At 41.4% G+C, this 71556-nt stretch overlaps 6 protein-coding genes and 1 pseudogene across 8 annotated transcripts; 4 read left to right on the forward strand and 3 right to left on the reverse strand.

Annotated features, from left to right (window-relative positions):
• Window positions 1-9658: 9658 nt before the first annotated feature.
• On the reverse strand, window positions 9659-11225 carry LOC134062040 (scavenger receptor cysteine-rich type 1 protein M130-like). The gene is made up of 4 exons (XM_062517911.1): window positions 11088-11225; window positions 10396-10728; window positions 9978-10069; window positions 9659-9745 (listed from the first exon to the last, which is right to left on the reverse strand). The coding sequence occupies exons 1-4, from the start codon at window positions 11161-11163 to the stop codon at window positions 9659-9661; spliced, it is 588 nt and encodes a 195-aa protein (XP_062373895.1). The 5' UTR covers window positions 11164-11225.
• Window positions 11226-18840: 7615 nt separating this feature from the next.
• LOC134062041 (serum amyloid P-component-like) lies at window positions 18841-19287 on the forward strand. The gene has a single exon (XM_062517912.1). The coding sequence runs from the start codon at window positions 18841-18843 to the stop codon at window positions 19285-19287; it is 447 nt and encodes a 148-aa protein (XP_062373896.1).
• Window positions 19288-23508: 4221 nt separating this feature from the next.
• Window positions 23509-26849, reverse strand: LOC134061870 (angiopoietin-related protein 5-like). Its single transcript, XM_062517686.1, has 7 exons — window positions 26548-26849; window positions 25895-25969; window positions 25755-25782; window positions 25546-25637; window positions 25174-25291; window positions 24290-24475; window positions 23509-23939 (listed from the first exon to the last, which is right to left on the reverse strand). The coding sequence occupies exons 2-7, from the start codon at window positions 25967-25969 to the stop codon at window positions 23638-23640; spliced, it is 801 nt and encodes a 266-aa protein (XP_062373670.1). The 5' UTR covers window positions 26548-26849; the 3' UTR covers window positions 23509-23637.
• Window positions 26850-27687: 838 nt separating this feature from the next.
• LOC134061871 (protein adenylyltransferase SelO-1, mitochondrial-like) lies at window positions 27688-35589 on the reverse strand (annotated as a pseudogene).
• Window positions 35590-42975: 7386 nt separating this feature from the next.
• On the forward strand, window positions 42976-45490 carry LOC134062042 (immunoglobulin kappa light chain-like). Its single transcript, XM_062517914.1, has 3 exons — window positions 42976-43094; window positions 43400-43725; window positions 45017-45490. Exons 1-3 carry the CDS (start codon window positions 43046-43048, stop codon window positions 45350-45352), a joined length of 711 nt encoding a protein of 236 aa, XP_062373898.1. The 5' UTR covers window positions 42976-43045; the 3' UTR covers window positions 45353-45490.
• Window positions 43723-54953, forward strand: LOC134061872 (carcinoembryonic antigen-related cell adhesion molecule 20-like). 3 transcript variants are annotated; one of them, XM_062517687.1, is made up of 11 exons: window positions 43755-43804; window positions 47842-47907; window positions 50083-50291; window positions 50422-50469; window positions 50732-50977; window positions 52166-52417; window positions 52872-53168; window positions 53334-53600; window positions 53786-54085; window positions 54336-54584; window positions 54726-54953. In XM_062517687.1, exons 3-11 carry the CDS (start codon window positions 50243-50245, stop codon window positions 54746-54748), a joined length of 1731 nt encoding a protein of 576 aa, XP_062373671.1. In that variant the 5' UTR covers window positions 43755-43804; window positions 47842-47907; window positions 50083-50242; the 3' UTR covers window positions 54749-54953. The 3 variants fall into 3 exon arrangements, with proteins under 3 accessions (XP_062373674.1, XP_062373671.1, XP_062373672.1); XM_062517688.1 differs by lacking the exon at window positions 50083-50291 and having other exon boundaries at window positions 43782-43804; window positions 47842-47941; XM_062517690.1 differs by lacking the exons at window positions 47842-47907; window positions 50083-50291 and having other exon boundaries at window positions 43723-43804.
• Window positions 54954-64878: 9925 nt separating this feature from the next.
• Window positions 64879-66929, forward strand: LOC134062043 (carcinoembryonic antigen-related cell adhesion molecule 5-like). The gene is made up of 5 exons (XM_062517915.1): window positions 64879-64999; window positions 65117-65386; window positions 65639-65914; window positions 66157-66405; window positions 66800-66929. The coding sequence occupies exons 1-5, from the start codon at window positions 64879-64881 to the stop codon at window positions 66820-66822; spliced, it is 939 nt and encodes a 312-aa protein (XP_062373899.1). The 3' UTR covers window positions 66823-66929.
• The last annotated feature ends 4627 nt before the right edge of the window (window positions 66930-71556 follow it).

The following is a 71556-nucleotide window of genomic DNA, read 5'->3' on the forward strand; positions in this document are numbered from 1 at the left end:
GCAGCCCGGCCGTTCTAGGTATATCTAGGTCAAACCTACACGGCGCTTCTAGTAAAGCCTACCTTACATTGCCAGACTTTGCAAAGATTTGGAAAAGATTTTTGAAAAACTACAGTCTCAGACCCTCTCACATCTAAAGACAATTCATTGAGTTTTTAGTCACAGTCTAGTCACAGGCCAGTCTCAGATAAGGATTTTGCAAAGACTGTGGGTCACTATTTACAAGACTGCTGCTAGATTCCTTCAAATTATTTCCATCGTGCAATAGGCTACACGTCATCATTCACAGGAAATCACATGATAGCCTACTCATATCAAAGTATTTTTTTCGCGTTTCTGCAGCATTGTTTGATGTGTGACACCACTAACAGATATAGAGCTGTTCTGTCACGTAGAACAACCGACTAATAAATTATAAGAAATGAAATAACAAATAATCATAAAGGCTACAGCTGTCGCCTATTTTGCCCCTTCCTGTTTCATGTTCGCGCAAGGTTACTATTGGTTTTTAATGTTCACGTCACTATTTGCATGAGCCACGACTGAAAAGACTTCCGATAATATCAAACATGTTTGATATTGTCGTAATGCCAAAACTAGAGAAAGACTGCCTCCGACGGACTTAAAACCGCTAAGATTGGCACCTTACACTGAATGATTTAGATGACGGGAGCGCGCTGCGATTTCAGTACAACTCCCAAGATTTCCGCCCGATTTTGGAAATTTAGTCGCCGACTGTTAAAACAGACCAAAATCGTGCAATGTAAGCCAGCCTTAATACGCGTCAGCGGTCAAATGACCGGTGCTTGGCGCTTCTAGTGTTAAGATACAGCTCCACGTTGCACTTTTAAAAGCACACCCAAAACAGTGTAAGTGGTCTAGCTGTAGGCTACTAAGGGTGCTTTCACACCAACATCGGTGCACCAAACGGTCCATTCCTACCAAAACCTCTTGGTTTGGTTCGTTTTCGTTGGTGTGAAAGCATTAATCGCACTCGGGTGCGCACCAAAACAAGCGGACCGAGACCTCCAAAAAGAGTCTCGGTCCGCTTGACTCCGCACCAAAAGTAGACCTCTGGTGCGGTCCCTCTGGTGAGAACGCGAACTGGGGTCCAAACCATAGACTAGGTCAAAATAGTCAGTCAAAATTGGCGCCGATTTCTACCGGAAGATAAACATTGAGAAAAAAATCAATCAGACTAATTTTGGTTCGTTTTCTGGTGTGAAAGCGGACCTCACTGGAGTCTATATGCTACATAATAACAATTTCACTGCCTGAAGCGGACCAAATAATCGAATTAGTGGTGTGAAAGCGCCCTTAGTTTTAACATACCCAACTGAACAGTGAGGTCTGCTATGTTATGGACTATGTAGGCTACACGATTACACCCCGATTTTGCCACGATTGTATCGTTGCCGACGAATTTCCATTGTCGTGTCCGAATATTCAAAGTCGGGAACGACGCTCGAAGGAGGAAGCGTCTTGTAATGTGACATGTTCAACGACCCACGATTTATTGTCTGCAACATTCTACGACGTTACGACCAAAAGTCTAGCATGTCAGAATTTTTGGGGAATCTCCTTCGACACTGACACTCTGACAACACACGACGAGAAGGCTACGATAGATGATCTTGTAATGTGGCCACTCTTGCGGCCAAGACGCTGTAAGATTTTGTGGTTCTCTGATCGCCTAGTCTGACATGGTCAATCGCTAAAGACAATCGTGAAAGACAAAAAAGTTGTGTAGTCTGTACAGGCCACTAGAGGAGCGACTCCATCAGTAGTGAGCAGCAATGAGCGCAATGCTCAACGACCTCTGAGAGTGAAGGGGTCATTCCTCCTCAATTCACCAAATGCCTTCTGCTTGACCATCTCAGATTCAAACTTTTACCACCTAAAGAGTAACCATTTAAACTAACTTAGCCAAAAAATCAGCTTGATTTACCTGATACATCCAGAGAAAAGAAATGTTGAACATGGGGGTACCACTTCCGATTTTTGGCCCTCATCTATATCTGCAGCAAAGTTCAGATGTCATTATCTCAAAAAGTTGTCAAGGTAGAGACTTCAAATTTCCCGTGAATAATGATTGCTACCTATAAATTCCACATGTACATTTGTAAGCCATATCTGTTAATGCCGAGTGTGTAATGATGTTGTGAAATCATAAAAACTTAAAGAGTTACTTCACGCCATAACTCCACCCACTTCACATTTCTGAAAAAGGCTTTCAAAATGGGCGAGACGTTCTGAAATTTGGAGAGGGAGTGCAGCACTGCTGCAACCAATCAACCATGGTGATTTCGTGTCAGTCTGGGAATGAGTGCTGCAGACATGGCTTATCACAGGTAGGCTAATCAGGGCAGCAGGTGTTGGGGCGTTTCATTCCTAATTTGTAACGACCCGGTGACGTAGTTTTGGACGAGAAGTACAGGACTTCGTCAGCATTCCAATAGCATTTTTGACCAACATGCCATGGCATGTTTCAAATTGTAGTATGCGCGGAGAGCAATATCTCCAATACAAAATCAGACAAAATTTTACTTTTGTCGAGAAACACGATTTTTGTCAATATTAACCCTGGTAATATTACAGTTCACAACTTATGAGTATTTTCAATCAATCAACAGCTCAAAAAACATATTTTAGGGTGCAGTGACTCTTTAAAATGCCCACATTGGGTGCCCCATTACACAATATATAACAAAATGTTTGGCAAATGGCTGTGTCCCTTCAGAGATGTTTCAGACATCTTTGAAAAAGTAATTAAGAGATGTCTATATTGCATTTTAGTCTTGGAGAATTATGATCCAAATTGACTCAATTCGGATCATAATTCTTCTCCCCATAACAGAGGTATGCTATACCAATGAAATGAACGTATCTCCAGAAAGAGTATGGAATGGTCTTTCAGACTGAAATTTCAAGATGGTACTACCATACTATGTATGACTGTAACCCAGTAAATGATATTTTTGAAATGTGGGCATATCACAACATTTCTGTCATCACAAGGTTTTTGAAGTAACATATCCTGGTAAGATTAGACATTCTGAATTTCTTCTTGCAAATTATAATAACCAAAGCTGTTCAGTTTGGGTACAACTTGAATTCAGACCTACTCTAACAAAAGCTATTTCATGCTGTTCAGTTGATCTGTTGAAATCTTCTGAATTGCCTCTGGGACAGCATATGTCTCCCACTGGTTGTAACTGACGCAGTGATGACTGCAAGGATATGGCTGAGTGGAACCCAGCAGACATCATCCTTCCTTGGCCATGACAAACTTTTACTTGGTCCATGTACAATAGCCATCATTTCCCTCATCATCAGTTTCTCTGATGTTACCTATCCACCATTCTCTGTCATATGCACTAATTACATATTTGCCAGGTGTCAAATCTGATAAAGTCAGATGAGGTAGATGCTCTTGTTTTATCTTTGAACCAGTGTACAGATCAACAGTGAATCCAGGTATTCCTGACACTCTGCTGACTTCTATTTGTGTTTGGGAAACAGGGATGAAACAGTGGATCCCCCGTGTACCAGGAACTGTGCATGGTGAGTGGAACCAGACTGCAAGTCGCTCAGATGTTCTGTCTACTTAGTCTTTGTTGATATAGATGAAATGTATGTTGTGGATATTTCGATCAGCCCAAGTGTAAAGATCCTGTGGCGTCAGTATATGGTTGTTAGTTGTGGCTTGGAGGCTTGCTCTTCCCGCAGCTCGCTTCACAGTTCCACCAATGCCATCAAATTTTGCAGTGAATAATGATTGCTAGCTATAGGTTCCACATGTACATTTGTAAGCCGTATCTGTTGATGTTGAGTGTGTAATGATGTTGTGAAATCAGGAAAAAAAACTTCAAACGCCCACATTGGGTGTCCCATTGCCTAGCTTGGTCTATTCTGTCCTTAAAACACCCCTAAACGTTTATTTTTAAAAATGTGCAGCTCACCGTCTTCAAAGATCTTCTATAGCAAGTTTCGCAGCGAAATACAGCTTCTGTCATCTTTTATCAGGGATTTACGAAATCCCGGAAGTACTTTTTCAGATACCTCACAACCGTGTGTGCCTAATATAACACAACAGAATTTGAATTTCACTGCGAAACTTGCCATAGAAGATTGTTGAATACCAGTAACCACTCGGTGAGCTGCACATTTTTAAAAACGAATGTTTAGGGGTGTTTTAAGGACAGAATAGACCATGCACAAAGCGAGCAATGTTAAGCCATATAGAACTCCGTTCTAAAGCTGCCAAATTCCACAAATAGGCTCAATCGTCGAGATTTCGGTGTCAAACACTGGTTTTCATGCTAGGCAATACAGAAAACGGGCTTAAAGTGTAAAATACCTAATTATTCCTTTAATTCGAGACTCCAATGAGGATACACAAGAAAGTCTGACCCCTTGGGGGCTCTGCCATCAGCCAAAGCGTTTTGGCATTTTGGACATTGCGTTATTGCACGTAATCTTTTACCTGTAAGCCGATTTTCAAAAATGAGGTTCTGCTGGAATCCTTGGATCACTTGGTGTATGGATTCGGGACCCCATCCTGAGAACATATAATACATTTGGTGTCCTTTGACCACCAGGGTAGGCAGTCACTATAATAACAGGAAGTTACCTCATATCTCAGCAATGCTTTCAAGTATTGAAATCAATCTTGTGCGTCCTCTCAAACCTCTGGCCTCTCTCCTTGGTCCTCCAGCTTGTGCCCTGGAAATTGTTCAAAGCCCAGCGTCATCAAGGACATCTCATTCGTCTAATAGCAACCAGAGGAGGCAAGACTGAAGAGGGAGGACTGAGGAGGCAAGACTGAGGAGGGAGGTGGAAGGCCCGATATGCGAGGAAAAGCTAGAGTATCCTACATGGAAGTGTTTTCAGTTGTAATTGTGTAATCATTGATCCAAGCTGCCAAGGTAAAAAGGGATTTCTTTGTGTCAATAAACTACCAAAAAGGGCTAAAAAAGCACCTTTGTATGCTGGAATTATTATGAACTAGAGATGCACGATAGGCCTATGTCGGCGGTCGATATATGAGTGGCCGATAAGTGCAAAAAATAAAATATTATTATTATACCGATATTGTAATTTTGGTGGATAATGTAAGCCGATATTTCTAAAGTCAAATTTCCCTCCAATTATTATTTCTGGCGTAGCCTGTTAAGCCTGCCTAGCTACACAAAACGTTCTGAGCAATCTTGAAATAGGTGATAATGTCAGCAGTGTGGAACTACTTCACTACATCAAAAGATGATAGTAGAGTTGCTGTGTGCAATAAATGTTTGTCGGAGGTACAGCAAGGAGGAAACAAGGCGAAGACCTTCAACCTTATCAGCCATCTAAAATCTCATCACAGCCAAGATGTGTTCAAAGAATATGAAGCGGTTACCATGACCAAGAAAGCCAAACCTGCAGGAGGTAATGCTACAGTCACTTCAATACCAGATGCGTTAGTGAAAGTTAAAACATTTGTCAAAGATAGCCCCAAAGCGAAACAAATCAACGACAAAATAATTGCATTCATAGCGCTTGATGATCAGCCCTTTTCAGTGGTAGAAGATACAGGATTCCGTGGCCTTGTTGAACATTTGGAACCCCACTATACGCCTACCATCCCAAGTCGCTGCTTCTTTTCAGATGTTTGTCTCCGGGCTCGGTATGACATCATTGCATAATACATACACACACAGCATACTCACGTCAGCGAAAGACATACAGTATACTACGGAACGAGCGATGTAAGCCCAACAAGTATGCTGAGCTTGACTGCTCAGTGGCGGACTGAGGAGTTTGAGCTGAAACGGGCCATTCTACATGCACAAGAGTTCCCTGGCTCTCACACTGCAGCGGCAATCTCTGGTGCCTTTGAAAACATGCTTGAGCAGTGGCACTTGACCAAGAAGAATGTGCATGTTGTGATGAGGGATAACGCACGCAAAATGGCAAAAGCTATGGGGGAGAGCAGTGTTGCTAGCTTGGGTTGCATGGCACACACTTTGCAGCTTATTGTGAACGAGGGCGTGTTGAGCCAACGATGCATCTCTAATTGTGTTGCTATCAGTAGAAAGATAGATGGCCACTTTAAGCACTCGCATGTTGCCAACTAGAAATGTGCATATCCGAGGACCTGCAAGAGTGGGCTTGCAAAAATGCTAACTAGGCTGATTAGCTAATGATTTCTAGCATTTATGTTAAAAATGCTAACCATGCCAACAATGCCAACCTAGCTAATGACTTCTATTATGTCAACAATGCTTAAAAAACACAGGCTGCAAAAAAACTACCAAAAAAATAATTTCCCCATTCATTCAATGGGACCGAAAACCGGCGGAAAACGGGAATACCGGAAAAACCACAACCGACAGCCACCCGAAAATAACTGGCATAATACACCGGATTGGGCCTGATTTTTTAGTGTTGGAACCGCGTTGATAGCTCAAACGCTCTGGGAGAAGAGGCGTCTTAAAAAAGTGGGTGAACAGGAATAAAGAAGTATAATAAAACTTAAGAAGAACACTAGATGGGCCTTGCAGCAAGCCCACTAATAAGTAAAATGTTTTAAATGTGACAGCAAACCCACTAATTAGGAATGAAAGCAAATATGCTCAAACAAGACGTACCAACCCGTTGGAACAGCACATTTTATATGTTGCAGTCTTTGATAGAATCGAAACGGGCAATAGCGGCACATGGAGTTGACCACCAGCTGCCCGCATCTCTGATCTTCAAACAGTGGACTCTGATTGAAAACATGGTGACCCTGCTCGAACCGTTTTAACAGTTGACCAGAGACATGTGCTCTGCTACAGCCACAACAGCTGATGTAATTCCTTCAGTTGAAGCTTTAAAACGACTGAGGAAAGAGACATCATCAGACCACAAAGTCAAAACATATAAGAAGACACTACTGGAGGCAGTAAACAAGCGATTCGTTGACGTTAATTCAGAGCCCCTTTATTGCTTTTCAACAATCCTTGACGCACGATACAAGGACCGCTATTTTGACCCGTGCGTAAAAGTGTCAGCTGTGGAAATGTTTCAGCAAAAAGTGGAACAGAACATCCAATGCAGGGATAACTCTGATGATGGAAACTACGAAACTCCAGAAAAGCGGCCCTGAGGGGTATTTCACAAAAGCAGAATTAAGACATCCAAGATAATCGATAAAGCCATGTTTGACATAGCGTTCTCTAGTCATCCTTGCTAAACTCGTTTCACTAACGCCAATCCAGGATGAACAGGAGCGTCTATGTCAAGCCAGGTGTAAATTATTCGGGATGTGTGCGCGTTCTCGTTTCTCCCACAAATAACTCACGGTTGGAATAAAGAAGACGCCAAAAATAGCGTCTTGCACACAAAGTTAACAACCGCTTTTGATATAGACAACAACGAGGTAAAGTTTTACTTTTTTGGATGGGGAATCATGATTATTTCTGTTACATAGCGGGAGTAGGTGTGGCAGACCAACTGAATGCAAATTTACGTATGCACCCACGTGTGAGAGCTTCCTTGTCTCGGCACGCAACGTGATTAAGAAAACGCTTGCCTCCGCAAAGATGCACAAAGTATGACTATATATATCTTTATTCTGTCTTTAAACCAAATTAGTTGAAAACACCTTCGATATATGTCCCCTCCACTTCCAATCAACTACTACAGTAGGCTATTCATCAAACGTCAGTCAAAAAAAGATGCAAACAACGATTTTGTAATTAGGCTAATTATAAGGCCACCATAATTTAAATGATATCTAAATGGTATTGGGCAGACATTCTGTTGTGTTTTGCGAGTAAATGCAAGTAGCAAATAGTATATAAATGGAATAGCCTACAGCTCTTTCAAAAATCGCATGCAGGTCTGATTTGAATGACAGCTAGCTGAACCAATCAGATAATGTAATTACCATTAGAATTAACTTATCTTGGCTGTTAGCCTGGTCGGGAGCAGGCTAGCTTCAGAGAATAAATTCCCATGGCAACTTATGTAGCATCTCTTTTGTGAAACCGAGTCAAGGGTAAGTTCATCCAGGATAACCAAAAAATCCCGGCTTAATCCCTTATCTACGTTTTGTGAAATACCCCTCTGGAGAGAGAGAGAAGCTTGTTGCTAGACATGTACGACGAGATTGTGAATGAGAACGACAGTGTGACAGGAACAGGAGGGCCGCCCTGTACAAACAGAGGTAAGCAGTAGGCTAAGTAACTTTTTTTTTAGGTAGCTGTGTTATTATTTTACTTGAAAATATACGTATGACCAACATTGTTTAATGTAGATGTGAATTCCTAGACACTTCACCGTTTTTTTCATATTAAACTGTTATTACCTTAAAGGGATAATCCGTAGTGAAATGCACTTTAGATCAATTTTTCGGACTATTGGGAGTACATACGTTGAGTTGACACCAAAATCATGTCATTCGGATGTATTTTGAGAAAGTTCGAGTTCACCGTTTTTAGACAAAACTCGTTAGCCTGGAAGTGACCGGGGCAGGTCCTTTCGCCACTACAAAACGCTATTTTTATACCTCTTCTACTGTTCCAAACAATGCTACACTTACGTGGTAGTGAGTAGAGGGTCCCTAAAGCCAAACCGAAGTATCCCCGCGTCTTTATGTGGTCGGATAGAGAGTCCAGAATGAATTTAATCGAGTCAGTACCTTCCGGAAATGTCGGTGCGGCCGCTGCGCAACGCTTCAACAACACTTTACTAACATTTCCGGAAAGGTACTGACTCGAAGGCCTCGTCCTTGCAAGAGCTCGTCCTTCTTGGAGGCCTTGAAGTGGTCCTGTGGAGCCGCTATCCCTGGCCTGACCAAAGAGGCCATCAGCCAGATGGCTGGTGCCTGCTGTGACTTCTCCCCCTTTAGAGGGAGGAACAGATACCTCTGATTTTGCCTTCGGAGCAAGCAGTGACATGATGTCGTCACCAAGCCCAATCCACACGTGCCTCACTGCTCTTAGCACCAGGGACTAGAGAAGTGCACAGGTGAAAAGGGGATGAACCATCTGATGCAGACTCACACACCATCAAACATCCTAAAAAGGATGAAGCACTTATCCTTAACAAAGAAGTATATGAGAAACATAGGGCCACCTATGTTGTTTGATTTGACTGGAATTACCCATAATTCATTTGATGTAAAATTACCCATAATTCAGACATTTTCTTCATTCAAATTGCAATCAGAGGTATCTGTTCCTCCCTCTAAAGGGGGAGAAGTCACAGCAGGCACCAGCCATCTGGCTGATGGCCTCTTCTTGCTGTGTAAATATACCTGAGATGCAACAATAAACTGAACTTGAACTTTAACTTGAACTACTACAAAATGTGAAATAAGACTCTACTTTTTGTAGAGTTGTTTATTAACACCTCGGTCATACATAAATCTTACTTCAAATTTTACAAACCATATATGTTATTTAATTAATAAACTATGTTACAAAATCTGTGAACTAATTCTTAACGCTCATAAATCACAGCACATCACATTTCCACAAAATATGTCTGTAGGTCATCATGACCGCAACGAACATGTGTAGCCTGATTATCAAAACAAATTCATGTAAATGTCTTTGTAACCCTACTCTGAATGAATGAATGCTAAGATCACAGAAGAGTTCTCTCCTGTTACAGTAATTGCAGAAGGTTATTTCCCTGTCCAAGTAGTTTCTCTGTGAAGAAATTTCCTCCACTTGAGGCTGTAGTTCCCATTCTTGACAAGCTGGTTTCTTATCTATCAAATAATACAAATGGAAATGAAAAATGTATCTGAGAGTTTTACTGTTTTACCACTAAAACACCATAAAAATTATCAAGAAAAAAAAATAGAATCAGTTCCAAGTACTCTCTGCAATTTCTACAAAGACTTTAGCATTAGCGCACAGGCTACTATAACAGTATGTGTGATTAAAAAAACGAAACAAAAGAAAACAAAGCTGGACATGCCTCAGCCATTCACCACTCACCTCATCCAAGATGGCTTGTTGAATAATGGGGCTCTTTGAGTCCACACCTGCATCCATTATGATGGATACCCTCACCACAGCCTGAAGAGTTACTGTAATACAGCAATAGTAATGCAATTAACAGGAATATATTCATATATTCATATTTTGGTGATGTGTCTTAGTCTCTCACTGAAAACAATCAGGAAGAAATAAACCCTCAAGGGAAGAACATTTATTTTGACAAAAACAATGAGACACAAATAGCAACTTGAAAAGTACTCAGAGAGCACAGACCTCCGCCTGTATTGTTCTTCCTAGGCTACTGATGAGCAAGCACACTTTGCAGTTTTTTCCTGCAGAAATGCAGTCTCGTATTACTTGACACTCTCTTATGACACTCAGTGGAACAACAATGCTGTATGTAATTCCAGAGTACCTGGTGGTGGCAAATCACAAATGACGCTTGCATCTTCCTGATGACCGCAGTTTTCCTCTCCCCAGGCATTTGAACTGCAGCTACTCAGTGACGGCTCTGTGCCTGTGCACCTCACTTCGTCTAGCCAAATGGTCCCTGACCCTTGCCCAAAGTGTGCCGACGCCGGGGCTCCAGTTGCCTCTCCACAGCCAACCTCTCTACACACCACCGTGGCATCGTTTATGTCCCAGCTATCATCGCACACGGTTCCCCACTGCCCGGAGTAATAGACCTCCACCCTGCCAGAGCAGGAGCTGCCTCCAGACAGCCTCACGGTACTTGAGACACAGGGCACTGCACAAACAATCAACACATCAGAGGAGAGGTGTACTTGCAAAGTATTCACACTATCATATTACAATTTTTTCTAGTACAAAGACTTCCTCTAAAATGCTTGAATTGTGGTGTGGATATGCATTTCTGGAGACATGTTTACTGGTACATCATGTTTCATTAAAACTGACAATTTATATATACGGTATAATACCAATTTCTATAATACCATAAAAGCTAAGAAATAAACATTATAGATGCCTTCCACTGAAGCATATTAATGAAGACACTGCTGTTCAATAGAAACACACAAAGTTTACAGATGAATGCTGGCTGATTATAAATTGCTCTATGGTATCTTCACTTGAAATTATTCTTACCCAGTAGGAGAAAGAGACACACTAAAGTCTTCATGGTCACTGGTTTAAGAAACAAATATGTATTAATTATCTTCATGTATATTCATCATTAAGCCTTTGTGTTGCAAGCCTGGCCCCCGCCTGAGTATGTACTTCCGCTCATTTTACATCTCTCTTCATACTCCGTCTGGTATAGCCTGATTCGGCTTTGTTTATTCCGGCAACTGCATCTCCGCCCAATCAGCAAACAGAGGGCGTTCCCAAGAGCAATTACATTTAAGTTGCCTATTGTTATTGTTGTTTCCCCCGCGGTTATCATACGTCATTACCAAACGTTAGCTATTGAACTCCGATGAATTTAAACCTCAGACAAGCGTCCACAAACCAGGGAATAAACGTTTGCCAGTGGAGCTAGGCCACTCTGGTCTCCAGGCTATTGTGTTGCCACTATTTGCATTGGAAATGCCCTCATGCCTCATGTGCAAGGGAAATGTATTTGCAAGATGATGCATGCCAGCGGTTTACAGAATGAGTGTAATACCTTTTAAGCCTTTAAGCGCTTAGGGTCTTATGCAAGACAACCGTTTGTGAGAGGCATGGGGTCTTTCCCCAGAAAAAAATTATCTTATATTTCATATTCTCAAATATTTTGGGGATGGGTAGGGATGGGAACCAAATTAGTTGTCACTTGGGTATCTCACTTTACATTAGACAAATACTGTACATATTTATAGATTGTAATATCAGCTTAGTTATTATTAATTCCCTCATTTCTACACAGATAGCGAAATGATGGGCTCGTATGAAGCTGACTGTTGGTCAACACAGATAGCGAAATTATATCAGCGATATCATCTGTGAAGAAGGCTTTTCTTAGCTATTTTACAAAATTGCCATGTACTGTACATCCTTCAAGTTTTCTGGATAACTGTGACGGTCTGCTCTGCTCGCCTGGCCTGCTTCTATGTCTGTCTTGTCTGTTCTGTATGATGCAGCAGGTTTGGCCTGGTCCAGGTGTCCCACCACTTCATAAACCTGCCGTTCCTCTCGTTCGGGGAGGCTTTTCCAATGGCCTCTTTATACTGCTCCAAAACAAAAGGTCCGTCTGTACCTGGTATATTAAGTACCTGAGAGCCATCGGGATAGAGAAGAACATAATCTCCATCCTGCGTTGTGTATTGATTAACATCTCGCTACTTCTTTATAGCTGCTGACAAAATCTGTGTTGTTGACCACTGGCGTTCAACATTTAATGGCATGGTATTCCCTCTTAGAGGTTTTAACCCATTCTGTGTTCTTGCCATGATACCGATCGAAATCTACAGAAATCAGGAAAGAAGAGAAAAAAAGAAAAACAAACCTGATTAAGACTCACCTGTCATGAGACCTGCTACTGCATCTCTTAATGCAGTATTGTCAAAATCAATCTACTGGTCGAGCTTTGTGTTCATTTCTTAATGCAGTATTGTCAAAATCAATCTACTGCTCGAGCTTTGTGTTCATTTGCCATTGCTGGAGTGGTGGCAATCGCTGAAACGGCGTCCGACTCAAGAGTGCAGAATCTCTCTTTATCGTGCAGTGTGCACACACAACCAACTGTAGCGTAGTTGAGTCTCTGTTAGGCCTATTGTGTTTTATTTTGAGTATAGGCTGTGTGTTCATCATCACTGTTCAATACAGATTTAATATCAATCATAGCCACAATAATATCTAGATGTTTTTTCTTTTTTTTTTATGTCGGAGAGAGAACTCAGTTGGCCCCCTAGGCCCCGCCTATATGACGCCGATGCTGGGCCCTCCTCCATCATAATAATTAATGCTACTTCATATAAGCAAAGCACTGCAACATGAGATCAGTCTAGTAAATAATCTGATGCAACGTCACCCTTACTCCAGGGCCTCAGCAATGTAGTCCTATGTAGAGCTATGTCAGTTAAAGCATATCATAATGATACTTACAGTATAATCTGTATTTTAACCATACATATAAAACACAATTCAGGACACTTTGCATTTTCTTTGTGGAGTCTGGTATTGACACTCAATTCTGACGCAGTGGATCAACAACGCTTTACTGTAATTCAAGAGTACTTGGTGATTGCAATTCACAAATGACACTTATATTTTCACCATGACTGCAGTTTTGATCTCCCCAGGCAGGCATTTGAACTGCAGCTACTCAGTGACGGCTCTGTGCCTGTACACCTCACCTCGTCTAGCCAAATGGTCCCTGACCCTTGCCCAAAGTGTGCCGACGCCGGGGCTCCAGTTGCCTCTCCACAGCCAACCTCTCTGCACACCACCGTGGCATCGTTTAAGTCCCAGTTATCATCGCACACGGTTCCCCACTGCCCGGAGTAATAGACCTCCACCCTGCCAGTGCAATCAACACATCATGTGGATACAGTATGAATTTCTGAGGGAAACATGTTTACTAACAGTGGATGTTTTACTACAACTGACAATTTATTAATACCATAAAAAATAAGAGATAAATCTTATAATTCCCATGAAGCATATTCAAATAATAAAGATGTGATGCACTAAAGTCTTCATGGTCACTGGTTTAAGAAAAAAACATTAATATGAAGCATAAGAAATGACAGTAATGTTTGTACTAATTTTCATCATGTATTTCCATCATGTGGATCGCATCCAACCGTGATTCCAAATTATTAAGCTTTTGTGGTGCCACTATTTGCATTGGAAATGTCCTCATGCCTCAAAGGACATGTATTTGCAAGAAGATGCGTGCCAGCTGTATACAGAATGAGTCCTACCCCAGAACAAAATGTATCGATGTCACTTATACTGTTTATTGTGCATTTATGTTATTTTTCACTAATTGGTGAAAAATAACATAAAATAACAAATCACCGAGTGGTTTCGCAGTGAAATTCAAATTCTGTTATGTTACAGTATATTTGGCACACACGGTTGAAAAAGTACTTCCGGGATTTCTAAAATACCTGATAACAGATGACAGAAGCTGTATTTCACTGCTAAACTTGCTATAGAAGATAGTTGAAGACCAGTAACCACTCGGTGAGCTGCACACTTTTAAAAACGAACGTTTAGGGGTGTTTTAAGGACAGAATAGACCATGCACAAAGCGAGCAATGTTAAAGCCATACAGAGCTCCATTCTAAATCTGCCAAATTCCACAAACGGGCTCAATCGTCGAGATTTCGGTCTCAAACAGTCGTTTTCATGCTAGGCAATACAGAAAACGGACTTAAAGTGTAAAATACCAAAATATTCCTTTAATGGGTAACAATATTTGTTATGGTTGACTAAATACAGTTTCATGAGTGTGCAGTCAAATCCGCTAAAAGAAGGGTTCTATCCCCCAGTTATTCAAACCGAGCCTACTTAACTCACCTGAGGCTAAACCAAACAATGAAACCACTGATAGAGAAGATGAGTTACATCAGAGGAGAGCAGTGAAAACAGAGCAGATGGTATTCAAATCTTCATACAAATGTGTACCCAAGGGTTTGCCTATGGAGCTGAAACTAGAGATCACACTTAAGCTCACTCTCAGCATTTCTTTGCAGTCACGATAAGGACTCATTGCAGTCAGTCACTGGCATGAAGAAACCCTGTGTGTGCACTTGCACTTGTGGGGTTAGAGACGTGATAGGTGGGGTACAACAGACAGCAGGAAATGTGTGACTTTTCTTTCTATCTTTATTGAAAGATCCAAGAAAAAAAAGCAGACCGACAGTATATTAACTGCATGACAGTGTGCAGTAGCGGGCATTGACTGATTAAATGCTGATATGACACACTTATGACCACATGTTCTTCTTGTAATGAGGACTGAAGGTAGACAGGCTAAATGTTTGGCCTTCTGCTGTTTATTAGCAGACAGCAATGCTCAACAAACAGACAAACACACATACCAAGCTGACCCATGGTCTGTATACCCTGTGCCCAAAACAACGGGAAAGGGTGACTGAATGAACACACCTTTTAAGGTGCAGCCACCTTAATATCTGCTTATGGCTGATATTCCAAACATGCTATAGTCTAAGCAGTGAGTAACACAATTATAGCAAAGAACATGTGTGTGCTCGCACAGAATATTGGACATACAGTATCACGTCATTAATCGAACGTTAAAGGGATAGTTCGGATTTTAAGACACGAAGTTGTATGGGTTCCCTGTCAGCAACGTAGTGCATCAGCACTGACTTACCCCTGACAGCGTCCTGTGAGCCGAGATCCAGCCGGTTTTTGATCGTTTTTGATGCCGGACTATTTTCTTCAGCAAGTTTCTGGGGTCACGAAAGTAAAGTGTTTTTCTTCTCAAAACCATATGCGTTCAACAGAGTGATATATTTGCACCACAAAAACGTTGTCCAGCTGTCAGTAGCGCGCAGTGATAGGAATCGCGAAAAATAAGTAAGTGATAACGAGGTTTGAATTTTTCCTGGACAACGTTTTTGTGGTGCAAATATATCACTCTGTTGAACGCATATGGTTTTGAGAAGAAAAACACTTTACTTTCGTGACCCCAGAAACTTGCCGGACTACTTTCTTCAGCATCAAAAACGATCTAAAACCGGCTGGATCTCGGCTCACAGGACGCTGTCGGGGGTAAGTCAGTGCTGATGCACTACGTTGCTGACAGGGAACCCATACAACTTCGTGTCTTAAAATCCGAACTATCCCTTTAAGTCAAACTTGACTTGCTTGGCTTATTATATAGCCCCCATTAGGGCGGGTTAGCGTCCTCAGCAAATCTGAACCTAAAGAGTCTTTTGACTGTCGGATTGCATGATGGTGTCAGTTGGACAGGAATAGAACGTTGCAAGGGGTAAGGAAAGGGGCAGAAACTGACTGAAACAGTTCAACAGTGTCATAGATGAGTCCAGGGTGGTGTTCTTTTGGTTTGAATACTGTTTACATGACAATATAGCCACACCAAGGCATACTCAACAAGCTATGCAAATGTTTTTGAATATTTGCTGAATTTTGGCCACAGTTTCTGTCCTTATTTTCTTTACCAATGCACACTATTACATTCATATGATTGTAATTTATCATTATTAATTACCCTCAATAGCATTAGAATGACACCTGAAAATGGGAAAAACAGTACTTTTAGACACTATTCGCTATAAGAAAACATAAATAAGCATGGAAATCTGTTCAGGAATTTGTACATATGATAAAATGGGAGGAACTGATTTAATCCGCTGTGCATATTTGGTTTTAATATTGTTATATGATCCCATATCACAGGCAATGTCACTACAACGCACAATAGATAGGGATGTACCATTGGTCCCCAGCACATAGCCTACAGTGTCTACACAGTCATCTTACTTATGACAGTCCATGTCACTATCACAGCCCATGTCAAACAAACAAACAAACAAAAAAAGTCAAATTCTGTGTGTATTGTACATATACGCCTCAAAAGATGTGAATTTACTTCCTAGAAAAGCAGGCTTGTTTTGATTAATTTCACATCAATATTCATCAACCTATCATTCTCAGTGGAACGGCACAGACCACTCGTCTGACCACTCCTCTTGAGGGGACGGCCTTGCTGGCCCTGGTGATGAAAAGTAGCTGGTCGGCCAGAAGTAACTAACAGTATCAGCCTGTCTTGATCATTGTAGTCATCATAGAGACATCTGCACGCAGGAGGAGAAGGTGAGCATGTCTGAAAAATACAAGTAGACATTTGTTTCTAGATCTAGCAATCTAGCAATCTATTGTGTTTTGAGGAATTGTTGGTTAAAAGTATATTTTCTCCTCAGTTCTCTTTTGAAAGATGCAGAAGATGAAGATTGTTATCATGATGAGCATCCTACTGACAGCCTGTTGTGCTGCTCCTGAAGGTAGGCTAAATATTACAGTATGTGGAATGATTTCAAGTACTTTCATTATAGTTTTTTTTCCATATTTGCTCAGATCAGAATTGAAATGGTCAAAACTACTTGTTCACAACTAGAGATGCACCGATACCTTTTTTTTTTTTCAAACCGAGTACAAGTATTAGTAATTAATTAGTATTAGTATTTACATTCGTGTACTTGCTGAGTCAACGAGGTTCAGCTGGACGTCACGTGGCTCGAGATCACAAATGTTTCTCTTTTGGACGTATAATGCACCTTCATGTCATAAATTCTAGGGGCCAGGACATTAAAACGAGCATATAGAGGCGTGATATTTAAATCAAGCTTGTTTCCAGCCTCCACATTTATCAACACAGGTTTATTCTTACGCTGGAATTGGAGTGATACGAAAGATTCATGAATCACACGTGATCCCCGTCGTAAGATGATTTCTGCGTTCAGATGATAAATGAGGGCCTCTGTCCAAAATTCCATACTCCCCCTTTTAGGTGAGAATCTTGCATTGTGTACCTGTTAAAGAAACCACCATTTTCTCATATTAAACTACGTTATTCCCTTTACTAAGATAAGTTGATACTGTACATACAGTAGGCCTACCTCTCGCGTTTCAATGCGTGCACTCAATAGCTCTGGCGCACAGCGCTACTTTGATAGCACTTCACTAGCTCAGTTCATTCATTAGGATCCAAACAGTGATGAAGTTAGAAGCGACAAAACCCCTCCACGTTTCACCTATTAAAATACAGTTACACGAATAGTTACACAACCAAGAATGGTGAGACATAATAAAACGTGGCGTTTTTCTAAGCAAGAAAGAAAGATTACATTTTTGGCGTAATAACACTTGGGAGCACTTTGACTCGGCAAAGTAATATCATCACTCTTGGATTTTCAGTTTCACTATGGAGTGAAGATATTACTGTGCCAAGTCGAAGTGCTATATGTAAAAACGTGTTCTCCTTTTATCACCACTATCTTTGGCTGAGATGAATGAATATGTATGTACACACACACACACACACCCTAAACCACCCCCCCCCCCCCCCTCCACACACACACAAACACACACAGGTACGTACCCCCCCCATACACATTCCATTACCCCCCCCCACACACACACACACACACACACACACATATTCATCAACTTTAACAAAATATAATTTTAATCCCTATTTCCCTGAACAGATCTAACTGGCAAAATGTTCACCTTTCCTGAAGCGTCTGACTCTGCTCATGTCAAACTCCAACCATTAAAACAGAAGTTCAGCTCTGTGACAGTCTGCCTCAGGTTAGTGTTGGTTCATATTCATATACGCAAAGCGGCGGTGGCCATATAAGTTTAGTACATTTTTGCAATAAATGAATTTATGTGTACATTTCTGAGGCATCGTAATCACAGGCATCTTTGGTTGACATGGTCAAAACTGCACGAAATTGGAAGACCATTATGACATCCTCTGAATGCATGCCAAGTGTCCTGGAACTTTGTTTATGGGGGGCCATAAAATTAATTAAATTATGTGTATATTTCATGACTGTATGCTTTGCACACGCATGCACACAGACACTTATACTTACTAGATACTTGCACACACATGCAGGCACACACAGGGGATGGAGTAGGAGATGCAGATTCATTTTTTGCAGAGAACGTGCAGGACTCCGGCAGTCATATTTTGTACCGCTTTGCGATACATCTAGTTAACATTGCTTTAGGTTTACATTAATAATAATAGTAATATGATGTTATTAATAATAATGCTAATATCTTTTTCGTTTTTGTTATTATTATGGACACATAAACCAAGGCATTGTATTCTTTTTTTTGCAGGTATTTTTCATTTACCGAATCCCAAATTAAATTCTACTCTCTCTTCTCTTTGGCATCCAAAGCTTACATGAATGACTTCCTACTTATGACTTCCTATAAAGAACAATCATTTATCGTGTACATCCATAACAATGAAGTTACTTTCCCGGGCTTACATGACCCCGGAAAAGACACCTGGAACTCCATTTGCGCCACATGGAAACCCGACTCTAAATTATCTCAGATCTGGATAAATGGGAATCCAAGTGAAAAGAAGGCTCATTCAAGAGCTACTCTGTATGAAAATCCAACCATCATCCTGGGTCAAGAGCAGGACAGTGTGGGGGGAGGGTTTAATCTTGACCAGTCATTCGCTGGGAAGATGACCGATGTCCACATGTGGGACTATGTCTTATCTGCTTGTGAGATCCGAAGGTTTGCTAGAGACTTCTATTTCACCCCTGGCAATGTCCTCAACTGGAAGGCCCTTGATTACAGCACCACTGGAAGTGTTAGCGTTGAGGACAAGGCTTAATTTTGTGCCAGAGGGAGTCAGAGCACGCTTCCAGAAACTTTAATCACCATAAAAATATCTAGCATTGCTTATTTATTTATTTATTTAAGAGAGGGACAATGTACATTAATCAACATGTCCTAATGGAACATGTAAATGCACCAGATTTAGTCAAAGACTATTTTCCATCTGCAGTCCCTGGTAAGACTATTTTCCATCTGTAGTCCTCTCATATATTCTGTCACTCATTTTTCATTAAGATTTTTCAGAAATCGCTTGTTTGCTCTTGCCATTGCTGCTGGTTTCTAGATCAATGCATGAATCTGAGCTAGACTATCTAGGAGACGTTCCATCATATGCCCACTAGACCCCTTAGATCGCAAGAGAGACTCTTACTGGTCGAAGTCACCTGTAAAACCATGTGTGGTGAAGCTGCTTTTAGTTACATGCAGTCAGATAGTGGAACCAACTGCCTAACCACAGCAAAAGTGTCCCGACATCTTTCAGCGTCAAGGCCAAATCGTTTTCTCTATTGCATTTTCTTAGGTGATCTTATGTATTTTTCTCATACATGTTTATTCAAATGCATTTTACTTTTATTACTTACTCATGGCTTATTATTATTTATGTTTAATCTTTATGTATGTATCCATTTCAATACCTATGTTTTAATTTTAGTTTATCTATGTATTTGTATTAAATTTTTAATTAAGTAAAGAGTTTTTTTTTTCATCCAGATTTTTTTTCTTCTTCAGTAATTTAGTTTCAACAGTTCCCGGGACCAGGCTGCATGAAACTTGGCATATACAGTAGCCCGACTAGGATGACACAGAATCATTGACCCCCCTGAATCATTCTTTTCTCCTGCCACTCTGTTCTTTGTGTATCTCTTACTTAAAGGAACCGTATGTAGGATTCTGACCAAAACCGGTACTGCAATCACTTTCAAAATATTGTAGAGTGGTGTATTCCCTCCCCCTCCCCCCTGAGTTGAAGTTGGCAACCCGGATGCCGAAACACTACTGATTTTGTGATCAGTAGATAGGTGGAGGGTGGTGCATCAGGCCAAAACACACAATATGTCAACATCAACATCAGTTGAGGGCTGCAACTTCACTTTTTAAATGACAATATCCTGGCCAGACTACTGTTGTCAGTGATATAAGTATTTGAGATGAGCATGATTTCTTAATGTCTAGTGACATATCAGGGCCATTTTATGATTAATTGAAATACATTTCTTATACGGTTCCTTTAAGTGATGACACTGCATTGTTTTGTCAGAACTAGAAGAAGAAGAGAAAGATAGAATTGATGGCAGGAGAAGATGCAAGTGAGGCCATGCTCTTGGTCCCAAGCCAAGGCCACAGTCTCTGTAGACCATAGTTTATTTTTTCGTAACAGAATAAAAACTCTTCTTGCAGTTTGCCAGTCTTAATACCAAGCGATATAACAATTTAATAACGCTTTCAACACACACACACACGCACACACACACATAAAAGCACTCACATAGACAAAAGCAACTTCACTTTCATTTAATCATATAGTTTACTTCTGTTACTATTTATACTTTTCTATTTATGTACCTAATAGTTTCCTTTTTAATGTTGCTTTTATTTTATCTTCCATTTTTATTTATTTCAGTCTTAATTATTTTACTACATTATTAATGTTGTTTAGTTGGTTGAATGTTTCCTTTTATTTAATTCCCATCTTCTATTATTACTTTACAGTATCTTTTTTAACTATTTTACTACTTTCACTATATTTTGAATGTTGTAATTCACTGATGCTTGCTAATATTTACTGATGATGTAAAGCTGCGCTATATAAATAAAATGGCCTTGCCTTTTACATCAAGAGAGAGAAAGTTGAACATTGAGGTCAGGCACTGCATGCAACATCACAGGACCTACAGTACAGTAACCGCATCGACTGGCCCACTGTGGTCTCAATCAAATAGCCATCCGTTAGCCATATAGCCAATAGCCATCCGTTCTCATCTGACTCTTTATTTCACTCCTCTTGAATAACAAATAAAGCACTGGAAAAGATAAATGGGTGTACTGTCAATGGTAATAAATACTAAAATGGTTTTGTTACTCTTATAACCAGGTGCACTGACCACCACATAAAATGACAAATAAAGTCAATTGGGCTCATTTTAGGGGTTTTTATTAAGTAATAGGGTAATAACCAAAAGTGTAATATGGGAGACAAATAGCAAAATCACAGGTGTGGTAGCTGGAACACACATCTCCCTCGACTGTACGGATATGTAAAGGAGTGGCTCTGCCCACTCCTAACAGGTCATACTTGCACACAATTAGTAGCAAAACAAGACGGGAAATAGCCTTTAACAGTAACAGGTGCATACAAAAATGGTTTTGGCCACATATAAATCAGCACAACGATACAACGTGAAATATATATGCCGTTGGGTGCCAGTCTCCATGGAATGAATCCAAGAATCCTCCATGCTGAATCCAAGGCCTTTCTGGTCAATATCACTGTATGTACTGCATACAGCATAACCTGGTCAGTATGAAGCTACAGAGGAGATCAGGCAGTATATGGACATATCGGAGAAAAAGAGAGCCTCATAAAATGACACAAAAGTTCCGAGGAGGAGGACAGGCACAAGATCAATATGATGCAGATCACAGAGGTTTCAGGTAATGCCATCATATAAGTAAAGCGCTGCAACATGAGAATAGTCTAGTGAATAAATAATCTGACATCAGAAATGCACCATCACCCCTACTCCAGGGCCTCAGCTATGTAGCCCTCCATGGCCTGGGTCTCCTTCTGAGGGAGAGGATAGACTCGACCACAAGGTGGCAGCATACAACACCGGAGGTACATAAACCAGACAGGATTGCGCAGTCCTATGGGTGGTGAGGTGGAACCTAGTTGAACTACGACTGTGACAGGTTCAAAGTGGCAAAATGTTGCTGCAGACCAGTTCTTGCATGCCCGAGCCATTGAAAATAATGGGTTTCAGAGTGCAGCAGTGTCATTTCTGTGTGCTATAAGCCCCTTTGTGTAGTTGAAAAGGTCTACTTGAGTGAAACAGGAACCATGCCAAACAGACCCAACTTTAAATGGCAGCGAATGGAGTGTTAGAAATATATCTCCCTTCTCCTTATTGAAAGTTTTCCCAGAATCTAAAAGAAAGTCTTGATAGTTGTTACATTTTAAACATTTGCAGTTTAAATTATGAAAAACATGCAACTTGCAAAGTGTGCGTATAGGTCGATCCGGCCCTGTATTGCGACATCAAAGCAAGTCAAATTTGTAGTTTCTTATGTCTCGTTCCATCGAACTACAGATCCACTACCCGATCTGGTTCACTTAAATAGTGCAGTTACATGTATAGCCAATAGAGGGCCGCAAAGAGAATGCATATGTGTCGAGTTGATGAACCACTGAAATTATTTTGGAAACATTATTTTAAGGTACAAAAAACTCTTTAGTGTTGCTTTAAAAGAAGAATATGCAATTCCTTTTAAAAGGTGTTTCTGTGTGATCATGCCAAAGACTACATCAATAATCACACAGAGATTGACATTTAATGAGATGTTATACTTTATATGTGCTTTATTTCTACTTGATATGCACTCAAGGCATAGTCAGATCCCAGTTAATAATACCCACAAAACATAGACTCAAGGCACATGGAAGAAGAAGTTCAGAGCATTAAAACGATCAGCAGCCATGGAACAGAAACTGGTCATAAATCAAAACGCTCACAAAGCAAGTCAAAGAACACTCTAAAATCTTGAGGAGTAGTACTTCAACAACAAAAAAAAAGATCCAGAATGGTCGGCAGGTGATAATCAGGGGGCAGAGTTTAAACTGAAAACAAAAAAAAAACAGTGAGGACATTGGAACTAACTTATGTTGTGCCACTCCACAGGGTATATACATTTGACTGTGATTGTGTTTACTGACTCTTCTAAAATATTTATAATCTGATCACATCAGTCACCCCAACTAGATGTACTGCAAAGCTGTGCATAATGTGACTGCCGCTGTATAAAGTGAGATATTGAGGAGAATTGAGAGAACATCATTCACTCAATGAAATTACAGGAGCATGCATAGAAATCTTACTGGATTGAGTGTCTCAGACTAAACCCTCTGGGTGCCTCTCATTCAGCGTTTATACGTCCTCCCTCGCTCCTCGGGCCTCGATCCTCACTGATCATAAAAACATAAAAAAGATAGAAGGGATAGACTATCCCATTGTTGCCGCCCCATCATTCTTTATGTAGATCAGTGAGGATCGAGGCCCGAGGAGCGAGGGAGGACGTATACACGCTGAATGAGAGGCACCCTCTGAGTGTCACAGTGGATGAGGTGTCCTCACACAGACTTGACCATCATCCGAGTGGCTTGTAGGGAGTACGGGGCCGGGCCTTTCCACGTGTGCCAGTGCACCCCTGACGCCCAGCCTATGTTGTCCCCCACTGGGTGCCAGTCTCCGTGGAGGTTGGCAGAGCCACAGCGGCTGAACCACCAGCCGCTCCCACCCTCAGATCTGCTGCACTCGCGCTCAGCGATGTCTCCAAAGACGCACGGAGAGCAGCCGTCATTGTCTCGGTCCATCGTGCTGAATCCAAAGCCATTCTGGTCAATGCCACTGTATGCTCCACGTATAGCATCACCTGGTCAGGATGAGGATTACAGAGGGTATCAGGAACAATATCAACATCATAGCGAGATCAGGAACAATATCAACATCATAGGGAGATCAAGAACAATATCAACATCATAGAGATTATAGGAGATCAAGAACAATATCAACATCATAGAGATTACAGAGGTTTCAAGTAATACTGGCCACTGCATTATTTTGTGTGGGTTAGTGACTAGTTTTCAGTTTGAATTATTTATCAACAAAAATACAAAACAAAATCATAAGTAAAAGGAAACAAATCAGCTTCGTAAATATTCAAAAACATATTTAAAGAGTTAAGAACATAATCTCATCTAATGTGTAGTTATATTCCCATACCTGCGGTGCCTTTATATGTTCCCACGCTCAGTTTGTAGGCAGCCCGCTCACCACCAATTTTGAAATTTCGGTACTCTGCGAAAGCTGATCCCCCCTCAAAGTCCCACAGGTCCACTCTGAGGGTGGACGTCTGATCATTGCTCTTGGTAAGAGCCCACACTTTGGCCAGGCCCAACCAGTGATCCTCTGAAACGAGAGACAGTAACAGTTATGTGAATGCTAAGATACACTTAAAGGGACACTTCACCGATTAGCATTAAAGGAACACTTAACCGTTTTTTTCATATTAAACTACGTTATTCCCTTAATGAAGTCAAAATCATCATTTTACATCATTGAAAGCAAGTCCTATTCATGGGTTTCATTGAAATCCGTATTTCTCCCATCTCAAGGCAAACTGAGGGAATGATGCATGACCATATAAAACCATGACTGGTTTTCTAAAGATACAAAGCTTAATGCTAATCGGTGAAGTGTCCCTTTAATGACACGGGGTTCCACTGATCTTCATCTTAGCACAGCTAAAGTCATCTCTTGCAAATATGTTTACACTCTTTTTCAAACCACTTAATATCGCTTTCACAGAAAGCCTCAACTTCAAACTGTGTGAACAAACACTTATCAGATATTGCATTAAACTCCTTTTGCCAAATTCTTCATTCAGCAAGCACTCCTCGTTTATAAAAGATATAGCACCTTTGTGTTGCTATTGCAGTAAAGTGACTGTTAGTACGCATTTTAAGCTAGTTACAGGCTTGATGGGTTTACTGATCATATAGTATATCTGGTGGTAGCAATACTGTACACATCATAAGGATGCTTATAGTACAGTACATCCAGAATTAATGAATAAATGAAGGCAATAGATCAGTCCTTGGCCTTACTCATGAGGTATCCAAAGCCATGTCTGTACTCTGCCCAGTTTCTTTGGAAGGATACTCTCCCCCCTATACGTCTCTGGAACACTGTCCAGCCCCCGTCTGCCAGCATCTCACAGTACACCTGTGGAAAGGTACGTACACGGTCAAAGGGTGCAGTTGAAGTTCTCCAAGGTTCAACATTTATTTCAATGTTCAACAGGGGTCACAATTGAAATTGTCTCAATTATACATAGCTGATATTAAAAAAAAACTATAAAAAAAACCTCAATTTGATGACATACATAGCCTACATAACATTTTGTGCAACAGTTGTAGAACAGTGTCTGACTGCATATAATCAATGAAAGAATTAATGGCAAACATTTTCACCAATACCTTGAAAGGTTTCTGAACTCCTTTTGGCTGTATAAAGTAAATTCCACTTTGGGCATTAGGAGTGGAAGCTTTGATGGCTGTACAGTCTTGGCCTGAAAATCATGAGTGCAGAAGAAGATCATAATCTAAACTTTTTTTGAGGATTTAGAGCAAATAGTTAATTTGAAACTTTTTATTGCTCACGATAAACAGTTTCAGTGTTGCAATACCTTGAGATGTTAATGTGGATCTTTGCATCTGGAAGTTGATTAAATAGAATTAAAATGAGTTATAATGTAACAAATGACCAATGAAGTCAAAACGGAAGTCATTCTCTGGGCTGCATGTCCTCAAGATAGCCTTACTGTACCTTATGCGGATGGGTCTGGTCAGTGAGGGTGCAGAGGAGTAGCAGTCCAACTATAGTTGACAGATTTGTTTCCATCTGATTGCAAAGAATTAGTTCACATCAAAACAGGGCATAAACCACCAATCAAGACATTCTACACTAAATTTTGTTTTTCATTTCATTGTGTTGATCATTTTCTGGGAAATGATGTGCATTCACATGACTCAGCTTTCACATGTGAAATGATCTGACTATTCAACTGAGAAAATACACAGTCCAGGACACATACTAGTCCACACACATTACACAAACCAGCACTTCTCTCACATTTAGCAAGACAGTCTGCTTGTCATCACACTGACATTTAAGCAGCCGGTGAGACAGGACTGTGGAATGAACTTGATTGTGAAATAACCTGCCCATTTCAAGTTATCTCTGACACACTGTTGTCAGGAACATGTTGCACCGAAAAAGCACTTTTAAGCAGCATATTGCACAAGTACTGTTAAGGACCATAAGATATGTTTCACATGTAAACCATAACTTTATAGAGTTGAAAATATCTTTTTACACTTGACAGTATGTTGACACATGACTAATCTATGTGCCTTACATTCCACTATTAATAAAAGTTTTGCAAAATGCTAGTAGTGCAAAATATACAATCTACTCACAGTTTATTGTTTCAAAGTCCCAAAGTGTGCTCACTTTCACACGCGAGGCAGTTCAAAGCCCAGCCTTTGTAATGCCCTACCCTAGACGTTCTCCAGTTCCAAACAGACCATTAGAATTCAAAGTATGTCCTCACTAGGAAATGACTCAAATGCTGGGAACTAAACGAATGCGCCTACCATGTAAAGTTATGTTTGTTCAAAGATTAAAACAGATTCCTGCAGTTCAGACAACTCCTCTCTTTCTCCTTCTCTCCCCTGACTGGTTCACATTGCTGTTCTTTCAGGCCAGACTTCACAAACACTCACAGAGTAAAACCAAACACACACATACACACACCTTTTGCACACCAGTGAAATGAGGGTGGAGCTTAAGACGTCATCCAATACAAGAGAGCCTTTCAGCTGCTACTGGGCTGTCCAATCAGACTAATTAGTCAGAATAAGTGCAGTGATTGTGGTTTTCCGAGCAATGAAACAACGTTTCCTGTATTAAGCTGGATATTAAACTCTAAAATTAAAAGTCACATTTTATGATGTACTGTAAATTAGAGTTAAGAAGTACAAAGAATCTGTATCTTCGTGGATAGATCACATAGTAGGCCTAATAGTTGATGAGATTTCCTGTGACAAGAAAATGTACAATTGCTAACATAGTGAAATCAGACAAAGACACTGTTCAAAACTGAGAAACCAAGTACTGACTTCACTTGCCTTTGTTGTAACCAACTACCAGTTACTTATGAAGCACCTGCACTGACAGTATTAAGATGAGACAGGACACACCTCTTATTATATAAGCCACAGCTGTTGATGGCCTACCTACGTACTGTAGACAAACAGTGTAGTCAAGGCACTAAGAATGCAGTCTTACAGTAATGAAAGCTCACTACTGTATACTGCTGAGGTCACATTCTATGCATCTTGTTAAAAACAAACACTGAAGTTACATATTGTATATTAAAAATAACAGATATATTGTTAGGTAAATTTAATTTACAGAGCTGTGGGCACATTAAAGTAACTTGTGTGTATATTAGAATAAAAATTCGGCATACTTATATGTTTTAATTTTTATGTCTTTGCACATTATTAAATTCAGCTCTCGATGGTACATTGTGTGTTCATCTAAACTAAATAGTATGCACATTATGTTGTGAACCCAATTCACTAAATGTGCACAAATGATAATAAATTATGCACGCATTGAAATAAATTGAGTTCTGCTCACAATGTGTGAGAGGACCGTTGTAACGTGTCAAAGACCAATATTGGAATCACTGTGTGCCACCATAGTTAACTACAATGAATGACTGATGTCACACAATAACCCAGGTGTCTAAAGTGGTGCCTCTGCATCCATGGCAGGAGGCATGTTATCAGCATAATCACATGATAAAACACTGGCATCACAGACAAAACAGAAGCAGACACAAAATATATGAATATGTGGTGTATTTGCATTTATATAGATTTATATACTGAACAAGCATTTAGTGCAGAAATCAGTGAGCTTTATTCAACTTCATTAGTATGAACATTATTTAAGGTTATTATTTAGGTCAATTTAGGGCAACACTGCCTTTCAAGATGCTCACCTATCAACTCAGACTTTCCTTGTCATGGCAGATGTACTGTAGTACTGCAGGCATGATTCAAGTACTATAGTGACCTAGATGTAAACAGTATAATGACACATAGGCCTACTGAAAATTGAGGAGCTGACGATGTTGTAAAGTCCAGCAATACAAGAGCTAATGTGTGTGCTACAAGAACTAGTGTGTGTGTGTGTGTGTGTGTGTGTGTGTGTGTGTGTGTGTGTGTGTGTGTACAGAAACACCCTTGTCCATCATGTTCAGACCTGTCACTGTGGACTGGTGGTCTGAGCAGTCATTTTCAACCACAAGAATGCCGAGTGCTGTGCACACAAGCAAGAGCACAAACCCAACCATGTGAAGTTGCATGGCATGACCACACAGTGGACAGTCACAAGAAATGACCTGTCCATATCACAGTTGTCATCAAACGTATTACAATTCAAATCAAATACTTGGATACAGAGTGCTAGTACACACTTCAAGGTATTCACAGCAATAACGAATTCGACATCTCTGCTTCAGATACACAGTCTCCATGCATAATGTGATTACAAGGGTTTCCTGTCTGTTGCATGTCCTCCCATGATACCTGCAGACTGACTGGGAGAAGGGAAAAGAGACAGAGAGAGGCTTATGGTATATAAACTCTCTTTACTCTTGCTGTGTTGATAGATAGTACCCCCTGCCAAGGGAAGAATTCAGTCAAACCATTTTCCTCCTAAGGCCCATGGTATGCAGTATGCACAACTTCCTCAAATGCCATGACTGAATTCAACCACCAGTTTCAGCCTCCACGTACGTGGCCTTGGTGACTAGTCATCACACAAGTAGGCTGATTCTGGATCAGTACCGACCGGGACACAGTCTACTACTCCAGCACCTTCTCACCCAATCAGCTGGGGTCGAGGGAGGGCCTATGAGGATCACGTCACGCAGACCTCTCTCGCCCAAGAGGGCGGCTTGCTGTCATAGGGGACGCAACGCGTGACTGACTCCGTATCCTTCCCATCATGCTCCACTTCAGCTCCACCTGGTCCGCCAGCACCACACGTCCCTTGGTGAGCTTGCCCAAGCCAGCCAGGATGCTCCAGACCAGGCTGTGTGGAGTAAGGCCTCTCAAGAAGCTTCAGAACTCGCTGAACCTGCAGTACAAGCACCAAATGTCACATATCTTGTTGATAAAGTCAGAAAGAGTTCAAGTCTGGTCTCAGTTTTTAATGAACAAAAGTGATTAAAACAAACCAAAGCGGATTAGTATCTGACCTCTGAGAAGTCTCCTTTCTCTGCAGCCTCAATTGCATTCTGGGCAATGTAGTTGCGAAGAATGAACCGTGGGTTGGTGCTGTCCATAGTTTGGATCCGCTTCATGTTCAGTCTCTCCACACTGGGCTTGTCACACCCCTTCTCACACTCACGCTCCAACCTCCTCCTATGCAGTTCAAACAGCAAATGCAAAACATGCCATTCATAACATATCTCTACATCTTCCTCTACGATTTTGCTCACAAAAGCCTCCAACGTGCACCAGAGTCTGCATTTCACCCAACCTGTATCGCTGGATCCACCGGTGCCAGTCGCCCCTCTGCTTGGCCGTCAGATCCTCCTGGTTGGTCTCCAGCAGCTCCTTCAGCCTGCCGAGCTTCAGCAGCTGCTTGGCCACCTCCGGCTTGCTGGCCATGATGCTGAACATGGCTGGGTCCTCCTGGCTCATGGAGAGCATCATCTCCAGCTCACTGCAGACAGAAGGCCAGGCGGAGGAGAGGTGGAGAATGACAAGGGATCACATTAAGCATTACAGTGAACTTTACATTACAGTGAGCGGTGAGCAGCTGGGCTCATATGGCAAAGCTGCTACATTTCCATAACTTGAATTTTCCCTTGGGGATCAATAAAGTATCTATCTATCTATCTATCTATCTATCTATCTATCTATCTAACTTAGGCTACTCAAAAGGCTCTGCACTGGCCATTGGAAACTGGTCAAACTACTGTAGCACACTAGTCAAGCAGCAGTTTTGTTGTGTCATTTTGACTGAGTAAAAGCTACACTCTACTAAGACACTAACAAAGCACACTCAACACACTGTGTCATGCATAGACAATGCTTTTTCTGGGAATGTGACCCTTCCTTGTATAACCAAGTGGATGGGAGGCTGGTTTCATGGACACAAGGGCTTCTCTCAGCTTTAAGTAAGTAGCAACACATTTGTTTTCAGGGATGCCATTGGTGGCAGGTGAACAAAGAAACTCTTATCTGTGTTTTCACATGGATATTTGAGAGGACAGACTGACCAACACAGACAGGCATTGTTGGCTCAGCAAGATCAGTAAACCTGACACTAAGAACCTACCAATTCTCCAGTTGTGTTTGTCTTGCTATGCACTGCAAGCATTGTTTTGAAAGGAAGACAAGGTATCATTAGGCAACGGCATTTCAATGCCGATTTGCAAACATGTCATTTGCTGGTGACTTCTAATAAATATTTGAACATTTCTAAAATGTTACAAATAAGCCACTTTGAACTATTACTGAACATTGGTTTCACTAATAGTGACATCTATGCTACATCTGAGTAGTTGTCAATAGAGTCTCAATTCCAAACAATTCAGTTGAAGTGAGAGTTCAGTCGGGTCATGGACCATTCTAAGAGTGTGCTATCGTCCACCATGGTTCCCTGCCCTCACCGGGGCTCCATGGTGGGATGGTTGGCCACCTTGAGCTCCTCCATTGGGGCCCCCTGTTCCAGCAGGAGTCCCACCACCCGCTCCACAGCGGCCTCCTCCGCCTCGTCCTCCATGGGCCACGGCACCTGACTCAGGAGACGGAATGTGTTGGTGAAGTCAGCACCTGATGAGATGAGATGAGATGAGGGAGGGAGAGAGAGAGAGAGAGAGAGAGAGGGAGAGGGGGAGGGAGGGAGAGAGAGAGAGAGAGAGAGGGAGAGAGAGAGAATGAAGAACAAAAAAATGGATGAGATGAAGGGAGAGAGAGAAAGAGACAGACAGAGAGGGAGAGAGAGACCAACCAAAAAAAATGGATGGGACACGAAGAAAGAGATATGAAGAGCTGTGTTGTTGTAAAATGAAGCACTCAGTCACTCAGTGTGGGCAAAATGACAAAATATGTAAAGCGACTATCTGTCTCCCCTGGGTGCCGTCTCCCTTCCCCTGTCTAATGCCTAATACAGTATTTCAGATGACTCAGACTCAGTGTGCACAGTGTACACACCCTCTTGGCCAAGTAAAACAATCCTCCCCAAAGTACATAGTCCCTTCTTTCAATTTTACAACCACTTTTGAAGGCTGAAAACATTTCAAGTGTACAAAAAAGAATGATAACCTACGGTGCTTCACCCTGGTAAAGTGTTTATGTCATCCCTAATCTTCATAGTGGGTCTGCCCCACACACATTCATTCTTATGCTAATACCTGTGTTGTGCATCATCTCTAGCAGGTCTTCCACCAGCTCCTGGTCCTCTGGCTCCTCGCGCTGGAGGAGGCCCAGCTTCCTCCTCATGTTGGCCATGTAGAAGCGCTCGTACATGGGCATGTAGTCATCCAGGATGGCCCCTGCCTGCGACCCCTGCAACTCTTTCCCAAGAGCCTCCGCCAGGCGGACCAGGTTCCAGCGACAGACGTACGGTTGAGCCTCGTAAGTGTAGCGTTTTCTTTTGTCTGAGGCATTGCATGCAAACTCAGGGTCAAACCTGACAGATGGAGTAATTTATAATGAACAGACAATCCTATGTTAAAGGGATAGTTCGGATTTTAAGACACGAAGTTATATGGGTTCCCTGTCAGCAACGTTGTGCATCAGCACTGACTTACCCCCCGACAGCGTCCTGTGAGCCGAGATCCAGCCGGTTTTTGATCGTTTTTGATGCCGGACTATTTTCTTCAGCAAGTTTCTGGGGTCACGAAAGTAGAGTGTTTTTCTTCTCAAAACCATATGCGTTCAACAGAGTGATATATTTGCACCACAAAAACGTTGTCCAGCTGTCAGTAGCGCGCAGTGATAGGAATCGCGAAAAATAAGTAAGTGATAACGAGGTTTGAATTTTTCCTGGACAACGTTTTTGTGGTGCAAATATATCACTCTTTTGAACGCATATGGTTTTGAGAAGAAAAACACTTTACTTTCGTGACCCCAGAAACTTGCCGGACTACTTTCTTCAGCATCAAAAACCGGCTGGATCTCGGCTCACAGGACGCTGTCGGGGGGTAAGTCATTGCTGATGCACAACGTTGCTGACAGGGAACCCATATAACTTTGTGTCTTAAAATCCGAACTATCCCTTTAATCTCTAAATTGTTCCCAATGAAGACCAATCAAGTTGGACTAATGAGAAAAGAATTATTGTTTAGTCCTGCATATTCATTTGCTTGAGAATGAGGGTACTGTGCAGTGCAAGCTACAACATACCTATCCATGAAGCCAAAAGGACCATAGTCTATGGTGAGCCCCAGGATGCTCATGCTACAACATACCTATCCATGAAGCCAAAAGGACCATAGTCTATGGTGAGCCCCAGGATGCTCAAGCTACAACATACCTATCCATGAAGCCAAAAGGACCATAGTCTATGGTGAGCCCCAGGATGCTCATGTTGTCGGTGTTGAGTACACCGTGGCAGAAGCCCACACTCTGCCACAGGGCCACCAGCTTGGCTGTCCTCATGGTCACCTAAAATAACCATGATGATCATTAAACTGGAGATACAGATTTCAAAATATACAAACATACTGTATTCTGGAGAATTCCTGATGAATATTGTTACTTATGACATCAAAATATCACAGGCTCTGTATGGATAATTATACATTATATCCTTTGCTAGTTTGTATGCATCTTATACTTAATGGAGCCAGGCCATTTAAAATAAATAACTAGAAAAGCACTCAGAGCGCAGACCTCCGCCTGTATTGTTCTTCCTAGGTTGCCATACATTTGAACCTAAACTATTCTGATCGCCACCACGTGGCCATACCATGCCATTACACCACTAAGATAAATACATAAACGGCCCCGACGGTGTTACGGATCACTCCCACTCCCAAATTCCCTTCCCTGAAAATTTCATTGAAATCCATCCATTACTTTTTGAGTTATCTTGCTAACAGACGGACGGACGGACGGACGGACGGACGGACGGACGGACGGACGGACGGACGGACGGACGGACAGACAGACAGACAGACAGACAGACAGACAGACAGACAGACAAACAAACAGACAAACAAATGCCGGTCCCCGATGTAAACATAACTTCCTTGGTGGAGGTAATTACATAATTAGCATGTAATAAAAGTACCATTTCTTCCTACCTCTTTGAAGAAGGTTGCATTTCTCTCCATGTGATCTGAATGGCTCTTCTGGATGTTGGGGTAGAAGGTCTCGATCACATAATCCAGCAGCTGGGCACGGATGTCATGGCGCCCCACACTGGGGCCTTGCCTGTTGGTGAAGTCATCCACCGGGTGGAAGATCTCAAATGACCCGAACCTGGGTAAACAAATGGCAACAGATTTGTTTATTTACCTATTTGTTTAGAAAACGGCGCATGGTAAATTTTAGTTTCAAGGATGCATACGAGTTGATTAAAATGGGCGTGCATAACTTGAGCGACATAAATTGCTCTAAATGTGTTGCAGAGAGATGCAGCATTCTGATTTAGAAGACAAATACTCGCCGTTTTTATGGCTGCCTCTTTGCCAGATCCAAATGCCTTGTCCAATATTTGATCTGACAGCAGCGATAAATCTGGGGAAGCTCACTCGTAGCTGCAAACAGCTTTATGCTCTTGTTGCCCAGTGACATTTTGGACATTACAAAATCATTGCCCTGCAGTACTGCAGCAAAATACCAGCACCGGCTCAGCCTTTAGCCGTCCACTGGAACCAGAACAGGTACGCAAAAGTGACCCCTCACCTGATGAATGTCTGGGCGATGCGCAGGACCACTGAGCACCTCTCAGGCTGTAGGTTTCCCGTGTAGAACATGTCCCGCTTCACATAAGTATCTGAGGTCACGAGGGAGCCCGCACGGGTAGTGGGCACTCCCAGGGCAAACATGGCCTCACTGCACAGGAACTCACGAATGCTGGAGCGCAACACTTTACGCCCATCTGATTGCCTGCATCACAGGGAGAATAAACTAGTCATTGTGACTTGCTTTGACATGTGTCATACCGTGCTGTATTCAGCAATGCAGTTTTAATGTTTCTCAGTCATATTCATAGCAACCAGCTATATTGATAGAGGCCTTGTGTTGATTTGACTGTCTGTAAACAATGCAAAGCATTTAAAAGAAGGGTATTTTTTCATTGAGTGAGTGGTAGTGTGATATTTCTTGTGCAAGGAGAGCACGAGTGTGCTTAATCCATTAAGTAGCTCCAGAATGGAGGCAGGCTGCCACATGCTGGTGATTAGGGTATTAGGACCAAATGCAATGGGTAAGTTCTAGAATGTCTTGAGGACTATCAGTACTAGAGAGGGTTAAAGCGGTACTATTCATGAATACACTTTTTTATATATATATTTTGAGAAAAGCTATAACTAACTATGTTGTAAACAACAGAGTTGATGAGAAATTTTATAATCAACCTGTAGCCAAGCAGTAAAGAAATATTGAGACAAACTAAATGTGAACAAAACTGTAGGCCTAAAAGCATTAAATGACATCAGCACCAACTTTTTTGCTATGTGAATTTTGTGTCTAGGCGTACAGGAGACAGTAGCCTACCTGGAGTATGGTGTCAGTCCAGCCCCTTTAACTTGGATTTCCCATCGTCCACACGGGTTGTCCTTATTTTGGTCGCGGGATTCCACTTCCCCTAAATAGCAGGCCGCTCCATCACCCAGCTGGCCAGCGAATTGACCGAACTGGTGACCGCAATAGCAATGGGCAGCGGGCTCGGAACCGGGCATCAGTTTCGAGCCACTGAGGTACTTCGCACCATGAGAGTCTCTCAATACATCATCTGCACTCAGTCCCAGCAAAGACAGAGCTGGTTCAGACACTGCCACAAATTTGGGGTTGTCAAGCGGCTGCGGTGTAACTAAAGAGAAACAGGCCCCTTTCACGATCCTCGACCCGGGTTCCCTCGATGAATCCACAGGTAGTGCTCGCAAAACAACATTATTAAAACTGAGGTGTTCAAGAGGTGTACGACTAAGCACGGAGCCCATGAGGTCCATGTCGCGAGTGGAAAACCACTCAAATGCTGACTTCCTCTGGATTATACCGCGTATGAATGCAGCGGTCTATGACCGAAAAAATGAACCCTGCATCATCAGCTGCTGCATGGTAGAGGAGGATTAATCCTCTCAAGCTCCTGGCACAATTTCTTTGCGCGAGAGCGAGTGCCACGGTTTTGCGACATGCGAGACAATGTAATTGCGTGTCTAAATAACTGCCTAGGCCTACTCATAATTAATAATTCACTCAATCTAGATATCCAAACCAAAGAGTGTAGAAGCACGTTGTCCAAACAACATAGCCGACTCGGAGGTCTACCTTGTTTGGTGTAACTTGTTATTGTATCCTGTGTGAAACAGAGACCGAGCAATGAAAGGTGCCATTTGTTTTCCAACCCGTTCATATCTAGCCTAGGTTAGGCTATTTATTCAACAGAGTGGAATCGATCTGGAGCATGATTATACAGCCTAGAATAAATAACTGGCCAATGCAACCAGCCTACAAGTAATCATGGCTTTCCATAGGCCTACATAACTACAATGTCAATGCCACTGTTTTGTGTTTTGCTTATTCATGTGTCATCTTTTGTGTGTCACTTCTTGTGCAGCTCTATTATTAGGGGCCCAAGTAGAGAAGATGTCCCCTGTCACGTTCTGAGTCTAACACCCACTGTCCATTGCACATTTCCTGCCATTTTAAAAAATCCCCTCTGAGTTCATTCTTCCGAATGCTCTGAAAAGTGCCCACAACTACAGACATCAATATTTATTTTTTCCTCTTCAAAGTTACACATCAGTAGGCTAAAATTGCTAAAATAATTCACTTTTCATGGAAAGTGTGAAATGTAGTGTGCTATATTTGCCCCATTTCCTCAGTGACCTTTAACCTTTTCCTGCTTAAGCACTTCTTTGATTTTGCTTGGACACAAATAATCACAGCTTGCATTTTTATTATTATTGATAATAATACTATTATTATAGCCTAATAACAATGATAATGATAATAATATCAATATTATCAGTTATGTTGTTCTACACACATCTCTCAGCTGTCTCTCCAGCCTAAATGAAAAGCACAACGGTTCCCACAGATCTAACTCTGGAGAGTAAATGAGATGCTGTTTAGATGCCCATTACTCTCCAGCATGTCAGGCCACGTAGAGTGGGAGACAATATTGGTCGCCTCTGCCTGAGACAATTTAGCACCTCGCTGCACATGGATCGGGGGGTTAGAGACATAAAAATGGGTCTGCTGTGTCAATGTCTCTTAAAACCCAGAGGATTTTATGGTCCCACCACCAGTTATTTGGGAAAGCGAGCAAGTGCACAACAAAACCATTCAGCTGCAAGTTCTATCTCGGTGTGTCTTGAGTTTGGATTTTATATCTCTCACCCACAATCAACTTCTGTCATCTACCCTGTTATGCTTAGTGAGCTAGAGCGATTTTGAATTTAAGTCATGACAAGGCTCTTGCTCAGTACCTCTTTACGAGAGAACAGGCACGTCAACTTTCAGCTGAGTCTGTAGATGTAGAAGATGGACATTTGAATTGATAGGAATGTTTTGGCCAAACTTGTCAGACTGGATCGATTTAAGTCAAGGGAAAGCCTTGGCCACAGATCCTCTGCTCGCTTATAAATTGATTGGATTCTTTCATTTATTTACTTGGCAGTATACCAGTAATGAATGAATGTATAAACTCTTCAATGAATGTCTAGAGGCTGGAGGGACACTAGATGGCACAGTTACACGGCTAACCCCATTTGAGCCATTTTATATTTCTTTATTCATATACAGCACATCTGTACACTCTGCTGAACTGCAGATATTTATCTTTCGCTTTCTCTTTTAAAGTTTGTTTTTTTCAAGCTGCACACACAAATATACATTCCATCAGGATAACTGTTTCCTTCATGTCAACAGTAGCACATCTGCATAATTATGTCAATTCCGGTGAGACCATAATACAGTATATACATTTTATTGGATTTCAATGAAAAGTTATGTCAGCTACGACAAGGACAAAAAGATTGTCACTCTCCTGGAATTCAAGATAGATGTGTAGTGGCCTCAGTGGCAGATCAAATCCTGATTGATTGTTAGCCACAATCAATATGGGAAACATATGAATATATCAATTAATAATACACATGATAAGGTGACTCTTAAGTGGGATATACGATGAAAATATATTGATTTCCTTGGCATTGTCTTGGCCTTGGCATGTCATTATGTTAACATTATTTCCATTTCTATAGTTATTGCAGGGGATAACAGCCATAGGCTATAGCACCTGAACAATTTTCATGATGCACATTTATAAATTAAAGTAAAATATCACACACATTTATATACCATTTTTTATAATACTCCACACGATAACTTGTGTTTTCAAAGTAGTTATCAAAATATTAAATGTTTTAACATTAACAACACTTTGTTTGAGATAGCAGATAGTATAAAGATGCTCCCTTGTGTATATCCCTTGTATTAATGAATCCCATCTCTTGTGTTGTGCTTTTTTGAGTGTTTCTTAAAGGATGTGTTATTATTCATTCACTATCTGAAATGCCGTAAGGATATAATACTTGAAGTAGCGTGAAGCATACTCATTTTCAAGTCCATGCATAAATAACTTTATATACAGAAGTAAGTCTGATAAAGGTCTTGGGAGTACATTACCTTAGTGGTAGTTCTGTTTAGTTTTCTTTTCAAGTACAGCTGTTTTTGTACTGTCTCTGCTGTCCTGTGTTATATTAACTTCGGAACTATCAGAATCAACTGGATAGAGATGTCGTCACTCCTTCAGTACACTATCTATCTACAGTGTTCAAATGGATCAGGAATGACTCATGGATATCTAACAATGATTTCACAATAACGACAGCAATGACTGCAAACATATTAATGGTTTGTCCATTTGGTCGAGTCTGTAGTTTGGAATTCAGGCGGTCAGGTGGATTTCGACCAGCTGTGCGCTTCCACGGTGCAGTTCTGAGGCGCAGCCGTGTCCAGTTACGGTAGTGTGGAGGTCTCAGGGATCCCTGTGGGGACGCGACCCACACACCTTAATGAATTCCTGGTCGCTGGAAGCGAGGTGCCAACCGGTTGGCCAGTAGGCATGCCAGTGTGATGCCTGCGACTTGGATGAACGCCAGCCCAAGCACAGTTGCAGCGATGTGAAAGACATTGTCGTTGACAAAGCTGAACACCTTCCGGAAGCATCCGTGCGGATGGATCCCGGCCGCCGCCGCCACTCCTTGGCTGCCCCCCTCCGGCAGCGGTCGGTTGCGACAGCCCTTACGTCGCACGCAGCAGCTGTCGGGCACCGACGTCCAGGTGACGTTCCCGGGCAGCACCGCCGAGCCGCCGGAGAAGTCTTGGGTGGCCCAGTCCGAGCTGAGCCAGTCGCGCCAGCCCTCGGCCCCGCAGCACTCCAGCACCCTCTGCAGGCTGTCCAGGGCGTCCGCGCGGCCGTCGTCCTCGCCGTAGGCGGCCACCGCCCGCTGCAGGCCGCTGCGGAACCCCCCCGCGATGTCCTCGCGGTAGAAGAGCCCGGAGAGACCGGCGGCCAGCCCCCCCATCAGTGCGGCCAGCTGGAAGAAGCCGTAGGCGCGCAGCAGGCACGGCAGGTTGGCCGCCACCCCCAGGCAGCCCAGGAAGCCCCAGGCGGTGACGGCGCCCCCGGTGGCCAGGAGGATGAGCGGCGCGTTGGGGTAGCGGTTGGACGACAGCAGCACGTAGTCGGCCAGGGAGACCTGCGCCCAGACGCCCAGCGTGAAGATGGCCAGGCCGGCCGCCCAGAACAGGCAGCTGAAGGCCAGCAGCGCCAGCCGCAGGAGGGGCATGACGCCCACCGCGCGGCAGCACGGCGGGGCATTGCCCACGGGGGCCACAGGGGGCGCCAGCGAGGCCTCGGAGCACAGCGACAAGGAGAGACGCTGCTGCTGCTGCTGATGCTGATGCTGGTTCAGCTGCTGGTTCAGCTGCTGCTGCGGGTCCTGCGGGTCCTGGAAGGGCGAGAGCAGGTATCCGGGGAGCGCCGAGGGTCGGCGGGGGACCGCCGGGGGGGTGAGGACTGAGAGGCTGGTGGGGCCCCTGGGCGAGGAGAGCCGGCGTGCTGCGTGCTGCTCGCGCTCCCACTCCCTGGATCGGCGGGGGCTCGGCCGCGCTGACAGCGAGTCGTAGGGCAGTGCACAGCTCATGGCCCCGCAGTTGGCTTTATCTACCTCCTCTCTCTCTCTCTCTCTCTCTCTCTCTCTTTCTCTTACGCTCTCGCTCCTCCCTGTTGCCCGAGTCCCTTTGTTCCCCCTGTCTTGTGCAGATGTCCCCCCCCCCTTCCTCAATAACTATCAACACGACCAATCCCCTCCAGTCCCCCCATGCAAGATTGTGCTTTATGGCCAGTTGTTAACCCCCCCTCACCATCAGCTCACACCCTCATCTCAGCGTAAATCTGCCAAGTGGAGGAGGAGAATGGCGGCGTTATCTTCGGCCACAGCAGCCCATTTCCCTGCGCTGTGTTTAAATGTTTATTCCGGGCATTCCTTCCACCTGCTTGCTCTCCAGCGTGCATCTCTATCCGGAAAAAAAGCCTGATGTCCGTCTTTCTCTCTTTCTCTCACTCGTTCTTTCCTCTTTCTTGCGCCTCTTTTCTTTCCGTCTGTCCTGCTGGACGGCACAACACGGCGGTCGGAATGGGAATGTGCCTCGACCAAATCCTTCCGCGGAGTCCAGAGCCACCGGTAAGGATTTTAGTACCGCATCTGAGCTGTTGGTTGAGCCAGTGGATGTTAAAAAACAAATGATTGGTTTGATGGTTAGATTATCATAACTCTTTAAGCCCTGGACAGACCACTCTCTTATACATTTTTGGCCACTGATACCAATGTGGAAGGCAGGTGCAGTCATGGATCAATAATAGTCAAGGGCAGGTTCTGGTATTTCACTTTATTATACACCTGGAGATTAGATGGGAGAAAGCAGCAGCCCCATAAAGAAATATTGCTCATCCATTCTAAATCAGATGAGCTATGCTAGATGTTACAGAAATGCACATCTTATTTTGCCACAAGACCTACTGTCATGCTCTGGGTTCAATATTTAATAAAGGAATAATTACCATTTTGGCCTGCAATTTTGTTACACTAATGCACTCTAATTTTCCACCTAAATATTTATGGTCTGAAATAAATTACCTTACAGGCATTTGCACTATAGGGCCATTTCCCTCATAGATTTCTATATTATGATGCAACCAGGATTGATTCTAAGCCATATTCATATCGTGATTGAGAGGGCAGGGGTATAATTAGCTAATCACACTAGGGTTGATTATATGGGCATTTAAAGGTGAGTGGATAGGAGATTTGGTTTGGTCCACGGTGCTTTCCCTGTGACAGTTAATGGTGCATAAAATGTTGTCTCAGTCGGTTGCTCTCTTGTCTAAGTCTCATACTGAAACAGCAGAGACTGAATCCTCACCCGTCTACACCATACTGATTACCATTTAAGCATCTTGCAAAGACAGTGGGCTTCTAAAAACATAATTAAAATGGAGACACTAAATGTATACAGTTGTGACTGAAATTGTTGTCATCCATCCACGAAAAACAAAAAACCTGTGTTTTCTTTTAAATAATTTGAAACTGACGTAAACTGAAGTAATTGAAAAGCATCACTGTTTATACCATGTATCATTTTATTTAAGTTTTACAGTTTTACATGCGACATTTTACATTCTAATGGTTACTCACGAGAATGGTTTCTGGTGCATCATTTTTAACTCAACTTTATCAGTTATTTTTCTCAAATTATTAATTAATCAAAAATGAATTAATTAGTTCGACAGCCCTCATTTTTACCCCTCACCTAGTGTTGCACAAAGTTCAGAGGCAATCACTTATGTAGCTCTGAATGAGGTGTGTCTGCATCTGTCAGTTTGATCCTCTTAAACACTACTCCAAAGTGTTATGATAGCCTTTGGCTTCAACATGCTTCTGCCCTGATCCCCTGCAGGCAACTCTTTTGATTCTCTTCGGTCCATATTCATTCAGGTGCACACAATATCTTACCAAACTGTACCAAACTATACATTTCTTTTCCGAGTAGTACAAATATAAACATCACTAAAATTCAGTAATTTATCATATTTTTGGTGGTGGCCATTTTACTTAAAACAAACAACCAATGACCTCGTTTCAAACAGGCTCTTTGCTTTACTACTACACATACAAAAGGCATGCAGCTATGCAATGGAAAATTCCTAGAATTCTTCACTTTTAAGGAGGAAATTGTAATCTGAAGGATAATATAATCATTTCAGCCCTGGCTATACCAAATCTAACCTATTCTTCTTAATGATTCATCAATGTACAATTTAGACAAATACAACAATGCAGACTTTACAGACCCAGAAACCCAGACCCACCTGAAACACTGACTTTTATTTGGAAGCTCTGTCGCTGTCCTTCTCTTGGGATTGTGGGTTTGTGGGAGTTTCCTGGATGCCTTGCAAGTTGCATTTCCCTCAGCAGCAGCAGTGATTAGCATACGGTAATGTTTATTACAGCGAGGGACCTCTGGAGCTCACTCCCACCATGCACGAAATATCACCCCGGCGGCAATAACGAATCATGATGGGCCTCAAAATAGAACAGTATCTCCCCAGGCAGTTGGTAGAAATGGCCTGTTGTGAAATATGCGCCTTCCGTCATGACGCCCACGCTTCCCCCGGTCACCTGCCCCCGGAATCTCGCTCTCACACCGAACCAGTTTACAGACAACCATTAAAGGCCCCCCCCCCCCCTCCACTAATTAAATGCGCTTCTAGATAGACGTGCTCTTTGGAAAAGGACAGGCATAAATCAGGCGGGGGACTTCTCCACTGAGGGGAGTTTTCCAGACACACTTCCTGTGTGAGAATAATTATTCGTCTACTGGTGTCTTGCATCAGTCCTTTTACATTGTAGTGTGTTAGTATTAGGAGGAGTTTTGTTCACTAATATAGAGCAATGTTATTGGGTAATAATTTTAGTATGTTATAGTATTGGGTCGACTATTGCTCACCTAATCTCCTTCAAGGCTCCTCTTCATAAAAGCATATTGATGATTTTTATTAATGTCTTGGATAATTGATTATAGGACATTCATACTCTATGTCTATTAAAACATAAAAATGTCATCAGCTGCATGTGTGCTATTTAAATCAAATATATTTTGAGTTCATTGATTTTGAAATACAGTTTTATGTAGCAACTGTTGAGCTTTGGTGTGCATTTTTGTTAAATAATCATCCTAAAATGTAAATTCTGAAGTTGATATTATGGAGCCACTAACTTAAGTGCAGTAACCAAGGGTTACCAATAGAGAGCAGAAAATGTATTACTGCATCATAATAATCCATACTAGTTTGTGCTTAATGCAGTAACATATGTAACATGTCACTGCATTATGCACAAACTGGATTATTACATTCAACATACAACTTTGTGTGTTGTGTACACATGTACATGTCAATTACATGTAACATAACTATTCAGACTTCCTTTTTTGTTATACATGGCTGGGAATATTTGCATATGAAGCACATTTTCATAAGGTCCATGGTCCCTATGTTTAAAATCTGCAAGGCCAGTGGTTTGGAACCAGGAGTCAACGTCAGACAGCTGTACCTATTGCCACAGCAGAACTTCAAACAACTGAGATGTTGTCGGTCACCATCTCTGCCTGGATAATGCTCCTCTGGAGCCATGGTAAGATGTTTTTGAATACATTGCAGAGATGAGATTGAGGTTGTTAACTGTTTAGTATGTTGTTTCCCTATCTTATTTTTTGGTGATCTTCATACTCAGATGTATTTAAATTGAATTGTACATTTATGATTCATGATTTATTGTGATACATGAATAGTGATAAGTTAACAAATGAAACAAACCTTTATATAAGCTAAATGTGCCATTTCATTAACAAAGCCTTCAATTAATTATTTTTCAATCCATCAATTAACTCCTGTTTCAAATTCATGTTGTATTTTTTTTATTATTATTCCTCTCCTCAGGTTCCAGTGGATCTGTAGTTTTGACCCAGTCCCCGGGCATTCAGTCTGTGGCACCTGGCACCATGGTGTCCATCACCTGCATAGCTAGTAGCTCTGTGTACTGTTCAACCCATCGGGTGGAGGAGCTGTCCTGGTACCAGCAGAGAGACAACAGCGCTCCCACTCTCCTGGTCTCCAAAGTGAGTTCCCTGCAGGACGGTGTGTCCACTCGTTTCAGCGGGAAAGGCAACGGACTGACCTACACTCTGACCATCAGCTCCATGCAGATAGATGATGCTGCCGTGTATTACTGCGGACAGACTGCGTACACACCATTCACACAGTGGTAAAGGGCTGTACAAAAACCTCCCTCACCCACACGGCATGCAACAGCTGGAGGCCTATACAGTATGAGGAGATGAGGAGGTAAGGATTGAGACAAAAGATTTTTGCAATTTTCATAAATCCAATTATCAATATGCCATTTATTTAATTGTTCATTTTTTAACCAGAATATAATTAGACGTGTGTCACTTCAACCTCTGCTTTGACTATTGGGTATAACTAATGTTTTAAAACAAAAACAAAAAATGAAACTTGTCATTGACTTTCAACATATACTGTACATTATACATAAAACATATAAGGATATGGACAACTATGGGCCCTATTAAGGGAGAAATATTTACTATCAGTCTAGTTTCCTGGACTATTTGAAGACCATTTAAATCCATTTTTGAAAACATTTTTAAAAATCATGTTATTTAATTGTGTATTTCAGGTAATATCAATAAAAATGCAGTTTTGTTTTTATTGAGTAAAGATGAATCAACTAAACATAACCCAATACAGTTTCACTGAGATTACTTGAAAAACTGAATTTAAAAAAATGATTTATGAAAATTCATTAAAATGGTGGATATAGCGTTTTGGAAAAGAACTCTTCATTTGTTCAGGCTCTTTTTGATGCCATGGCGCCACAGTGGACTTCAGCTGCACAACAGTTTTGGATGTAAGCTTACTTTCCACTTTACTTTATAAGTCTTCACATTTTCATCAGTTTTGTTTTATTGTATATTATACACGTTATTGACTTGTATGAAATGTCTTTGTTGGTTTGTCACAGCTTGCAATAGAATCAGATGAAGTCTATAGGTCTAATACTAAAGCGTAAGTAAAAGACAAAGTTTATGCAATATACAGTATGTGGTAACAAATGATAATTTAGGAAGAATTGTCAGAGAATTCTCAATATTTGCTTGTTACTTTTAAAGCAAAAGGTGTCTGACTTACAGTAAATGCATTGGACAGAAGGTTTTTGTATAGCCTCTAACAGGATTTGTATCATGGTGGTACACATTTGGAAAAGGCACTAGAGTTGATGTTGGAAGTAAGTCACATAGTCACATAGTTACATAGACATTTTTCAGGAGTATGTTTATAAAGTTGTTGAAGCTGTACATATTACATTACTTTTGTTATTTCTACTTGCATGTTTTCAGTAAAAAAGTGCTTTCTTTAAATGTTAAGGATTGTGATTGTGTTAATCTTACATTATTGTTGCCTACCCGAGGCAATTCATTTCAGACATTTTAGTTAATCAATCTAATTACAACAATTCTTACTTAGTTTTATTAGCAACAACACACACACACACACACACACACACACACACACACACACACACACACACACACACACACACACACACACACACACACACACACACACAATGTGTGTCTGGCCAGCGGGGGATTCCCCTCAGACTGGCGCCTGGGCTGGAAGGTGGATGGTGACAGCGCAGAGGGGGGTGTCAGTCGCTTTGGACCGGGGAAGGATGGCCTGTACAGCTGGAGCAGCACACTGACTCTTCCCTTCCAGCAGTGGGTCAAGGGGATCTCAGTCACCTGTGAGGCCAAACAGGGCTCCCAGTCACCGGTCACTCAGACCTTGAAGAGAGATGACTGCTCCTAGAGTGGCTTCAGTCACTCAGTTTCAACACTCCGTCTGGTTTTCAGATGGATTGCGTGCGGCTTTGTATGTGTACCTCAATGTTTATGTTTTGCTTAACATTGCTATATTGATTTCATCAATAAATCCTTTTTTCACATTCTAAAACCTGATTTTTGATTTTAATTGATTCCCCCTCCCTACGAGCTACACATTTGTGAAATCACTGCAGGTCAGATTATTTTGAACTCCAGCAGCTTGAACCACAGTGCACACTGCAATACAGTATTCCTTACCATGTTGTGAAAGATTGGTTCTAAGGGCCCTATTTTGGCACTCAGAAATGGATGATCAGAGACGCACAGTTTATAGACATTAAAGGCGTGGCCAGGCCACAATTACAATTCAATGGTTTTGTGATCAATCGTTGGGTGCCGGGGTCAAAAGGATTGTGCTTATGTTTCTTTCTCAGTCATGGGTGTGTTTTGGGCGTAACATCCTTTATAAACCAATGAGAATTACATCTGTCATTCCCTTTAACAGCAAGCAACGCAACTTCAAACCTATGTTTTGATAGTTAGCGGTGCATTTGAAGGAATCTGCTTGCAAGCGTGACCGTATGTAACAGGGATTCCACTAAAACCTGTTTATGACTGCTATAGCCTGCACCTGAACACACTTATTATTCAAACTCATAGGCAAAGTGAAACTAACTTCACTGTGGTCTCATAGTCAATGACAAAACTGATCTACACTCAACTGACAATTTCATTTATGTAAAAAGACTAGAGGTGTTGAGTTTCAGATTGTGCAGATTGTTGTGAGATTGATAATTGTCCTTAATATTTGTTATTTTATTGGCTGGATGTTATAAAATATATAATTAGCTGAAAAACATATAATATAACAAATACTGTATATATAGGACTACTAGAATATAGTAGCAAAATGTTCCGATCTCATAATGTGCACACCTGGCAGCTGTGCTGTTTCTAGGAGTAGAGCTGAACCACTGAAGTCTGACGATGCAAATGGTGCTTTGGTTTCATTAGGGGAGTGTGTAAAGCAGTACATCTAGAGGTGTTCTATTCTGGGATTAGCAGAGTCTGTCAAGCCTGACAATGCAAATAACGGTTTCTAAACATCTAAAAAGTTCTGTTTCATGTATTTGGTCCCAATGAGTTTGTTTGTATACTGGTATAGTTCACTATTATGTCATTGGTTGATTAAGAATGTCAATAAGCTGTATATACTTTTTCAAGGATAGGAACTTAAAGGTTAAAAGACGGTTAGCATGCAGACTTTCTCAATTGTAATTGAGAGTGGGTCTGAACAAGATTCATTGACTTACAGTATGACTTGCAGTAGGGGCACAACTAGCAGTGAAATTAAACAACTAAACTTAAATAGAATAGAATAGAAACTTTAATTGCCACACAACAATGTTGGTGGTATTTGTTTTGTAGCCTCAATCCTGGGGGATTAATACAGTGGTGTTTCAATGCCCTCTTGGCCAGATGGGCCTGCAGTGCAAATCCCAAATTTGCCAAAGGTTCACATGGGTGTGCAGGCTAGTTGAAAGACTGATGTTAAAACGAAAGCCTGCCCTCCTAAATGATGCCCCCATACTCCTGTATCCCTTTCCACACGTCAACATCTATGTTGGTCCTCTGCATTTGTGCCATGTTGGTGAAGCACCTTCTGTAAGATCTGGGAGGGTTTTGTACTGCTCTCCTCTGGAGTACAGTATGATCATATGTGCACTGTGTCCACTGTACACTCCAGAATCATCTACTGATGCACCATGTTGTGATCCTGCAGTCTTGCCTGTAATATCCTGCAAATGTTGATTGACACATTGTGCGCCACCGCGTGGACGGAAGTTGTAATAAAGATGGCAGCGCCTTGACACGCACAAGCTTTGAGCTCTGAGCAATCTGTTTAGTTTAAGACACTTCACTGTCACTAACAGAGAATATTACATTGCCAATCCAGTTTCTCTATGTGCTCAGATAGAGGGAGAATAGTTCATTTCCAATTCAGTGCACACCATAACCAACGCCCTACTGTGCCCCACTGTGTCGCCCCAAATGTTACAGAAATATTCTGCATTTTATTATCATCAGAGCAAGCCTTTTGAGAGGTTTCACAGATGTTACCTATAGTCATTGTTGTTATGGTAAAATTGCATCATACAATTTGCATTAACAAGGAATCGGCAGTTTGCCAACTTTTGCCCTTCATTGTCTCAGTATCAACATAAGCGCCTCCTCTATGATGACGCTAAAGCACAGTAGCAGTGTTTGAACATGATAAGCTAATACAGACGGCTTTGTGCGTTTAAAGTACTGCGTCACTCTGATAATGTGTCCTTACAAACACATTAGCTGGTATCATCAAGTGTATGAGTGCATTTATTATAATCCTCTACTCTTGGCAAATACTTTTGAACAAATAATTATGAACATTTGTCAACTTTTGGCCTTTGTTTTTGTTTTCTTTTTTTTTAACAGATCTTTGACCATTCCCATGGACATGGAATTGGCATGTTGCCCCACTAAGCTGATAAGAGATAAAAGGTTTTGGACCTTACCCCATTCATCTTTTTAATGGGTATATCTAGCACCCTCTCATGGTCATGTTCCATTCACAAGAACAATTAAGTTATCTTCACACTATTTTGTTGCCTTTGCTGACCATTCACAATTAAGCTCCATCAACTTCCACCTCACGGTCTCACTCCTATTCTTCAGTCACTGCCGTTTGGTCATTTCCCCCTGATGACCATAAGCCGACTTTGAGGGAATCCCGTAGGCTGGGTGAACCCTGCCTGAACTTCCGGGGAATTTGAATTTCGCCCGGCAGCTCAGGCTGGAAACCAGCAGATCTTTTTCCTCTGTTTACTGCCAGAACCTTTGGCTCCAATCAGAAACGGCCATATTCTCGTCCTGGCTCGCTATTGGCCGGTGACGTGACAATAGCGAAATTTAAGCGACATGGGAGTGCAGTCTCGCCAGACTAATGTTCAATCTTAAAAGATTGAGCTTAGTATGGTGAAAACCAGACTAGGAATCCCCTCTTCGCCACTTGACAATGTAGTTGAGGTTAATAGATTTGAATGCAAATCCCTCATCTTTGGATTTTGATAGGGCTCAGGGCTCAGGGTTAGGTTTTGCCTGCGCTGTACAGTATGGTTTCAGGCGACTGATTTTGTGCTTCAAATGTGTATTTTGCATTAGCATGTGACGCATAGACTGTTACAGTCATTAGTGCGGTGGCCATACATTTCCGTAGGCAGAAACCCTTGTCTGAATCGCTACCATGACTTTTGTAAAAAAATACATAATTTTTGGGCTACATTAAAATTACAAAAAATCCTTAAAAAATTGGGCACATGAAACTTGGTGAGCATTTAGTCACACTAGGCTGATCAAGAAGAGAGGCTTTCACTCCCTGGGTGCCACTGCTAGCTGTGAGTCTGCTCCTCTATGTGGCCCCCTCAAATGCTGGGAGACCAAACGCCGTTTTTTGATCCGATCTAAGGATGCCCACTGCATAATGCCTGAAGTGTACATGTGCGGGGGGTGCTGTGGCACAGCAGGCTACAGCGCCCATACCATGTACGGGTCCGAGTGCCCACGGGAACCCAGGTTCGAATTCGGCCTGCGGTCATGTCCCGATCCCTCCCCTCCCACTTGCTTCCTGTCTACTCTTCACTGTCCTGTAACAATAAAGGCAAAAAGGCCAAAAATATATACTTAAAAAAAAAAAAAAAAGAAGTGTACATGTGCAATATGGATACAGGTGAATGAAAGGAGTATACAGAATTCAGCAGCTAAACACACACACACACACACACACAAATGCTGCACACACGTGCATACATACAGTACACAAAGGTATAGACACACAGATACAGAACTATAACTTGGGTGTCACCAAAGGATATACTTTGTCTGTTGTTGGAGATTTATCATTGTGAGCTATAGTGCACACAAGTGTTTGACCTTGGGGAGGGAATAGTGAGGAATAGTGTAGTGGGATGAGTGGCTTTAGAACACATATGTTTCTCTTTGTACAAAACTGGGCTATTTTGTGGAATGAACATTAAGTATACATATTTGAGTTTCAACAATAGTTGAACAATTACGAGGAGAGCAAGTAAAGAGCTGCAGGGCTTGGGGATGAAGACAGATGGTGTGATTTATTTTCTTCAGATCGTATTGAACACCGTGTGGCGGCCATGTTATGTACTGCTATGCATGGTACTGCACATCAAGCTGTTTGAGGTGTGACCAAACGTGGCAGACCCACCCAATGCTCTGTGGCTTGTGTTATTCTTTCTTCAGCAAATAATGACGAGTACTTATATAATACCTCAGTCATACAATCACACAACTTCAATCAAATCAAACTATAGGAGTGTCTTTTGTGTCAACTGATTTATCGGCCCTCTAAAAGGACAATGGGCATCTCACTTATTGATGCATAATTAATCGGTTGGTTATCTTGTTATCAAGAATGCTTGTGCTTAGATATGCAAGGAAAGGCCCTGATATGATTCCAACAACAAGCTAGCTTAAAAAAAAACAATTGGTGTGTCTTTTAATTTAGCCAATTTATATGTTTTTCTCTACAATGTGATATTGTTACATTTAGAAAAACTTTTAAATTTACCCAGAGAACAAAGGACAGAACCATGATTCAACATTTTTAATTAGCGTATATTTACACCTCTTCTCACCCACACTTAGAAACCCAGCACACAGGACCTTGCCTTGATTATCAGTTGAAAAGTAAGCGATAAAGGCATTGTTTCTATCCCAGATATGACTGTGTGCTACCACTCGAAAGGATTATATATGAGGGCACAGACCAGGGAGAGGAGAGATTAGTACAGGTCTTCAGAGCAAAATGATGTCCCAAAAAGCCTGCGTATTTCTGTTGTCTATTTGCCTGACAGGTAGGTTTGATAATTATTTTCCAAAACTGTGAATACTCTGTACTGTGAATACTACTGTGAATACTACTACTACTAAACAGTGAATACTACTGTTTTGTATAATGGAGGATGGAATTTAAATGTGTTACAGGAACTATTGGCAATGCGAAGCCACAGGGCATTGGCAGTGAGAAACCATGTGAGTCTAGCCACGGGCATCACTGAACATGATGCAGTTGTGCTGCTGTGTTCTATCATGCAGTGCCAACATTATGTTTGTTTCAAATCAAACTGCATATTGATTGATGGTGGTGGTGGTGGTGTGTGTTGAGGGAAGAATATCCTCTTTTACAGTTCGGTGTTAAAACATTGCAGCAAATTCATGACAAATTTCTGAAAGATATTTGCCTCGCCATACTGTATATCATCTAAAAACGTTTTTAACATGTCGTTTTAAACAGATGGACCTGAGTCTTTGCACATCTTAGGGCCCGATGTGGTCACCGAAGGAATCAAGTCCACTTTCGAGTGTTCCGCAAAATGCTCCCCGAACTGCACATACAGCTGGACTGTGGATGGGGAGATCATACATGGCAGTGGGCTTTATATGACTATACTTGACTTAAAGTCACAAGTCCTCAACTGTGTGGCTCAGAATCCAGCGACGGGAGTGAGTGCCAGTATCAACAAGACGGTGCAAGTGGCAGGTACGGTCGGAGGCTTGTGATGAATGGGTGGCGTGGGTGCTTTTGTGAGTAACATTGCAGCAGATGCTGGGTATGGAAGAGTAAAGGGCTCTGGCCGTGATTGCAGGATTACTTAAATTCCATTCTTTTCTATACAACACGTCATACCACTCACTCAGGGACCCTTTTGCCATGTTGATGTTTTTTCTATTTTTCTCGCTGACACTCAAAGAAATTCAGCGTTTATTGAATGTAAACTGTTGAAAATGTTGGACAGAAAGTGTGAGCACACTCATGATTGTAGATGGTAAAAGGACTACATTTATTTAGCACTTATTTCGACTCCTGCGAGCAGTTAAAGCATTGTCATGCCTCACATTCACCCAGTCATACACTCTCACACACACACACACACACACACACACACACACTCATACATCGATGGCGGCGGCTGCCATGCAAGGCGCCAACCTGCTCATCGAGAGACCTGGGGTTAGGTGTCTTGCTCAAGGGCACTTTGACAGGGCCATGAGGAGTTGACATCGAACCAGCAACCTTGCAGTTACTGATAACTCCTCTACCTCTTGAGCCACTGCTGCCCCAGCAGTGTTATGTTTTCAAAAATGTGTTGATTTTAGTTTATTAACTGTTTTAAATGTAATACTGATGTGAAGCTGATGCCAAAAGAGTTAAATAATAGGCTATAGGCCTCACTCTGTAGGGAAAGAGTTACCCCAATGTAGTATTACAATGACCTATGAATATGGCAATTAATTAACTTGCAGCCCCATTTTACGTCTCTTTGCCCGACACTGCACATCATCTCCTTGAGGGCAGTGTTCCCACATACTTTGGCCCATCGTCACATGTTTGACCTCTTGTGAAAGCTGTAGAATTCTGAGAAAGAGTCAGAGTGACAGTGTGACAGAGTTACAGCAGCTTGAATGTTGTTTTTTCTCTCGTCTGAGTGTCCTTTTTGGAGGCACTTTTAGGCATTATGTGAGATAATGATTTATTTGATTCTATGACAGTCACTGCCATGCAATCTAGATAAATACAAGATACAAGAACTCCAGAGGGCTCTTGAGTAATAAGAGTTTTGCAGTATGCACTTTTTCCACTAAGAGGGCTATCAGGCAAGGTTGCGCTATCAATACTTAATCCTCATGTTTCTTAAGCATTAAGGTGGAACATTTGTATTCTTTTCAGAGGGGCCTTTAAATGTCACTATCACAACCCCCAAGATGCTGGTGGGGGGGGATGAGTACACATTTGTCTGCTCCGCCGTGTGCTCCCCTTCCTGTAACTACACCTGGTACATCGATGACCAAACATGGAAAAACTCCAATGAAGTGCATTACATGACACCAGCCGAGAGCACATCAGTAACGGTGATTTGTAAGGCACAGAACACCTTATCTGGCCTCTTCATGGAATCCATCCATACGGTTTTGGTGGCACGTAAGTAACATCTTTCAATAAGTGATAGCTAATTACATTGCTATTGTTGCTGTTTTTATCATTATTGTTGTGATTATCAACAACATCATTAACAACATCACCAATAACATCAATAATGATAATATAATAATAATAATAATAATAGTAATAATGGCAGTATAATACTCTATAAAAATAAATCCAACATGAAGATAGAATTAATGACACTGACAGTGATGAAATATGCAGTAGTCTAAACATATTTCCCCCTCATTTCTACGTGCATTTTTAAACCACCTACGGCTTTCATGTCAGTGTATCTGGTTCTACCATGCTGGTGTAAATCACTTAACCACAAAATAAAAAACGCTAAGTGACTCTAAGTGTCACTGTTCATAGGACAAGACGTCAGATTAGTAGACATTTCCTCTATTCAGTAAAGCAACTTGATCTCCACATGTTTGATGTTCTTCAGAGGGGCCTCAGGAAGCCTCCATTAGAGGCCCATCAGCTGTGATGGTAGGGGCCACGGTCCCCTTCTACTGCTTTGCCAACTGCATTCCTGCATGCAACATCACATGGCGCTTTGAAGGGAAAACCCTCTCCGGCGACCCAGTGTCTGTGCCCATCCTCGAACAAGAGAAATCGGTGCTGGGCAACATGCTGGACGTCAGTGTGGAGAGCTTCTTTGACACACAGCTACTGCAGTGTACCGTGGTCAACACCCTGTCTGGCAAGTCCTACAGCATCACCAAGGTTCTCAATGTCACTGGTAAGGAACAACACACCATTTCTGAGCACTTGATATGTAACTGTTTGAGCTTTTGAACAGTTTTCACCGTGTACAAGAGAGACGACGGGTTTAGCACTGGATAATACCTATATGAGCTGCTCACATAAATCAATCCAACTATCTTTTTTTTCTCTCCTCCACCAGATACAGTTGGTGTTAAGCCCATCACCGCAACACAGCCAAGAGCAAACAGCTCCTACTCTCTGCAGTGTGTTGGAGCAGAGCAAGGATCTGAAATTCAGTGGACCAAAAATGGGGAAGCGTTGTCCACAAGTGACATCCATTTTTCTGATAACAATGCGATCCTCTCATTTGAGCCACTCCATCCCTCGGACTCAGGCGAATATCAGTGTGTTGTTAAATTGCTGGGAAAAACCATCCCTGGAATCCCATATCAGATCAATGTCATCTGTGAGTACACTGGAATGTATGACGTGATATGAGGTGTATTTTGATTAGCTAATGTATAAAGGTATTACAATGTTATTACTGTTGTGTGTTGCTTTGGACAACAGTGAATGCGAAACAACATAAATATTAAAAGATTCCATATACAGTCAAACCTACGAATAACCAATGTACACTATGTTTTATAGATGGGCCAGTAACTGCTGAAATGACCATCTCTGGTGGACATCAAGTTCAAAGCAAGTTGATCAACGACCTTCTCCTTCTCGCTGGATCCTCCGCAACATTCACCTGCTCATCCGAGTGCTACCCAGCATGCACCTACGAATGGCTTCTGGAGGGGAACGTTGTATCCACAGACGCCACTTTCTCGATCAGCTCAGCAAGTGTGGCGACTGAGGGTGTTCTGACCTGTACAGCCACCAATCCTGACGTCCAAACTCTGCCTATAAGCAGTGCCTCTGCGTCCGTGCTTATTGAGCTGATTGGTGAGTTGGCTAACCTCCAGGAAGCTTTTTACCACTCCTACAATTATGTGTTCTGATAAGAAAAATGCTTTGAAAAATGGGTGTGTGAAAATATAGCCTAGAGATAACACATTATTACATGTGAAGCATGTCATTCAACCTTGTAATTGAGCGAGAATGTGATGATTATGAAAGTAATCAATGTGAATTGCAATGAAGTGTGCAGAGAGATATTATTCCAGATGCAGATAATGATCCTCATTCCTTGCAGATGGCCCAAAGAACATCACTATCTCTGGACCAAACTCAGTACAAGTCGGTGTGAAGGCCACTTTTGAGTGTTCAGCTGTCTGCACTCCACCTTGTTTCTACACATGGGAGGTCTATGGGAAAACACTACATGGCAGTAATTTTGACCTCACCATCAGTAAATATGTGGCCACCGAAACCCTGATATGCAAAGCGGAGAATACGTTCACTGAGAAGGTCGCTACTGCAGATGTAATCATTGACGTTACAGGTAACACAATTTCTTTATAAAGACTATAGTAAATATCAGGTATTTGTGCTTGGAAATGTATTTAGCTTAACATAGACATGTTTACTTTGATTACTTTGTTTAATTGATTTATATATTTTCTACTGTTCTTGTCTTCTGCAGATCCTGACTGGTGTGGCTGTTAAATCCTGTTTTTTTGCTGAAATAAATAGAAATGGTACTTTAACAGTGCTTCATTTGAGTTAGACATTGTTAAAAGAACATTTGTATTGTAGTCAAGCATCTAAACTTCAAATAGTATTTGTTCTTCTTCCTTGCAACAAAGTTATATAACTGTATATATTGAAATAGTAATATATTATGCATTTCACTGAAAAAATAAATGTCTTTGAAAACAATTCCTTGTTTATTTCCAGATTATCATACACACACACACACACACACACACACACACACACACACACACAACCATGTTCTGTCTCGATCTGCTGAAATGAACCATGAATTAGATGTACTGTCTGTACCACTTAGCGTAAATCTAAGCACATTTAGCATGGGTGCACTAATAGCCTATTTACTCAATTTAGTGCACTATTCGAGCACAACGAGTGCACAATCTCACGATATACTGTACATAGGCTACAATAAAGAATTCCTGCAATCAGGGCCGGAGTGGGGCCTCTTTTCAGCCCGGGAATTTCAGGCCCAATACCGGCCCACTTTTTCCATGGTAGTGGAAATTGGTAGCCTGGGTTTCCCATACTGCCTTGCGCGGTGATTTATTTCACGCTGCTAAGGCAGTCTGGAAACTAACGCCCCCATGTTCGCCTGATGTTGGAGGCCAATCACAGAACAGGGGAGAAAGCAAGACCATGAAGAGCTATGCAGAGACGCATTTGATTGACATCCGTGGCGCCCAATGAACGGATGGGCATTTTTTCAAATACGAGAAAATGAACGTCTGGTTGCCAGACAGGGGGTGTTTCTCAAAGTCAAGAGCTCGTCCTTGATAGAATGCTTTCTTTCAAGTCGAGTGCTAGAGAGACAAGGCTACACACCTTCCCAGTACCCTCTCCAGCCGTCAAGATCACATGCAATGGAACAGCCTAGCGAGTGTGGAAGTGCACGTCAATTGTGCACGGTTCTGGCTGCGCGCTTAATTAGAACCGTGGAAATTGTGCTGCTTTTACAGGAGTTCCGACAACTGCGGCTGCACTTTCCTCTAAATAAACTTTTTGGAGTAGCCTACAGTATTTCCACATTCAGCTTGGTCTTCACATATCACAATCCGTAGTTTATAATTATGTTAGTGTCAATGGAAAGTTATACCGGTAATTGGCAACAGCAAATGTTAAACTTCTACAAAGTTCGTATTGGGCGAAGTTCTGAGATAAATTAATAACAAGTCTATCGCAACTTGTTCATGCACATTGACATATGCATTTATGATGAATATGCACAATAACTTGATATAAATGCCTGAGCAAATATACGATGGCATTAACAAAACACTTGATAAATCATATTTAGCCTACATTAACACGCACTGCTTCTTTGCATCTACTTTCCATCTCCCTCTCTCTCTTTTTTTTTAAACCGCACCGTCAGAAAATTTCTAATTGTTCATACGCAAAGGATTGTGGGTTATTTCTTCACTCCGAGGATCCATAGATGCATCCTCCAAAATTCTCCGAAATTCTCAGAATGAAGGACTCAGTACTTGCTAGAATTTGAAAGCATCCTTGACTTTGGAACAGTGCTTGACGAGATTTGATGACGTAACGTCCTTGAAAAAGTGGCTTGGAAGGAGCAATCCTTGACTTTGAGAAGCACCCCACGTCTCATTTGAGAAGTGGGAGGCGTTAGCCAGGCTAGGAAATTGGATCAATTGAGCAACAGTTCAGCTCTTACTGTCCTGTATTTTTTTCTTTTCAATACCATGGTTCAACAAATAATGTAGGTTAAATAATAATCTGAGAAATTAACATATTCCACTATCCCAAAGGTTGATAAATTAACAAAAGCAGAAATAAATGAATAAAGCATTTCAAACGTATTCCACTCGTCAGCATAAAGGCATATCCATGTGACCGATGGACGTAAAATGTATCCAAATTCACATTCTCTGTTTAGCCTAATTGCTCACAGATCACACATAATTCACAGATATCGTGGAAGAGCTGGACTTGAGCTTTCAAACGATATTAGCAGGTGCTGTGATAAACTTAACGAAACCTAACGAAAATTAACGTTGCTTAGGCATTCAGTTTAATCATAGGCTATTTCCACTACACAGAGCTTCATCCACCTCCACACCCATTACTCTCGGTGGTAGCCTATATCTCCCAAACTCCAGTCAACATAGCTAACCATATATCAAAATAAACAGCAGACCTTATCGGACCCGAGGATATGAAGCATTCCTCTGCACAATACGCTCAGTAATCCGGTTTTGAAATTGCAGCAAATATCTACACGTTATCTAACTTCGGGCTAAATTATTATATTAAGCTTCCATTCTAATAGCAGCTCAAAATAATGAACTTGCTTTCTAAATGAAATAATCAAAAGATGGTGCATGCACAGATCAACTGTGCTTTTCAATAGATATTTCTATCGCATGCTTCAGGTGACACGGATGCTGACGGTAAGTTAAAAGTTTAATGGGCATAAATCATGTTGTAACAGAGGTAAATATTGTAGCAAATAGCCTGGTGATGAGACAGCTTAAAAAAAATATTTCACACTTGCTGGAGACCCTGGCGCGTATAGTTGCGGTAGGGCCGGCCCTGCTATAGGTAGCCTATACTATCTGAGAAATCATATTTTGGAAAAGACGTGCTATGGACCCAACCAACTATCTTGGGAGGGGAGAACTCCTTTGCATGGTATGCTACAGCCCATGCAGAGGCTGCGGTGTCAGAATGCGGAACCTCTGTAGCCTACTTTAAGAGAAGATGGACTAACCTGACAAATGTAAAAAAAAAAAAAAAAATTCTCGACCGGCCCAAAAGTGAAGCGGCCCATCGGGAAATCTCCCGATTCTCCCGATTACCCACCCCGGGCCTGCCTGCAATGACGCCTCATACGTATCAAATTAATAGGCTACTTTTTTTTCTTTCCGTAGCAAAACAAGAATAATGTTGATTCAAAAACACTAATAAATAACTGTGTGGCTATATTCTACTCAAACCAAATTACTCTGAAAGGTATAAAACTGAACTGGCAGATATCACAGGAAAACATCTTGTTAACATCACAAATAGCTCTAGAAGCACTTTGAATAAGGTGAAGGCTAATATTTTTCATATATACAGTATATATATACAGTGTGGGGCACATGTATTTGATACCATGCTAAAACAGGAATATAAAATCATCATTTGACAATTGATCTTAATGCCTTAATTCAAAAAATGAGTAAAAATCAAACCGCTAAGGACGCCAATTTTCTTTGTGATTGAAGAATGTATCGTAAATAAATAAATGTTTTCCTTAAATGCTAAGGGAAGGAAGTATTTCATTTTAAAGGCCAGCTATTTCATGGATCCAGGATATTATGCATCCTGATAAAGTTCCCTTGGCCTTTGGAATTAAAATAGCCCCACATACCCTTCACCATAGCTAGAGATTGGCATGGTGCTTTTTCCAGTAGGCCTATTAGCCTGTTTGATTTGCATTGAGCTCAATGAGCATCAAACAGGCTAATAGGCCTACTGGAAAAAGCACCATGCCAATCTCTAACTATGATGAAGCAATCTGATTGGCTCCCAGAATCCTGAAATCTGATTGGCTGTGAGAATCCTGCAATCTCATAGGCTGTGAGAATCCTGCAATCTGATTGGCTGTTAGAATCCTGCAATCTGATTGGCTCCCAGAATCCTGCATTATTGGCTCCAATAATCCTGCAATTTGATCGGCTGTTGGAATCCTGCAATCTGATTGGCTCCTAGAATCCTGCAATTTGATTGACTGTCTAAGAATCTGACTGTTTAAAAATGTTGAAGTTATCTGTTTTGAGTTGATTAAAAGTGGTAAAAAAGATAAAAGTCTATCAACTATCCAACTGTTCAACCATGCCAACTGTCAGTTGTCATCAACTATGACTCCCGCCAACTCTTTCCTCTGCATACAACTGTTTCTAAATGAAAGTTTGTTTTGCATTTTATGTTAATGTATCATTTGTATTCTCATGCATTAGTAAGTTCCTCGAAATTACATTTCCTTAAGTTAAAAGGCCTACTGCCCAGACAGTGATTTCCTTAGGGTCGGATCCGCATGAAAGCCTTTAGATCTGTCTTTAGCGGATAAGGTGGGCTATCTGACTGTGGACCAGATCTGCACCTGATGGAGCTTTCAGCTCAGCTATAGCACAACAAATTTGAATACACTTTGCAACAGGTTCATAATCCGTCCATGCCTACGTCTGTCAAAAGTTTGTAATGCCCTAATTGACTGACTTAAAGGTACATTATGTAGGATTTTAAGTGTTTTAGTACCTCAAGTCAACGTCTTCATTCATAAATAGATCCTCTTTGGTGTAAAATAACACATGCCAATGATCTGACTCGTCCTGCTGGCCGAAGAATTACTTCCCGGCATTTACATTGAAAGGGACGTTCACAGGAAGTCTTCCATGTCTTTCCGGTGTATAGAAAAATATGAACTGCCGAGAGGGACATAAAACACTACCGCTACCGCTAAACACTACTGCTAGGGAAAAACGTGTTTTTGCATTTCGCGTTACACAGAGGAGCAGCGTGAAGACGGTCATACTTAACCTACAGACAAGCACTGCACTTAGTGACATAGTTCATGCCTTTAGAGCAATACAAGCATTAGCCTATACTGTCATGTCAAGTTGTTAGCTGCTGCTATGCTAATATTACGATAGTAAGCTAATGTAAAAACAATATAAGCATGACAACGTAAGTCACTATGTTGCTCGAGGAGTAATTACTCATACATGATCATACAAATTATTCAAAGAACTTTAGAATAGCTTACATCATCACTGGAAAGAAAACTCGATGAAGTGGTAGAAGACATCTTGAATGAATCTCGATCCATTCAACTTCCCGTAGTTCTAGCCATCTTGCAACGCACATTTAAAAACGTGTGGCGCTAGAGCGTGCATGCAAAATCAAATTTAACCACTAGATGGGAGCAAAAACTACATAGTGTACGTTTAACTAATGACTTGTTTGTGATAGTTTTGCCCCCCCCCCCCCCCCCCCCCCACACACACACACCCCAATGTTGACATCATGACTATGGTCTTGGTCCATACCATAATAAGCGGACCAAGACCGGATAAGCGGAGTCCATTTAGGCTACCGTCTGACTCTGATAGGGCTGACTGTGTCCACACTGTTTTTAACAAGTGTTCAAATCAGATATGGCTCCGTTCAGACTGGGCCACGTTATTGACTGATCTGACAGGTTGCTGCACTTGCAAAAATTGCCGTTTTGCAAAAATCTCATGTGATTTGTGAATATTTAAACTTCAGTAGCGCCATCAGGTCAGCATGAAAATGCTCTCACAGTGCGGTATTATGTGTGGTAGGGGTGGTCAGCTCCATTCCAGTGTAGTTTTTTTCTTTATGTGTGACTATGTGGTCACTATATGAGCTCTAAGAAATGTAAACAAAGTTTATCCACCTCTGAAATTTCAAGTACATTAGAGTTTATCCACCTCTCAAAAGAGTTTCTTCACCAATTGCAACTTTTAACATTCAAAAAATCTCACAGTATTATCCACCATTCACAATATACTACATGGCACCACAGTCCATCTCACCGAGGTAACATACTTAATAGTTTTCCCACCTCTTGTTTTACCACTCCATCCCTGATAGCATGGGTTCCTCTCATTCAACACATTGCAACCTAAAGTAATAGCCTACATGTATTCTATTGAAGTCTTTGGTGCTTGTCCTCATGCAACGTCTTTAAGGTCCTTTCACTTACAGGTACTAAACAGAAGGTGGCGTAGTCTATCCACGCAGACATGCAGTGGGGAGGCAAGGCTGCTTTCCAAGCTTGAACTGGAAGAAACTGAGCTTTCGTGGGTGGCGCCAATCAGTCAGCATCAAGTATTTGCCTAAGTACAGCCATATAGTGATTATTCTTCAGGTTAGCACTGGGGACATTTATCCTGATACTGTGGTCACTGTGTGAGCACTGAGAAATAGATAGATAGATAGATAGATAGATAGATAGATAGATAGATAGATAGATAGATAGATAGATAGATAGATAGATAGATAGATAGATAGGTAGATACTTTATTGATCCCCAAGGGGAAATTCAAGGTCCCAACATCTTAAGACACCACACACAACATACAATACAATGTAAACAGGAAAATACAAAGCAAATCAACAAATCAACATGACTAAAGGAGCAGTAAAATACTATGGATAAGATGTGCATGAATGTACTGAGGATTGGTACTGTGATCCAGTATGAGGTGTGTGTCAAGTTGGTAGTGCAAATAAGTCCAACAGTGCAACAGTGCAAGATTAAATTCTAGTGACCAGCAATAAATATGTACAGTACAGTACAGTACAGTACAAATATCTGGCCCTGCAAGTATTGTCCATTCACATGATGGTCCAGTGAGTGGTGCAGGGCAGGCTGATGAATGCATTGCCTGCTTAAGATGACAGAAGGAGGAGGGACCAGTCAGGGTTAAACAGCAGTGAGGAAGTACCAGTATTTTTTAAAAAATAAAAAAATAATAAAAAAAATAATAAAAATCATTTTGAGGTACAGTAGTTTGTGTAATTTTAGCACTTAGTTGTGGGTTACCACAACTGAATTTGGGTAAGCAAGATCCTTTCATACTGAACTTTGAAAAAAAGTTTGATTTATAGTCTGTCCTGTACAAAATAAATATCAATAAAATTGTGTTTATCTACAGTACTTATCTGATTAACAGTCACAGGTCAGGTCACATTCAAGTGTCAGAATAGAATAGAATTTCTCTAGCTTGTTTTGCTGTCTCCTGGCAAACAAAAGTCAGCCCTGATATTTACTTAATTTTCTTAGCCATCAATCCCATCATTTCCTTTACTTATGTCATGACCTACTGATAATTAATGACATAACCAGCCTGTGCCAGAGAATTGGTTCGTAAAACACAATAGAGCAGTAGAGCTGAGCACAAGAGGTCATTGTTTGCGTTTTAGTATCAGTTGCACTATAACCAATTATGGCCATTTTTAGTTGACCTAATTCTATTTTTCTTATTTTTCTTGTGATGGCACATAAGTGTATTTTACTGTAACAGCCTCCTTTTAGAAGTTCCTTTTAGTTCTCACAAGTTGACAGATGGGCCCACAATCTGTGGTTACCATTGGAATCTCTCTCATATGGTTTCAGTTGTACTGCAGAATGCAAAAAAGTTTGGGAATGCCTAAAGTAGATAGATGGACAAATGGACATACAGTGACAGAAGAAAATGATGTTATGCATTAGGCTGGGTGAACCCTGCCTGAACTTCCAGGGAATTTGAATTTCGCCCGGCAGCTCAGGCTGGAAAGCAGCAGATCTATCTCCTCTGTTTACTGCCAGAACCTTTGGCTCCAATCAGAAACGGCCACACTCTAGTCCTGGCACGCTATTGGCCGGTGACGTGACGATAACGAAACTTAAGCGACGCAAAGTGCAGTAGAAACAAAGCGCAGCCTCCCCAGACTATTGTTCAGTCTTAAAAGATTGAGCTTAGTATGGCGAAAACCAGACTAGTTATGCATACCTATTTGATTAATAGTCAGATGAGATCATATCATAAACTGGGTCAAAGTTACAGTTTCCATAGTTTCTTTCACTGTCAGTCTTTATGCCCTAACGCCTTTTAATAACATGACCAGCCCTGAATTCTCTCACCTATTTCTGAGAACTGATATGAGAGCTTTACCTGATACTAGTACTGTGCACGTGAATAGGTCAATGTCTGTGTTTGGTCTGGGTAACAATCTAATGGCCATTAAATAATTATTATGATGTGTTTTAATCTGTTGCTAGTTTCTAACCATAACAGTGTAATGCAAGTTTATTATCATTAACTCATATAACAACTCCTATGGACCTCCACTGACCTGGCATGTCATTAATAACCATTCGACAGCTTCCTTTTAAGGATCACCATATTGTGATTCAAAATGGCATGCTTTTATTTACAATGAACTCATGCGTTTCTGAAGTAATCTATTTTTCTATTCTGTTGTCATGCTTCTCTTGAACAAAAGCTTCAGTAGTTCCCTGCAGTCGTGAATCTGCAAGATTCTGCAAACAAAGGTCTGGACTTATCACCTTTTAATCACAACCAGCGTCTCGCTTCTATTCTTGAAAACCAGCATGAGAGCGTGACCTGATAACCAATAGAAAAGCTGTGTGCAAGTGATTAAGTCATTGTTTCTGTCTCTGATATGAATCTGTGCTGCCACCTGAGGCGAGTATAAATGAGCCCGCAGGGCCAGTTCTGGAGTAGAGGTTGCGCCCCAGTCTCAACGCCATCATGATGTTCCACACAGCCTGTCTGTTTCTGCTGTCTGCCTGCCTGGCTGGTAGGTCGAGAGGTAATCTCAATCATCATTTTAAAGCAAGCTTTGGATAGTGAAGTAAGAACATGTGATCTGTTACAGGAGCTACTGTCAGTCATAAGCTACGGAGCAGGATCTTGGAGACCAGCACAGCAAGTGAGTCCAGCCAAGCAGTCATGCTTTGCCCTTTAAGAATATGTGCTATGCTTTGACCTCTGTTTTCAGAGCTAAATATGATTTTGAATTTTCAAATCAAGGTTGAAGTGTCTCTCTGAAGACTGCTAGAGCCTTAAGTCAGACGCAGAGGAACAAATCACAGTTGTGCATATCTTATCACTGCACACTATAGCCTGACCAAATGGCTATTTTACATTAAATGTTAGTGTATACATTGATCTCACTAGAAAACGTTTAAAAGTGTTTTAAAATCTTCATGTCTTTTGAAAACAAATGAACAGGTGGGCCCCAGTCGGTGAGCATTGAGGGCGTGAAAGTGGCTAACATTGGGATTCCATACGGATTCAAATGTACTGCTGCAGGATGCTCCCCCGCCTGCGTGTACACCATGACCATAGACGGGCTAACAAAATATTCACAATGGTATGACGTCACTTTCCAAAGTATTGCACCCTCAAAAGTGCTCACCTGTGTGGCGACGAATCCCACCACTGGAAAGAGCGCCTCTGCTAGCCAGACGATACAATTGGCAGGTACAGTGCTGGGTGATGGGTGGGCACGTTCTGGAGCCATGAGGCTCATGTTAAAAGAGTGAAATACCTTACAATGACAAGGAAACGTTTATGTACTGTACTGCATGGGCTGTGTCACCTATAGCATGGCCTTACTATTAAAGTAAAATGCAATAGTGTGTCAGCACATTACTATAACCCAGTGTACATCATTTAATGAACCTGTCGCTTGGGCATTTGATCTTTACAATGGCACTTAAGTAACAGCCATTCTTTTGAGCCTGTTTTCACTTGTGGACTTTAAATTGTAAGCCTGTATTTCTGAGAGTATAACAATGCTGATTATTTTAGCTTACAAGGTTGCACTGTCGATCCTTGTTTCTTCACATGTGTACATTGCAGAGGGACCTTCCCATATCCGTGTTAATGGACCTCAATATCTGTTGAATGGAGTTCCATCTACATTTGTGTGCTCTGTGGACTGCTACCCTTCCTGTACATATGCTTGGTACGCTGCTAACCCAGCATCATCATCAGCACTGTCAGAAGGCACCAGCAATGAACTTCACTACACCACACCACTCCAGTCCCAAATGGAGAATATATTTTGTAAGGCTGAAAACACTCTCTCTAAGCTTTTTGTGGAAGCCAGCATTCAACTTTATGTGGCACGTAAGTAAATGCTTTTAACATGTAATTAGTCTATGCAAGAATCGCATTGATATTTTAAACATGTACACACACACAAATCACCCTAGCATGCTTATGCCACTCAACTATAAATATGAACAAGCATTGTGCTCACACAGAAACAAAGAAAGTAAAAAAAAAAAAAAGGATTTTCTGTCTGTTTGGCAAAGCAGATGGAAAATAAGTTGTTCATGTGTTTGATGTTCCTCAGAGGGGCCTAAGAGCATATACATGAGTGGTCCGACATCTGCGATGGTAGGGGACACAGTTACCTTCTACTGTTTTGCCAATTGCAATCCCACATGCAACTACATCTGGCATTACCGAGACAAAACCTATACTGGAGACGAAGCACGTGTGCCCATCCTGAAGCTAGAGAAGCCACTGATGGCAGACAAGCTGGTCGTCCAAATGAGTAACTTTCATAAAAATGAGTCCATAGAGTGTACAGCGGTGAACGTTCTGACTGGCAAGACCGAAAACAAGACAATGATTATCCATGTGACTGGTGAGCAATTAAAATGTGCAGTTAATGAAAACTTGATATGTTACCATGGCCACTTTTCTTCATGTCACAGTCCTCTCAGAGATCAGTCATGACAGCCTATCCTTCTCTTTCCACCAGATCCAATCTCTGTTCTCCCCATTAGTTCAACACCACCTATTGCAGATAGCTCCTATGCCCTGAAGTGTGTTGGGGCACCTCAAAATGCTAATATTCAGTGGACCAAGGATGGGAATGCATTGTCCACAAGTGGCAGAGTCCAACTTTCTGATAATAATGCTATCCTTACGTTTGATCTGCTCAGTAACTCTGACACAGGCGTATATCAGTGTGTTGCCAACGAGCAAGGAAGTGTCGTCCCTGGAGTTCCCTATAAAGTGGAGGTCATCTGTGAGTAAAATAGAATTAAATGCATAGATTATGTGGATTGACACTATGTTTTTTCCCTAATATAATAGCAACCTATGCCAATGTAGCCTCATGCCTTGGCAATTCAATCTGCTCTTCAGAACATGTTCCTTATGCGAAAGGGATGCTTGTAATCACATGCTAGCGAGATTTTACATAGAACCAGTAGCCATTGGTTTGTGTCTCTTACACCGTATTCCTTTGTCCTGGTCTGTTGTCCTGTCCTTTCTATAGATGGGCCACTGCATGCGGAGATCACTGTATCTGGTGACAGAGCAGTTGGGAAGACTACACTCCTCCTCCCGGGGAATTCTGCCACATTTTACTGCTCAGCTCAGTGCAATCCAGCATGTGACTACGAGTGGTTTTTAAATGGTAACATGGAAACCGGAGATGCCAACTTCTCCATCAGCTCAGTAGATGCGTCTGATGTAGGTGTGCTTGCGTGTGCGGCGTATAATCCACTTACCCAAAACACTACCGTTGTGGAGACAAACATTGAATTGATTGGTAAGTTGGATTTTTTCTGATTGAAAAAATGCTTTTAGACACCCTATAGTCAGTAAAGTGAAACTTAAGAAATAGTTAATACACATGCACATAGCCACATATTTCACTTACAATTAATTAAATTAAATTAAAGCCGTTTCTGTCATATGAATGTTACAGTCTACCATTTTGGAGTACATGTTTAAGCCACAGTTTTTTTTTCTTTCTTTCTTTCTTTCCTCCAACAACTACATTTCTTGCAGATGGCCCAAAGAATGTCATTATCTCTGGACCAAACTCAGTACAAGTTGGGGTCAAGGCCACTTTTGAGTGTTCAGCCGTCTGTAGCCCATCTTGCGTTTACACATGGGAGGTCTATGGGAGAACTTTAAGTGGTAGTACGGTGGACCTCACCATCAGTAAATATGTGGCAACTGAAACCCTAGTATGTATAGCACAGAATGTTGTCTCTGGGAAGCTTGTAGGAGCAACTAAAACAATTGATGTTACAGGTAAACCATTTCAATGATAAGACACATTATAACCCACTATATAAACCAGCTTACATTCCAAGTAACTGATATAAAAATAACACACAAACATCATTTGTCATCATCTTTAAAACGAATAAACACAATGGCCATTCCCAGGCTTGTGGCTTGGTTCACAAACCATGAAAATGACTAGTTTTACACCATGACGTGACATCAGCAGCAATATTACACCATTAGCATTCTAGCAAGCTTCCATCATTGTCACTTGGCAGTTTGTGGTGTTTGTGAGGATGTTGCATAACTCTTAGGTAGGCAGCTAAAACCTATGATGCTGCTTCAAATATAGAGATTGTGATAGAGACTGTGAAATTGACCAAAAATGTGTTAATAAATACATGTTTCTATCTTGCAGATCCTAACTGGTGTGGATGTTGAACACATTGCCAGATTGAATGCCTTCATACATACAATATGTATGTTGGAGTATTTCTCTGATGTCGCCTTCAGAAAAGTACTGTTGGATGCGACAAGGAAAGACAAGATTAAAATCATAAACATGATAGTTATTTTGCACTCTGAAATATGTATACTGTATGTTCATGTAACTGTATATACTCAATATATTGTTTTTTCTATGTTATTGACAAAAATAAAATCTTTTTTATAATCCTGGTGTGTTTGAAGATTCCCACATAAACTGGAAGGTGAAGAACGTTGGCTTTGTTTCTGTTCTATTGCAGAACACTGCCCATAAAGTTAAGGAAGCCTTTTTTCTCTCTCTCTAGAGAAATGTACAATAATATGGGTCCAAACAAAGGATGACACAGCCAAAGTATATAAGCAACTTTGTGGAGAACTGGGTGCCCTAACATAATCTAATGTGGTGACAGAACTGTTGATTCAGAGGTGATAAGGTACCTCTGGGTGTGATGGGTAGTAACACAACTAGGCCTACTTGTAACACAAAAAAGCTTTTTCCAGAGGTTGAAAACTCCAGCTTCAGAAAGTAAAAGTCCGATCAGGTTTTGGTTCTACCTGAGCACTTAGCACAGGTGATCTCATCAATATAGCTGCACGCCCTGGCTGAAGACTTGTGCTAATTAGAATCAGCTGATTTGAATACATGGTTGGCACAGATATGTGGTAGGTAGGACTTTTACTCACTGAAGCTGGACTTTTCCACCTCTGGCTTCTTTTCACGCAATGAGTACTCCTTTACATCCCTTTTAAAAACTGTTCCTCTACTCATTATTGTAAGCGTTTGAGCCAATCAACTATACTTACCACAGTGCTTTTTCCATTTACTTCCAACTAAATTTGTTTGGTCAATATCTTTACACCACAAATCAGCCCTAAATTGGCAGGAGAGAGAGCCAGAAGCATCTCTGCGAAGACACCGGTAGTTCTTGTTAGACCACAATACACAGTGATGACTGAGTCAAACACACTACCTTGTATACTGTACAGTGAGAACTTTCAGACAAACAGCTTGTTGACGGCTGCTCTTAGATCAACATTTGCAAAGCGTTTTGTTTGCCATTAAGGTTATTGAATGTGTCCATTGTGAGATGGAGGGGAAATGGAGAGAGGGTACAGGTGAAGTGAGGGGTAGATAGTGGGAGTAGTCCTGGGTGAACCATATGCAAGTCAAGTCAACTTTATTTACATAGCGCATTTCATACACAGGTCATTCAATGTGCTTTACATAAACATAAGCAGACCGGAATAGCCTATAAAAAGCAAGCAATATTAGTCGGAGTAGTTTATGGAACAATGTGCTTTCCACAGCACACCTCCCCCCTGCTACCCCCTCCAGAATTGTGTATCCTTTGCAATAAGTAGATGCATTTTGGGTACTGAAATATTCACAGGAATCCATACAAATTGAACATTCATGTTGTTTTTTCCAATATTACTGTAGTTCTGCATATGTATAGCCCATCTTATGCACACCCATTGAACCAGCAAAGAAAATGCAAAAATAGTGACTATTGTGCAATTATTCCATATGATGTGCAGTCATTCTATATCAAAACCTCTGACATACAATCCAAGTAGGCTATTAGAAACCTCAGAGTGTCATTTGAGACCAGGAATATGCTTCTACACCAAGAGGTTGCCACACAGTAAGGCTTTTATTGTCAGTATGCTGTATGCATTTTGGTTAACCAAGTTTCCATAGACATTTTACAAAACACATGAGCATACCTTAGCAAATAATGGTCCAAGGTACTAATTTTTCATTCTATATTGGTCTATCCTTGCACAAAGCTTCACAAGACCTTGAGCTAGGGCTCAGTGTTTCTAAGACCATTCAAGTGACCTAGAGGGCTGATATGTGGTCAGTTCAGAGATGCGGGTTATCCGTAAGAAATGACAACAATATTCTATTCTGTAGCTCTATGGCACTTTGCACACCTATCCTGATTGTTTTTTTTTTTTTTTTTTTAAAGAAACTACGGTCTGAGCTTTCTGTAGAGCTCACGCATTTGATAGTAGGCCAGGATGGGAACAGTGGCCTCTAGAGAAGGAACAGTGCGATTTCGGGGGGAAAGCCTAGAAATGGCCCAATCCAGATCAAGTTAAGAATGAAAGAATTTGGAAATCTTGATTGGCCCTTTGAACCTGCTTTACCCAATTAAAAAAGTGAAAGTGCTGTTTTTGCCCGTGTTACATATTTTGCACTTTCGTATACAACTTAAAAATATGAGAATGGAAAGTGACTTGATTAACAATGCACCTTTTTACTTTTACTTCTACTTGAGTAAGTTTTTACTTGAGTATTTTCAGTACTCTATCCACCACTGATACTGATACGCATGCAAAAGATTTCTGATTACAGCTTGTCTAAAATTAGATAGGCTACATGCAAATTATCCTAACCAAGCAAAATGACTTCAGAACTTAAGTGTTCTAAAGACTCCCTTGGAGACGTAGCCTCTGTAAGCCTCTTAGCGTAGCATGGGTCAGATACTCACAATTGAAGTAAAAGTAATAATGAATGATAAAACAATTAATTATATGGTTCTGAGACTTTTAAACATTAGCACATTAAACATAGATGCATACTTTCTCATGGTGACACACTACACCTGTCATCTCACAACTAACTGGTCCACACCCTCGTCTGTCAGGAGCAGAAACTGCTGGACCTACAGTAAGAGAAGTTATTGACACACTAGAAACTTACGTCAAATGGCACGACCATCTAATGGCTAATGGAGCATGATCTCTTCAAATTTTGCAACGTGCACCATCTGTATAGCTAGTGAACTAGCACCACTTACCCCCTCTCCATTTTCAGCAGTGGTCCAGGTGAAATGCCACAGGATGTAAACATTCAGTAGTCAAGACAAAAATAACCCCCCTCCCCCCCTCCCCATGTGATACATGAACTCTAAACCTAACCTGTCATGACAAAAACCGAATGACACAAACAACAGAAGTGTCTGTGACTTGTTTCTAATGTTTATGACACATTCATGAGTGTCATGTCACTCTTATGCTTATGGTATTTAGCAGATGCTACAAATAACAACGACACAATCATTAAAATTGACAAGATTTAAGAGTTGGTAATACTACATTTGGAGAATGGCAAAAATAAACAACAAAATCAATTTAATTAGCCTAATATCTTAATGAAAATAGCTAAATACTATAATATACAAACCACATAAGACATGCAGATATGCCTTTAGACCCAAAACTATCACAGGAACAGAGATCACTGGACAACTCATTCCACCAACAAGGAACCACTGAGGAAAAGAGTCTTGAATGTGACCTATGGCTGGTCGACACAACAAACGCTCATCAGAAGATCTCGATCATTGAATTTAGATAGCAGGGAGCAGAAAGTAAAGTGTAACCTAAAATTACTTCATAGCACCTTTAAGACATGCTCCTACTACAAGCAGTCCTGAGGCAGGGCAGAGAAACCATTGACGCTGACATGGCAGCATGCAAAACTGACTTGAAAAGTTGCTTTGCTCATTCTTTTTCTTTTTCACATTAAAGGCCTCCACACACAGCCATTGCCCTAAGTGCTGTGCACCAACACTGTACCAACACAAATACTGAACTGTAATCGACATGGCAGCAACAGCAGTGTTTGCTAGTGATGTGGGGGGGTTGTATTGAAAACAATGGAATCTAATGTAATCGAATGTCAAAAGCGGAGTGCACGGCGCTCATATCGGTCTATGTGTGCGTGTAGAGGCCAAGATACCCCACGAGAATCCCCCAGCCTGCAGTGTGAAAAGAGAAGAAGGGATATTGACACTTTGTTGTGTAGATTGGGCTGTCGGTGGGAGAAGACATGATTAACACATGTGTAGCACAGATCTGATTTATGACCGAGGCCCACCCATCATTTACTCCATTACTGTAATCAGCGCCTCAACAAACAATGACTAATGCTCACACATGCGTCACGCTCGAGGAACTAGCCTCAAGAGTGTCTTTTGTGCTGGCTTGGCCTGGAATGCCCACTTCCAGGCAATGTTGAAAAGATCTCAGATATACTTATTATCACCGCCACAAGCTGTCAAAGTTGTTGTTTTTTTTTAAGTCACTTTTTGGTCAACAATTCCAGGGTTACCAATACGCCGGGGAACTTGAAACTTGGTGGGTATGTACAGTAGCCCCAGTAGACATTTACGGGGGCCACTCACCCCAACAGAGACTCTGAGACAGAAACAAAGACTTTAAATAATGAATTGCATTATGAAAATGTATATTAAAAACCCCTTATAAGACAGTGCTTTGAGCATGAACTAAAGCCATCATTTGATGTATGGGAGCACTCCCATCAATAGTTTTGCATGGATCATCCTCATGATCATTTCACAAACAGATTTTGCAACACAACTCAATTCCTTTAGTTAAAAAATAGGGGCTTCAACTCATTTTGACAATAATACAGAGAATGGAGTTTCTGTGATGTCACAGGTAGCAGCAAGATTCCTATATTGTATTTGAACTTTAGTCAGATGTTAGACTGTAATTTGCCCATAATTTAAGTTGGTAAACTAAACCAAGTGGTTACATTAATATACGACAAATCAGGAACTAGGAAATATAATACAGAATGTATTCTGTATAGTGTAGTGATGGAAAGTGACAGAAGAGTCTCATTCAGTGGCACATGCACTGTGAGGTCGAGAG

The sequence above is a fragment of the Sardina pilchardus genome, chromosome 17 (genome assembly GCF_963854185.1).
Source record: "Sardina pilchardus chromosome 17, fSarPil1.1, whole genome shotgun sequence".
Taxonomy (NCBI): Eukaryota; Metazoa; Chordata; class Actinopteri; order Clupeiformes; family Clupeidae; genus Sardina; species Sardina pilchardus.

Coding starts and splice junctions, on each gene's coding strand:
- LOC134062042 (XM_062517914.1), top strand. CDS start 43,046: ATGTTGTCGGTCACCATCTCTGCCTGGATAATGCTCCTCTGGAGCCAT. Junction 43,095..43,399: donor AATGCTCCTCTGGAGCCATG/GTAAGATGTTTT, acceptor TCCTCTCCTCAG/GTTCCAGTGGATCTGTAGTT. Junction 43,726..45,016: donor ACACACCATTCACACAGTGG/TAAAGGGCTGTA, acceptor TAGTTTTATTAG/CAACAACACACACACACACA.
- LOC134062040 (XM_062517911.1), bottom strand. CDS start 11,163: ATGAAGATAATTAATACATATTTGTTTCTTAAACCAGTGACCATGAAG. Junction 10,070..10,395: donor TTGTGATTTGCCACCACCAG/GTACTCTGGAAT, acceptor GCTGTATTACAG/TAACTCTTCAGGCTGTGGTG. Junction 9,746..9,977: donor AACAAGCCATCTTGGATGAG/GTGAGTGGTGAA, acceptor ATTATTTGATAG/ATAAGAAACCAGCTTGTCAA.
- LOC134061872 (XM_062517687.1), top strand. CDS start 50,243: ATGATGTCCCAAAAAGCCTGCGTATTTCTGTTGTCTATTTGCCTGACA. Junction 52,418..52,871: donor CCATACGGTTTTGGTGGCAC/GTAAGTAACATC, acceptor GATGTTCTTCAG/AGGGGCCTCAGGAAGCCTCC. Junction 53,169..53,333: donor CAAGGTTCTCAATGTCACTG/GTAAGGAACAAC, acceptor CTCCTCCACCAG/ATACAGTTGGTGTTAAGCCC.
- LOC134061870 (XM_062517686.1), bottom strand. CDS start 25,969: ATGGAAACAAATCTGTCAACTATAGTTGGACTGCTACTCCTCTGCACC. Junction 25,783..25,894: donor ACCAGACCCATCCGCATAAG/GTACAGTAAGGC, acceptor ATCAACTTCCAG/ATGCAAAGATCCACATTAAC. Junction 24,476..25,173: donor TGGCTTTGGATACCTCATGA/GTAAGGCCAAGG, acceptor CTCTCGTTTCAG/AGGATCACTGGTTGGGCCTG.
- LOC134062041 (XM_062517912.1), top strand. CDS start 18,841: ATGAATGACTTCCTACTTATGACTTCCTATAAAGAACAATCATTTATC.
- LOC134062043 (XM_062517915.1), top strand. CDS start 64,879: ATGGCAGACAAGCTGGTCGTCCAAATGAGTAACTTTCATAAAAATGAG. Junction 65,915..66,156: donor GACAAACATTGAATTGATTG/GTAAGTTGGATT, acceptor CATTTCTTGCAG/ATGGCCCAAAGAATGTCATT. Junction 66,406..66,799: donor TAAAACAATTGATGTTACAG/GTAAACCATTTC, acceptor TCTATCTTGCAG/ATCCTAACTGGTGTGGATGT.